This window comes from Eschscholzia californica, unplaced genomic scaffold (genome assembly GCF_041429995.1).
Source record: "Eschscholzia californica isolate CP2 unplaced genomic scaffold, dmEscCali1.0.p SCAF_5, whole genome shotgun sequence".
Lineage (NCBI taxonomy): Eukaryota > Viridiplantae > Streptophyta > Magnoliopsida > Ranunculales > Papaveraceae > Eschscholzia > Eschscholzia californica.
Genome location: NW_028238472.1, coordinates 33,349,693 through 33,400,679, shown reverse-complemented (window position 1 = coordinate 33,400,679; position 50,987 = coordinate 33,349,693). Strand labels below are relative to the sequence as shown.

At 35.8% G+C, this 50,987-nt stretch overlaps 3 protein-coding genes, 1 long non-coding RNA gene and 1 pseudogene across 22 annotated transcripts in view; 2 read left to right on the top strand and 3 right to left on the bottom strand.

The window, feature by feature from the left end:
* The window catches only part of LOC147538717 (uncharacterized), an 11,855-nt gene extending 3,988 nt beyond the window's left edge, over window positions 1-7,867 (bottom strand). Inside the window, exons 1-7 of one of the 5 annotated variants that reach the window (XM_086641008.1) lie at window positions 4,297-5,190; window positions 3,743-4,053; window positions 3,514-3,626; window positions 3,339-3,420; window positions 3,176-3,232; window positions 1,863-1,918; window positions 526-757 (exon numbers count right to left, since the gene is read on the bottom strand). In XM_086641008.1, coding sequence (XP_086497134.1) covers window positions 526-757; window positions 1,863-1,918; window positions 3,176-3,232; window positions 3,339-3,420; window positions 3,514-3,524 — 438 coding nt within the window. In that variant the 5' untranslated portion in view covers window positions 3,525-3,626; window positions 3,743-4,053; window positions 4,297-5,190. Of the gene's footprint in view, window positions 1-525; window positions 758-1,862; window positions 1,919-3,175; window positions 3,233-3,338; window positions 3,421-3,513; window positions 4,054-4,296; window positions 5,191-6,092; window positions 6,884-7,506 lie in introns of those variants that run through there. The other 4 variants (XR_015225359.1, XR_015225360.1, XM_086641006.1 and 1 more) reach the window with 4 other exon arrangements.
* Window positions 7,868-9,555: 1,688 nt separating this feature from the next.
* Window positions 9,556-17,067, bottom strand: LOC147538716 (T-complex protein 1 subunit eta-like; annotated as a pseudogene). The gene is made up of 14 exons (XR_015225497.1): window positions 16,839-17,067; window positions 16,426-16,686; window positions 14,784-14,909; window positions 14,486-14,689; window positions 13,887-14,057; window positions 13,657-13,792; window positions 13,065-13,181; window positions 12,760-12,879; window positions 12,547-12,645; window positions 12,357-12,446; window positions 11,671-11,758; window positions 10,981-11,069; window positions 10,826-10,900; window positions 9,556-9,850 (listed from the first exon to the last, which is right to left on the bottom strand). The product of XR_015225497.1 is annotated as a T-complex protein 1 subunit eta-like (transcript).
* Window positions 17,068-20,450: 3,383 nt separating this feature from the next.
* On the bottom strand, window positions 20,451-23,841 carry LOC147538715 (uncharacterized). Of its 3 annotated transcripts, none has more exons than XR_015225262.1 (8): window positions 23,765-23,841; window positions 23,081-23,194; window positions 22,878-22,983; window positions 22,133-22,321; window positions 21,650-21,788; window positions 21,230-21,558; window positions 20,825-20,905; window positions 20,451-20,734 (listed from the first exon to the last, which is right to left on the bottom strand). XR_015225262.1 is itself a non-coding variant. In XM_086640694.1 (8 exons), exons 1-8 carry the CDS (start codon window positions 23,777-23,779, stop codon window positions 20,661-20,663), a joined length of 1,083 nt encoding a protein of 360 aa, XP_086496820.1. In that variant the 5' UTR covers window positions 23,780-23,841; the 3' UTR covers window positions 20,451-20,660. The 3 variants fall into 3 exon arrangements, 2 of the variants coding, with proteins under 2 accessions (XP_086496820.1, XP_086496821.1); XM_086640694.1 differs by having other exon boundaries at window positions 20,825-20,914; window positions 21,650-21,815; XM_086640695.1 differs by having other exon boundaries at window positions 20,825-20,914.
* Window positions 23,842-36,148: 12,307 nt separating this feature from the next.
* On the top strand, window positions 36,149-37,358 carry LOC147538714 (uncharacterized). Its single transcript, XR_015226067.1, has 3 exons — window positions 36,149-36,248; window positions 36,804-36,992; window positions 37,336-37,358. It is a non-coding gene; the product is annotated as an uncharacterized LOC147538714 (long non-coding RNA).
* An 8,427-nt stretch (window positions 37,359-45,785) lies between these two features.
* Window positions 45,786-50,987, top strand: part of LOC147538713 (uncharacterized) — a 7,770-nt gene continuing 2,568 nt past the window's right edge. For 4 of the 12 annotated variants that reach the window (XM_086640689.1, XM_086640687.1, XM_086640686.1 and 1 more), the window contains exons 1-4: window positions 45,786-45,925; window positions 49,285-49,345; window positions 50,102-50,209; window positions 50,780-50,893. In XM_086640689.1, the coding sequence (XP_086496815.1) occupies window positions 50,195-50,209; window positions 50,780-50,893 (129 nt within the window). In that variant the 5' untranslated portion in view covers window positions 45,786-45,925; window positions 49,285-49,345; window positions 50,102-50,194. Of the gene's footprint in view, window positions 45,926-46,739; window positions 49,346-50,078; window positions 50,210-50,779; window positions 50,894-50,987 lie in introns of those variants that run through there. The other 8 variants (XM_086640690.1, XM_086640681.1, XM_086640688.1 and 5 more) reach the window with 6 other exon arrangements.

Genomic DNA, 50,987 nt, shown 5'->3' with positions numbered 1-50,987 from the left:
ATCTCTCCAAATCCCCATATAATTGCTTTTGCGGTAATATTAATTTCCTTCCGCTTCTTCACTTTCTTTACTACTTGCCACTGGTCCCACGTCTTCAATTTGTTAGTTGACAACTTGATCAATCTCAATTCTTAACAAAGATCTATAGTTAATAAATGCCATTGGATCAAACTCGCCGGGACACATACTTCATTTTTACTTTTGAATGCTCGATATAGGTTTTTCTTCCTCACATTTTGACACAACAGGCAAGGACAACCATACATGTCAAGTGAAATAACCTTCTGCAGACTGAATAATTGCCAAACAAAACGCTTTCACATAAAGCACCATTAACCTAAGTCTTAATGACGGTGTGCCTCTGATAGAACAACTAATAACGGACAAATAATTGATATGGATGGATTCTACCCCCCCCCCCCCCCCCCCCCCCAAACCAGTACTAATGTGAAACAACATAAAGCATGGCTATGATTCTTAACCATAACCAATCAATTTTGGAGCAAGACAGTCAAAAGTACTAACCAGTCGAAGTTGATCTTCGGTGATGTTGGAGTGTAAATTCCCTACATATAACCTTCTAGCTCCTCCCGAGTAGGGTACCACAGCACCACCTGGTCCTACGACAGTAGTAGTTGACTGAACCAGATTCTTTTCAGCCTCTGATGGTTTAACCATAACTGGTTGACCAAGAAGCGGCTGACCAGAAAGAGCAATTGCCATAGGAACAGACATTGCATCATAAAATTCAATATACCTGCACGACAGATAAAAAATTTATGTTACAATGTTGAGAAGCATGTAGCATGCCGAGCAAGGTTGTCAAAGCGTCAATCGTATCGTAAATCGATTTGCAATTTACTAAATCGTATCGTAAATCGTTTTGCAATTTACTAAATCGTATCGTATCTGTGAATCCAAAATCGTATTAATAAGTTGCTGATTTATATTAGTATAATCTAATACAATAATAAATTACTGATTTTACACATATCTAATATGATATCACTAACATGTTAGTATTATACTTATTAGTAAACCATAAAAAATAGTAATCACTATAGAAAGAAAAGGAAAAAAAAGTCTTGGATAGTAAAAATACAAAAATAGCAACTCTAACCCATAATATAACAAAACAGTAAAAGTGACCTACTGTCAAAATATAATATAATAATCAAAAAATAGAAAAGTTAATAAAAAAGAAGATTGAAGAAAAAGAAAGAAAACAAAATCAAAAGTTAAAGAGAAAGAAACTCGGTCTCTAAAGAGAGAGAACTGTATACTCATTTTAGAAAGAGAGAAAGAGAGAGAGAGAGAGAGAGAGAGAGAGAGAGAGAGAGAGAGAGAGAGAGAGAGAGAGAGAGAAACCATGAAAAAGAGTTCAAGAACCAGGAAATCAGTAATCAAAATTAAAGCTCAAGGTGATTAGGGTTTTAGATGAAGGTGAAGCTAAAGTCTTTCTTCTTCTTTTATAACTTCTTTCTCCTGATTTTTCTATTTTATATAAAATCCCCCTTTATTTATTTAATTAGGGCTCTGATCTCTAATCAGAAACTTAAACCCCTTTAGCTTTTGGCCGAGTTTTGGATCGTGGAATTCATTTTGAATCCCACGATTCACGACTCGGTGAACGATTTAATAAGAAAATCGTGTGATTCTCCGTTAGGTACGATTTAGATCGAAACCCTACCGATTCAATTTAACTCGTACGATTTGGATCCCAAATTGTACGATATTAACACCATTGATGCCAAGCCTAATATAGGAGAAAGTCCCTAACTTACAAAAAGTAACTCAAAAAGTCCATAACAACTCCTCCGGCATGAAAATTTAAGAAGTGCGAATCACATAAAGAGACTTACCCAACTCCCTTGGAACGTCTTGAGTTTCGATCCATTATGAGACGGACATCTCGCACCTAATGCAAGTTATAAAGCGTCAATAAAAGTACATGTAAGATGTATGAGCCACTAGCAACTTTGAAAATCATGAACTTATAATACACAGAAAGACTGCTATATGACTGTCTGCCACTGTTGAATGCATTGGTTTACTCATTAAAGATGTAATACCATAAGATCACCCATAGGCTCTATTAGGGACAAGAACCCCAAACCCATAAATACAATATCATAACTATAAACCAAGAAATGAAATTTGAAATTTCGGTTGCGGTGGAAATTTCAGTTGTGATGGAAATATTTCAGTCAGTGGGGAAATTTTACAAATCTATGGAAATGATAAAAATGACATTCAATTGTATATAACAAGATTTTTTAGTCATAATGAAGCATATAAGGGGCAAACATAACGGAGTCTGTTAGTTTGATGGTTTATTTGCAATAAGACAGTTATGCCGGAGGGTATATTGAATAATATGGGGCTGCCTATTTCAATTGGGTGTGTTTAACATTTTGTAAGTCTGTAAAATATTGAGGCCTCTGATGTCGTAGTACATCAAAATTTGTATTTCATCTTCCCAGAAAAAATTTGTAAGAAAGATGTAGGAACTTGCTTTGTTCCCAAAGCAGCAAGATGCTCCGTTTCCAATCCAGCAACTTAATTGTTTGAACTCTTCATCTTTCTCAATCTTTTCTCTTTCTTTGCTAGATTTTTTAAAACGGTATCTTTCTTTACAAGATTACCAAAATGAACACTATTGATTTCAAACAAATCGAGGTAGGATATCATTTCTTGCTTGCCTTAGTGGAGATGAATTTAAAGACAATAACCACACTGTAATAGCAGAAATGAAGTTGAAGGAATCAGTTAGGTGTGCTTCTTTTTTTTAATCTCTTTCTCTCTATCATTATAAAACTCATTCAGATTTGAGAAACCTGAGTCGGTGAGTCCTTTCAGTATTATTCAACAATTTTTACCGCTTTACAATTTTTTTTTTGTCAATTTCAGTTGAGAAATGAAATTTCGGTCAAAATCCTTAAATTTCTGTCGAAATCCTTAAACTCCGGCAGAAATCTGGCAAGAAAATAATGTAACCGCCTTTTTGTGTAGGTTTCTTTGAAAACCCAATTCTGTAAAAGCTGATGAGGCAAAGGCAATACGTCAATTGTGAACATAACATGAGAACAATTTCGACATTCACTCAAGTTAGTAGTTACACAGTTACACCCCATAAGCATGCAGTAGAGAAAACTAAAAGCTCGTAAAAACTAACCTTGCCAGCCTTCGAAAAAAAATCGTATACATCTCTCTCATCTGCCCTTAAGCAAATCTGCCAATAATGTCGGAGATATATAAGCAGCAATTGAACTTCTACAGCATAGATGATAGAAGCGCACAGACTACAGAACATGAATACAAATGAAACATTAGCATACCTGATAAGCAAACACAGTCCTTTGATCACGTTCGGGATCAGCCTCAGGCTCTGCAACTTCTTCTTTTTTATCCCTATAGCGTCTGCAAGCAAGATGAAATACACAATTTCAAGTCGGTCAAAAAAAAAAAATTATAATGTCTAACATGTTAAGGATGCAAGTTCAGTTGATCAACAGCCAACACATATGAAGTTGTGAAATCTAAAACATGAAGTGTGCACAAATTAGAATTGGGGCCAAATCCAAGTATTGCACGAACATATCCACGACATATATTACAGAAGATAACTGCAAGAAACAACCAACAAAAGGAGATGGTAAATAAAATTAGGTTTCAACAACTAAAACAAATTTAATAGAATAGCTAGTGAAGTAGATAGAAAGCAAGTCCTTGATGATGATACATGACATGATGTTTCTTCTCCAAAACTCATAGAAGGTATGCGGTATTTCATAAGGTTGAGTGAATCACCACTTAACATTTCCTTTATTGGCATTCCCATCAATTATGAACCTGATAAAATCTTATACCTCCAGTAAAAGCACAAATATATTAAAACATCAAAGGCCAAAGTATAGGTCTTTGCATATAACAAGTATGGAGCTGTTAACCTGTCGAAATTCTACATCAAACTGCATTAAGACTAAAAGGGCTGTCCTAACCTCTAATCCTATTAGCAGAGAACAACATTAGGGTGATCTTTTCAGGATTCTTCTTTTTTTTTTTTGAAAAATTTGAATTAATATTAAGAGAGAAAAAAGAGAACTACAAGGACCGGACAAAAACTAAAGCAAAACAACTGTCCCAAACATTACATCAAGACATCCTCCCATTTAGAGATGAAATCGAAACAGGATTTATCTCTCGCCCAGGCTAATTGCCTACTCCAATGAAATAGAATGATAAGAACATCCTCAATCTCCAGAATAGAATGAAATCGAAACAGGATTCTTGCACATGCTGCTACCTAAGAAACACAAAAGAACCAGTTCTTCCTATAACTGAACAATTATCAATAATTACAACCAAATCATTTCAACCTTTTCCAGAAAACAAGTTACTATTGGTGCCCTATAACCTTTAAAGACTGTGATCTAAGCTTTGTGTAAATAAGCACTTAAGTTATCCTCCATATGCCTAGACGAGTATTAGCAGATAAGGAACAATCAATCCTACTTATAAGGAGTACAGGCGAAAAAATTTGAAAGCCAAACTACAAAAGGAGCATAAGGCAGGACTAAAACGAGACATAAATATTTCCATTTGTTAAGAAGCTTAATTTAACCTAGAAGATGTAGTATATGCGAAACAAAATGCTTTACTACAAAAGATAACGTTCAAACAACAATACTCTCTTCAAAAGAAATACGATCCCCAGTTTTTAATTCTGAGATCAAGAAGTATGAAAGCAGATGTACAATTTTCAAAGACAATCCTAAGGAAGCATACAAATGGCATTCTTGGGTAAAAGAAAATCAATGAGCAAGGTGCTAACGGGAGAAAGTAGAAGATTTATTCCATTTGTGGGACACAACAGAATCAAGTGATGAATGCCCCATCAAGAGGAATGACTACAAAAAACTGTGGGATATCTGGACGGAAACCTGGACATCGAGTTTGAAAATATTGCATAATCTTTTAACTAGACATGGGACAAGTGGGACAAAGGATTCTTGCTAGATATTCGTTAAGGTACTAAAATATTCGCAAGACCCTCTATAAACCAATCAAAATATATGTCCTACAAAATATTATTGCAGGTCAGGCAGCCAACTGAACACCCACTCCCTCACACGTATTAGAAGATGAAGTGCTTCTGTGAAGCAAAGCAAATTATCCCCAAGCGGCATTCTGCAGAACAAATACAATTAAGCGGTTAAGCCATTGTGTTCTGATGTGGAGGATAACCAAAATCATAACATGACATCACCCTGATTGTCAAAACCTCAGACACATCAACAACGCCGATTCTGTTAAGCATGTCTAGGAAGAACGAACATTTTAAACTCATAACCTGAGTTCTTGCCTGGCTCAGTTGCCAGAATGACCATCTGATGATTGCCCTAGCGTATCTGCGAGTTCCCACAATCTAATGTTCAATATTCAGAAATTCCAGCACTTCTATAATAGTACAACTAAATCGAAATTGAGAATTAGGTGCAGTTCAAATTTCCACTTCAATAAAAACAAAGAAGCCATAATCATGTGAGTTAACAACGTGGTCATTAAGTAGATCCCTCCGGAAAGTATTAAATAGATGTGCCACTCAACCACTCATATGCTCCATTCTGAACCACAGGCATAGTCGATCATTGAAATCAATCAACACTGAACAAAAGAATAAGCTCTTTAAGCTCAGTGTACCAATAGAAATCAAGCACATCTTCCCACAAAATAAAATGCAAACCCAAGTTAGAGTCCCATTGGGCTTCTATCGGTAGTCAGTACCCCCATTACCTAACCAACAACTCCTGTTATACAAATTATGATTCAATTCAAATGACCCATCTGAAATAAAAGTAGTTCAAATTGGGTAGAAACAAACGAGTGAGCATTGCAAGTGGGGTTTTGTCTTGCGCACTGAAGTCATAAAATCCAAGAGTTTCAACCAGCATTAAACCCTAATGCAGAGTATGCAGCCAAGAAAACTAGAAATAGTTCTCTTCCAAGACATGGCTATAATTTTTTAAGATGCCAATTTTAAGCATATCTTGCAGAAATTAAGTAAATATAGAAAGATACATAGAAGTTACCTGCTCTCCCGTTCTTTCTCCCTTAATTCCCTCTCTCTTTCTCTCTCTCTTTCTTTGCTCTTCTCTCTTTCTCTCTCCCATTCAGAATCCCTAACACGGTCACTGTGATGTCTGACAGAGCTGCTCCTGCTACGACGTGATCGATCACGATCTTTATCATCTCTCTCACTTCCTCGTTCACGTTCTCTAACTCGATCAAGATCCTTCTCTCGCTCCTTTTCTCTGTCCTTCCCGTTCCTTTCTCTCTCTCTATCTCTATCCTTGTCTCTGTGTTCTCTGCTGCTTCTGTGCCGGTCTCTCTCGCTCCTATCTTTCTCAGACCTCTCTCCATCTCTCTCTCGGTGATCAGGAGATGCTCGGTGCCGTGAAGAACTCTTCTCTCTACGTCGTCTGTCATGATCACGACTCTCATCTCCAGATTTCGATCGCTTAGACCGTTTATCCAAATCATCTTCGTCATTTTCATCACTCCTGTGCCTAGAACTCTTCCGATCTTTTTCCCCTGATCTATGAACAGAGTCGTCGTCGCCATTTGCTGTACTTTTCTCGGATTTCTCCTTCGGCAATTCAGGATTTTCAACTGTTTTCTCTAAGTATTCATACTCATCGAAATCCATCGGAGAAGAAATCAAAACAGAAATCGAAAGTGTAATCAACAATCCTTTCTTCTTCCCCAGGCGAAAACCTAATACCGGCAAAAAAATTGTACGCTGGAAAACGAAAAACCTCAGTAGACAAGGAATTAGACTGAGAATGGGGGAACTGTTACTCGCAAAATTGTTTAAAAAACCCTAGATATAAATAGGGGTGGGAATCGGGCGGGTTCGGTCGGGCTCGGACAATTGTGTCTCAAACTCGGGCGGATCGGGCTCGAGAGTATCATGTCCGATCGGGCTATCGGGCATTTCGGGCCGGACAAATGTTGACATATTTGTGCCCGCGGCCCGGTTCTACCCGCGAGCCCGCTCGGGCTCTAGCGGGCACGGGCGGACGGGTCGCGGGTTATGTCAAAAAAACTATTAATTAAAAGTGTAAACTCTAAAACCCTAAATCGTCTAATTTCTGAGAAAAACCCTAAATGGTGGGGATCCAACTTTCTCCCCACCATTGATTTCAGAAGGGAGAAAGTTGGATCCCCACCATTTAGGGTTTTTCTCAGAAATTAGAAGATTTAGGGTTTTAGAGTTTACACTTTTAATTAATAGTTTTTTTGACATAACCCGCGACCCGTCCGCCCGTGCCCGCTAGAGCCCGAGCGGGCTCGCGGGTAGAACCGGGCCGCGGGCACAAATATGTCAACATTTGTCCGGCCCGAAATGCCCGATAGCCCGATCGGACATGATACTCTCGAGCCCGATCCGCCCGAGTCCGAGACACAATTGTCCGAGCCCGACCGAACCCGCCCGATTCCCACCCCTAGATATAAATGGGACCGAAATGGATAAGAAAGCAACCTTGGCCATTTCTAATAAAATGGGGCAACTTGTAGAAGTATACCGAGCGAAGGGGCAATTTGCAAAAATATAATTTTGATTTTCACAAAGGTTATTTTTCAAATGGCCCCTAACTTATGAACAGCTTCCAGCATAGCCCCTTATATCAAAAATAATATTCAGATGACCCCTTTTTTGCCACGTCAAAAGACCGTTACTTTATATTTCCGCTCCCTCATTTAATTCTCCGACATAAATAATTTTCTCTCACTCTCTCTCTCTTCTTTAAAAACTCTCTTTCTTCCCTAAAAACTCGCTCTCTTATCATTTGTTTATCTTTCTAAAAACTTTTGTTCTCTAAAATCTTTTTAGAAAGAAAAGGGTGAATATTAACCATTGACGTCCTAAAATTTTGGTTATAATTTGATTGAGAAAACGAGAAGCCAATATCATCAAGATGACCATAGAACAACTTGATTTTCATTGTCATCCATCACCATCTTCTTCATCAACGTCTTCATCATCATCAAATTCATGACCATGGAACAACTTGATTTTCATCGCCTTCATCATCTTCATCATATTGATGGTGTCGGCAATTGACACAACTTAATGTTCCAAAGGAAAAATGGGTTACTGGTAGCTTCCATCTCACCAGTATTTTCACTTTCCTTCAGTCTTAGCAGTGATCAAAATTTTGACTCTCCTCTCTCTGAAAAGATTTTAGAGAGACGAAGTTTTTAGAGAAAAAAATATGTCAGAGAATTAAATGAAAGTTAATTTTGGGAAAGAAAATATAAAGTTAATGGCAAAAAGGGACCCGTCTAGATTTTTGATAAACTAATAGGCTATGCAGGAATTGAGCTAGTCGTAAATTAAGATCTATTTGGGAAATAACCCTTTTTCACAAGGGCACCCACCAGCCCAATGCTAGGTCTGGGAAAAAAAGAATGTCTAACCTGAAATCCGTCACCGACACCCGAGTCTGTTGGAGCCATGAACACCTGAAATTCGAAGGTGAAACCAACTCGACTGACCCAATGAAATAAGAGGCGACAAAAGATTGGTAATGACAAAAAGGCGACCATCTTCTCTTTAACCGTTCTTTAAGCCACTATTTGAAATTACCAAAAAGACAAAACAAACACATAATATTTAAGAAAGTTTTAAAAGGCGCCTCTTCATAGTGTTATTGGCGTCTCCCGTATTTCCTTGAAAAAGAGCATACCCTCTTAGAATAGTCACTCGACATTTTTTTCAAATTAAAATCTACGGATTTGAGTCGATTTGTATACAACCGCCTCAAGTTCACCGACTCAACTCTAGAACATTTGTGTGGAGCCGAATTTTACAACAAATCGCGCCCACCGATTTTTGGGCACCTCATACGCAGTTAGACTAGATTTACCAATTCAAATGAGGTGGGGGCTATGGGTTGATAACACTATTGGGATGCACCTTTAAAATTTCCTAACATTTATGTCCCAGTCCCATTCCTATCTACACCATATTAAATGTTTTCCGTATTTTGTAAAAATATTATTTGGTCCACTCATTTATTTTTTTGTCGTTTTTACGACTTTTCCTTTTTGAAATGTTTTAGGACCCTTTTACTTCTGTTTTTCTCATCAGTTTGCACTTATCTTTTGTTATTTTTTGTTTTTCTCGAGAATGTTTCTTTCATAATAATCTGTTGTTTCTAATGTCATTTCTTGTATTTCTTTGTTGATATTTTTGTTCAGATCGATTTTTTTTTATATACAAACAATGTTTTTCAAATAGTCTATTTTGTTTTGTCAAAACTATTTATTTTCCACTCGTGTGACCAATAATGTTACTTGTTTGTCTACCAAACTAAGACTTGTCTTCTTTCAAAAAAAAAAAAAAAGACTTGTCTTGAGCAAACTATTGATTGCATTGGAACAGATTGTCGTTTGTCTTAAACAAATTGTTGTTTGGTCAACATTTCCATTGTCCCACATAGTAAGAAATTTGACTGGAAGCAAAAGATAATAAGATACACAAACTTGTTGATTAAAGTAAACTTCTTTCATGAATTGAACAACCACATGAACGTAGTAATGCTACACAACAAAGAAAAATCATGACCTAAATTACATAATAAAAAGTACTCTCAACTAAATGACCTCCCTTTCTCTAAAATCTTGACTGCAAGATAGAGAACCACACACCCACTCAACAAAAGTAAAAACTATTTAAGGTTCATCATCATCGCCGCATGCCTCGCCCACGGCCACGGGATGCTCCTCCTCCACGCCCTCGACCCATGGCTCCTGCTGCTGCATCTCCTTGCGCACTCTCCGACTGGGCAAACAAAATCAACATGAAAAACAAGTACAAGACCTTTATGAAGCAAATGTTGTTGTTAGTCCCGGAAGGGAATGATGGCCACTTTATAAGTGTGGGATTTCCCTCTCTTCTTCAGAGGGCTTTTGGGGTGAGATAGGCCCAATCTCACATTGGTTGTGGGGAGGGAATGGTGTAAGTGTGGAAAGCCTCAACTCTTGAACTAGCTTTTGGGTGAGATAGGTCCAAGACCACTTTGGGGCAAGTAAGGCCCGCTATAGGCCACACCCACAAATGGTATCAGAGTCCAGGTTCACCCAAGTCTTTCAAATTCCATCGTGGAGAGAAAGAATTCTTCCACGTCCTATGTGTGAAGGGAAAGATTGTTGGTATTAGTCCTACATTAGCTTTAGGAGGGGGTGGTGATCACTTTCTAAGTGCGACGTAAATCCTCACATATTCTAGCTTGTGGGCTGAGGCCAAGACCACTTTGGGTCAACTAAAGCCTATAGGCCACACACAACATCCAGAACCTAAAAAGCCACAGATGCAGACAGGATAGTTCTTTTTTAGAACAATGCCTCCTTACTGAATAGGAGAGTGACCATGGAAAGTTGAAATGAATTGATTCAAAGATATCAGCACATTTTTGCACGAAAGCTACGTAGTTGGGCTAGCAAATAAGGTAGTGGTAGCCGAAGTCGAGTTTGGGGGGTTATTGGGTGAATTTCACACTACCACCCATTTTTTTCTCTTTCTTTCGTAATTCATTTTTCTCTCTTTGCCTTTGAGTCCTTTGAGTCGCGCGACTCGCTCAACCAGGCCAAACTCCCTTGAGTTGACCGTGTGGCTCGGCCAGGCCCGAGGCCGACAGCTTAGGTCTAAAGTGTAATATCAGAAAATCCAAACTTGAAATTAAGCATGGATCTTCAGTGTTATACTTTAAGTATAAAGATGGATTCATTTTTCAATAACAGATGATAATGAAAGTACCTTCGGGTTTTTAACTGTTTCATCAACACTTAGAACAAGGCAAGCTGCCTCGGTTGCAGCATTTATAGCATTTATCTGCAACCAACAATTTCAAGTCAGAACCAATATAAACTAGAGAAAGACCTTCGATAAAGAAAGATAGAGCAAGATAATACCTTCACAACTGAAGGTTCCCATACAAAGTTAGCATATGAATCTACAATCCCACCAGTGTTTATGTCCACCCCGTAAAGGGCACCCTCATCTGTGATTAAACTCATGCTTTTTAGTAATTGAACCTAATATAACCAACAAGGTTAAGATATTAGCGAGACTACAAAGAGTATGGGAAACGTTTTGTTAGTTGAAATTCATGAATGGTATGTTTGGTAAAGGAAACTTGAATCTTTTTGGAACAAGAATACCTGGGGTTTGGGATTTTCCCTGATCTATTTGGCAACCGCTAAGCATAAATCCCAAGTCTATTTTCCTTCAGTCATTTTGCAACTGACACAAAATACTGAGATTCATTATAGTTTAACTTAACTTCTACAAAAGTTTTATTGATGTTGGTGGCTTAACGGCGGTGTGGTGGTATAAAGATAATAGGTGTAAATTTGTGTAGTAATTTGGTTGGAGTAAACCCAGACACTATTTTATATCATGGATGGTCGGAATCAATATAAAGTATTACGTGCAATTTGTGTTTCCACTGAAAACGTAATCTCTAAGACTTCAATTTGCCAAACAGACCAAGGACACTGAAATCCTAATGAATGACAACAATCCACCTTATCCTAGATTATTTTCCTCCATACAAACAGTGCATAAATATATCACACCTAGGAATCGGAAGTAAAACTAACCGGATGGAAGAGCATGTTTTTGTCTAAGTTTGTTCAATACGTCAGTGGCATCAAACCCAGCATTGTCACAAAGCTGCCTTGGGATGATCTGTTAAGAATGGAACACGATCCATGTAAATGGATAAACAAAAGGATGAGCATCACTGAGACAAATACAAACTCAATAATGAACCTAAATATTTCAGTAGTTCTGGAGAAATATTAGACGCTTTAAAATTCGGAATTAAGCAGTTAAAAACTTAAAATTTTGACCATTTAAGTTTCTGCGGCAGTCACTTGGGATTATTAAATTTCCAAGTAGTTATTTAGTTAACATAATCTATTAAAAGCTAGGCAGTTTGGAGGCAGGATTGGACAAGAGCCGTCAATCCCATACATATGATATATATATATATATGCATATAAAAATATATAACATTCTTTTTGCACATAAACAACAAGCTCGACTGTAATAATTAAACTAAACTCTAACAATTTAAAGTCTCATACACAAGAACTAACTCAGAAAGAGGGGGCAGGGGAAAAACTCGAGCCACCCCTGATCCAATCTACAACTTAAGTGGATCAGACGATCCCGACTACTTGGAAGAGGAAATGAGAACACGTAAAAATAAGAAAGAAAAGATAAATCTTAAAAAAAGTGAAACAAATAAATTAGAAAATGGAAAGAGTATTTATATTCTTACCTCAAGTGCTTTAGCATACGAATTTATAAAAAATTGAGACTTCCCAGCTTTTGTACGTGCATGTTGCCTCAAGGATCGACTTATTTCCATCTACCAGAAGAAACAATTTTTTCACGAAAAGGTAAATAATTAAATAAGAGCCTTTCAGATAGTTAATTATTCAAGTTCCACGTTAGTTGTGATAACTTACATCAATGGCTCCACCACCGGCAACAACAGTTGAGTTCTTTAATGCCCTTCTGACTATCATAATAGCATCGTGCAAACTTCGCTCGGCTTCCTCAATGAACTGAAACAAATGGAAAATAAAAATAAAAGCACACTTCATTTTGTATTCTGAGTGCTAGAACAGAATTAACTACTTTTACTTGTTCTTAGGCAATTTAGTGTTCAATTTAAGAACCTGGTCAGCTCCTCCTCGAAGAACAATAGTTGCTGTTAGACCAGATGGGCATCCACTGAATATATTAAATCGTTCATTTCCAACTTGTCTTTCCTCGAAAATCTCACATGACCCAAGAATCTACACCACACCAAAAATCTCTCACAAGTTAGAAAGAAGAGAAACACAAGTTTAAAAATAAAGTGACAAGCCACAAGAGATTAATTGCTCCTGTTGGCTTATTCAGATACCTGGAACAATATGATCCAACACGCTCTACTTTTGAAACAGAAGAATACTGCTGAACAGAAGAGAGGAAGACAAACCTCATCAATGACGTTGTTGACAGATGTTTGAACTGTTCCCCCTGTCGCTGCAGCAACCCTTTGCAAATCTTCTTCTGTAACACGACCAGCACAAAAAATATCTCGGTCCGCAAAATACTGCACAAAGGACCAAATATGTAGTGGTGTTGAATAAGACCTCTAGTTAGGAAATTAACCAGAAACCAAATAAATAAAATAACACTTCTTGATGTCTATTGAACAAAAAGGAGATCTGGGATCTAGTGCCGGTCGCAATAGTGTGGAACCTTTGGAAGGACCGGAACGATAAAATTTTTAAGGAATCGAATTCGTTTTCCTTGATAGATGTGGAAGATGTGAAGGGAACGATTCACTACTGGATTAGTGGTTCCACTAATTATAAATTTTCTAGTTTTTTGGATGTAGTTAGGAACTGGGAGGCATGGGTTATGTAATTAAAACATAACTCGAGCAACCCTCTTTCTCTCCTCCTTTCCCCTGTATAGTTTCTTTTCGTTCAATTCAATCAAGTTTTCAAAAAAAAAATGTCTATTGAACAAAAAAAGATAAACTATTAAGCAACTCTCAGTCTCAAGAGTTGACAAAAAGTTACCTGTGTTGCAAGGTCACCAATAGCTAATCGTGAAAGGACAATTTTAGCACCACTTTGCACACATTTATCCAACTTATCGTAGATGATATTCCATTCAGCATCAACAATGGACTGATATTGTAGGGGATCTGAAAGTCTGACAACAAAGCAAGAAAAGAAATTCAGCTGCAATGACCAGAAAAACTTCATCCCATTTGCATAGAACAAAACTGAAACAACAGGATTATCACCTAATCTCTGCATTTTCTTTTTTCTGACTTCAGTTCTAGTTCAATGTTCAGCAACAGTATCTTGGGATTCAAAAATTTCTTTGGTTGCTGCTCAAAACCAGCATAGGAAAATGTCTTCTTAAAGGCAACCCCGTTCACAAGAAAAGAATCCCTCATGGTACCCCCTGGAACCTACATACAAGCTCGAACTTTAAGCATTTACGTAATAAAGTAAAGAAAGTAACAGTGCAATCAACTTAGTCCAGTCGGAGACTTGGATTGAGTACATGCACTGTTGAAAAGTTCATTTAGAGTTGCACAGTATTGGTGATAAGATGCACATAACACATGAAACTTCTACATTCCCTTTCACATGGTAAAACACATAAATTTCATCCTCGAAATGCATCAATGTCAAACCATTGATCTAACATCTCTTAAATTGTTGAATGGTAAGGTTAAACTCTTCGTTACCACCATTCACATAGAATCAAATTGTATAAAAGGAATACTGACATCTCTTAAATTTCATCCTCGACATGCATCGATACTTAGGTGAATTAAGCGAGGAGCAAAATAATAGCATAACAGCTCACAATGACCTGATTAGAAACCTCTACCTTCTTTATGCCAATTAAATTAAGTCTATCATCGTTGCCGATTGCTATAACCGCATCTACAACCATAGTTGCAAAAAATTCCTTTTCCCCACCAATTAGCTTTGAGGAAAGTGTTGTAGCAGCACATTTTGCCAATAAATTCTTCTTTTCTTCCAAACTTTTACCTTCTATGCTCACAGCACGTTTTTTGATTTTCTCAATCGCCTGAAAAGAAATTGAAAAATTAAACATTCACGTAACAACTTCTGCGTGGATTACAAAAGAAAAATAAATAAATTGTGTTCATCGAAATACACACCAAAGAGCTTGCAGTTCTATAACTCCTTATGAGATTTCGAGGGTGAACTCCATCTTCAATGAAAGGTTTAGCCTCTTTCAAAAATTCTCCTGCAAGAAGCACCACAGTGGTAGTTCCATCTCCAACCTATAAGATAACAACCATGAATGATTCCCCCAACGAGGGAATATGAGTTCCCAAATATTCTACTTCTAGGAGAAGCATGCATAATAACCAAGACATTGTGAAAGAGACAGAAAGACATTTAACTATATGATAAACCTAAATAATACGAGAGTGTATTCACCACTCAGGAACCAACCCATTATTTTCATAAACAAAAGGGCTAACTGTGCGTCTTCTAAGCATGCAAACAAATCGTGTAATTCACAAGAATTCACTTTGATTTAAGAACTAAAACTCAAACGGGTATACGTGTGTGCAGGACGGAAGTGTGTGCAGGACAGAAGTGTGTGTAGGTAGGCCAAGGGGGGCCACGGCTCCCCTGACCTACCCACCAGTGAAGCAATTTTGGGGGCTGTAGTTATGGGCTGTCACCCTACCCCTCACACATCTAACAAAACCAACACTAAAGTAATTCAATAATACAAATTCAAGCTCACAAATATCCGACACCTAGAATTAAACCCTAAACGTGTAAATTGTCCCTTTTACTTGCTATTTGGTTAGGTTTGTTACTTCACTAGAACTTTAGTTAATCCTAACCTAATCCAAACAAATCTTGACACCTAACACAACGGACAAACAAATCTTGACACCTGACACGACGAACATAAGATGTTAATCGTTGGCGTATATGTTGTTGGAAGCTAAGAAAACTTTTGCAATTAATATTTCATCGTAATTCCTCTTGATTATTTTGAAATTTCCCTACCACCCTCGGGGCTCATGACGAAATTTTATACTGTCCCTTCATTTGTTCTTATTTGGATCGTTAATCATTATAGGAAATTAGGCTGAAGGCCCAATATTTAGTTTTTTTTAACTTAAAAAGAAAAGTTATATTTTGTTTGGTTCAAACCCAATATTTGTATTTTGTTTGGTAAAAAACTTAAAAATTTGTATTTTATTTAGTTAAAAACCCAATATTTTTTGCAACCATTTTGCAAGCAACTGCAATCCTTTTGCAAGCATTTGGAAATTACGGAAATACCTAAGGAACTAAAGACTAGAAAAACTTGAGTGAACTATTTTCAGCCATACAAAAAAGTTATAGGGAGGTTTTAACAAAATTACCCGTTTACAAAAATCTAGGACTTCAATGAAATATTGCGAAATTAAGCTTTCGAGAAAGCACACCACGACGAGTCACGCCAAATGTCAAAATTTGGTTGAGGAAATAGAATTTTGTATTTTTTCTATTTTGGGTAGTATTTTCTATAACTCAGAACTTTTCGACCCCGTCAAGCAAAACTTCTAGTTACTTCCCTATGTGTGCAGTCCAAGTTCATGTTAAACAAAATGAAAGCTTCTACTTGAAAGTGAATATAATAATCATAAGACAGGTGCAGTAATCACAAGAAGAATCAGACAATCTAACTGTTAGTTTTAAGTGAACTGATGAACTTCAAAGACTGGATCCACTCAAATATATTAAAGATACAAATATTAGGGTTTAGATGAATAGGAAAGAGTTGGGTACCTCAGAATCTTGAGATTTGGCAATATCTACAAGGATTTTAGCAGCAGGATGAATGATATCAAGAAGCTTCATAATAGTAGCACCATCATTAGAGATTGTAGTTTTACCCTTATCATCATGTATCAATTTGTCCATTCCTCTTGGACCAAGGGTAGTTCGAACTACATCTGCAACAGCAGTACAAGCACTGATATTGCTTATTAACTGTGCCTTCCCTTGTGATGTATCTGTACCTTCTTTCAATAATATGATCTGGGGTTGCTGTTTTTTATTCAAAATCACAAAGAATCGTTTCAGATTTTTGAAGAATAAGTTAGGGTTTAATCAAACTAAACAATCTTAATACTTGAAAGAATTAACGAGTGACTTTTTCTAGTGAGAGAGAGAGAGAGAGAGAGAGAGAGAAGGATTACCATCATGGACGACATTGATGCGAGCTTGAGAAATCAACTTTTTCAAAAGCAATAAAAGGAAAGAAGGTGAGGGAATATAATTGCAGTGGTTACGGACTGTTTCAGACGTCGAGAGAAATAGGATTTATTTGATTTGAGGGGTTTATATTATGTGTTTGAGAGAGAGAGGAACTGAGAAGGCTCTAGTAGAGAGGCAAGTTCACAAGGTTGAATGGGGGGTTTTTGTTTACAAGTGAGGACTCGAGGACTCGAGGTCATATGTTGTTTGTGCTCTTTCGGATGTGCTCGAGAGACTCAAACTATTTTATTTTAGGCAACTTAATTGAAAAACCTAAGCGAACAACTAGTAGCCCTAATGGTAGTGCATCTACTCCGCAATACGAAGGTTTCCGATCCGATTTGATAGAAGTGTAAATTCGGGATTTATTGAACTTTGGTATAAATAAATTAGTTAGATGTACTTTAAGCCAGTAGTTTAGTTGAACTTTTGATCCGTTTCTGTAAGGGTTTAAATTCGACAGTTATTGTACCTTTGTAATGACTGTCGTAGTCAATATCCAAAAAAAAGTGAAGAACCTAAAAACAATTTTATAAGAGTCTTTATATAACTTTTAAGAGTCTTAGTATCAATTATGTTAGTAAACTAGGCATGGCCCGTGCCTCTGCCACGAGCTATTTCATGTCCTTACCCCAACTTATTTTATTGCTAAATTGCTTCTTAGAGCTCTCATTCAGAGTGAAAGCTCACACTCATAAGTTTTGAATTGTGATTTTTCTAATGGTCTAAAATCAATTCATTGACGAACATTAAATTGTAAAGAGAGTAAAACGAAAAAACTGGTGGGAGGGTGTAATGCCCCAAGTCCAGAGTTCCATGTCGGCCGCAATGAAAACCTAAACTTAAAGCATTTGTCCGCAGAATAGTAAGCATAGTCGATATATTCACAAATAGAGACAAATAACATCAAATATGAAGCTCATAAGAAACAATAAATCATCTAAAAGAAACTTGACTAAGTTCTCAAAACTAAAACGATGTCTCCACATCATCGACACGTGAGTCGAAAGAAATATAAAAGAAATAACTACCTAAGAAAGAAAACTGCTAAGAAAAATCCTCCAAGGGCAAGCTACAACTCAAGCAGGTGGCACTTCCCAATTTCCTTAATCTGAAAAATAATAGGTTGGGTTAGAACCCAATAAGTAGATTTTTCAAATCCCTAAAACCTCAATAGAAAGTCTCAAGATCTATCAATTAAACTAGATTTCTCCATGTATGTAAGTAATGGTGACAAATAGAGGCATAGGCAAGTAACAAATAACAACCAAACACAAGTGTTATGGTACGTTGGCGTCTATCTAGGGAAATCATATCCCACCCGAACCCTCCATAACCCACGTTGCATGAGAGTGGGGTCCACAAAGTTACCCTTGTGTTAGCGTTGACCCAATAAGCTCCATATCTAAGTCATACCTTAGTACGCCTTACCATGCAGACCCGTCGGTTCTCGCACTAAACATTCGGTAGAGAGGGTCGAACCAACCACCAAACTCATCAACTTCCCACCAACTCACCACATCACCACATCACCACACCAGAAACACAAATCAATCATCATATCATACGCAATACTTTCACGCTCAACAATAACATATGCATCATTCAGATGAACCTGAGCTCTATAAGGTTTATGCTGGTAGGGTTTCAAGAGTGATGGATACAGGATGCTTTGTGCAGCTGAGTGACTCCAAAGGTAAAGAAGGTTTAGTTCATGTCTCACATATTGCAACTCGGAGGATTACAAATGCCAAGGACATTGTGAAAAGGGATCAAAATGTGTTTGTCAAGGTGATCTCTGTGTTGGGCCAGAAGATGAGTTTGTCAATGAGGGATGTGGATCAGGACACTGGAAAAGATCTTCTTCCTATAAAGAAGACTTCCGAGGATGAATCTTTTCGAACAAATCCTCAGAGCTCAACTCATGGTTCTACTAGTAGATTGGGACTTTCGGGGATTAGAATTGTGGAAGATGATGAAACGGTTCCTTCACGCCGGTCGTTGAAGCGAATGAGTTCACCAGAAAAATGAGAAGCGAAGCAACTGAGTGCATCAGGAGTTTTAGATGCTAAGGACCTCCCTATGTATGATGAAGATGGGGATGAAATGATTTATCAGGAAGAAGGTGCAGAAGAAAAACTCGAGATTGAGCTCAATGAAGATGAACCTGCATTCTTGCAAGGGCAGACCCGATATTCTATAGATATGTCACCAGTTAAGATATTTAAGAACCCTGAAGGATCTTTAAGTCGGGCAACAACACTTCAATCTGCTCTGATCAAGGAGCGTAGAGAAGTGAGAGAGCAACAGCAGAGAACAATGCTCGATTCGATTCCAAAGGATCTCAATCGTCCTTGGGAGGACCCAATGCCTGAGACTGGTGAGAGGCATCTTGCACAGGAGCTTAGGGGAGTTGGATTATCAGCTTATGATATGCCTGAATGGAAGAAAGATGCTTATGGGAAAGCACTAACTTTTGGGCAAAGGTCAAAACTCTATAAGTATAAGCGATGAAGTTACTAGACTTATTCAATCCAATCAACAAGTATAAACCATCAAAGAAACGTAATTCTAAGTATGACTTATCAAACTCTATAAGTATAAGCGATGAAGTTACTAGACTTATTCGATCAAATCAACTAAACATAGTTAAACAATGATGCACGTTGGTGAGAATCATGACAAGAAAAAGATACAAATATTTACTCATATCCTAAGCTTCATCTTCACTCTAGAAAAGAAAACTTAGCTACTCATGTTTATTGAAGAAATCATAAACATTTACATGAAATAATAATTGAGATTAAAAGAAAAGAAATCACCAAAATGATAGCTTTGTTGTTGGTGATGAGTTGATGGAGGACTTTGATGGTACGATTCTGAATTTTCGATCAAGTCTCTCTAAAAAAGACATAAGGAAATTTAAAGAAAAACCATTATACAATATGCTCTGGTTCTTCCTTCCTCTCTACAACTTTTCCTGATTCCTTCTAAAATATTCTCTCTTTAAGAGTTTTTCAATAATTCAGAAAAGAGAACAAAACAACATCAATCCAAGAGAAGCTCTCTCACAAAGAATCTCTGGACAAATCTTTCTGTAATTTTTATTTCTTCCAATCAAAACTACAACTTCCTCTCTCTCTACAATCACTCTCTGGAAATTCAGAAAAGAAGAAAATGGAAAACATATGAAGAGTACTTTGGTTCTATCTCTCTACTCTGTTTCTCTCTAATATAACAGTAAAAGAAGAAGATAACTCCTCTCTGAATTTTATCTCTCTCTAAAAATTATAGCATTGAAGCACAAAGAGAAAGAACAGAGAGATGATTTCTCTATGAAGTTCTCTGTTAATTAGTTCCTGCCCCTCCAAAGATGAGATACTCAACCTCTCTGTTTTTCCTTCTTTTATAACTAAAGAATAAGAGAGAGGTAAACCAGTATGGAGAGTTTCAAAGAAATCCCTCTGAAAATACAATCTCAGCTTGCCTTCGCTTAAACCTACTTCAAAACAGAGATCTTAAAAAACAGAGATCTTAAAAAACCTACTTCAAAATTTCCACTACTTTCAGTTTTTATCTGCAACTTAAACCTACTTCAAAACAGAGATCTTAAAAAACTTCAGTGAACATATCATCATCACCATTACCATGAAACAGAGAGAGGACTAGCAAAACTGAAGTTGCAGAAAACCACGCAACTAAACTTCTATACTGTTGTTTCTTTTGTTTGCTTCTTTAAGATCTTCGCTTTTGGAATTTGCCTTTCACTGTCTTCTCCCGTTCTCCGCAACGGGTTGAGAGCTCTGCTCGGGGACAACATCAAGAAAGTTTTCCGTACCTGATAGATGAAAGATGAAGCCATTGTTAACGCGGCCATATCGTACGACAAAAAACACAAATTGAAGAACAGAGGAACAATTCAGTTTACCTATATCCTCAAGCGATAGAGAATCCAACATAAAATCTGAAGTGAAAGGGAAATAGGGAGGAGGATAATTGCTCAATGCTTCTGGGACATCTGAAATCAACCATAGTTAGAATTATAAACAAAAGTACCCCTTAATTTTCCAATCAATGCGAATGTATGAAGTATAAGCAGTATATTTTTTTATTCTTAGGTATGCCTTTTTACTGCTAACTTCCTATGGAAACTAGACTTAATAAGAAGAGAGCCCGTTCTAAGGGTTTGCCAATTTGGTTACTGAAGAAATGAGAACATGATCATTGAAAGAAGTAAACATTCTCGTGAAGTCATTAGCTGAAAGAATGTCGAGGATCAAGAAACTAAACTTCAATTGGTGCCAGTTCAAGACACAACGTAAGAGAAATTTACATGGAAAGTTTGATAAATCTGCTGGTAGAACTGGGGTACTGAAATTCAAAGGATTATGGGCAAAATGTTGAAAGGAATCACTACCATTTATGTCCCCATAATCTGATCCCAACTGCAACTCTACGGGATTTGTTACATTGGATGTAAATGCTGTGTCAAATACCGATACACCCATATTCATTTCTGATGTATCTGATCCAGTGATCGGAAGCTGTCCCTTGGGTGCTACTGATGCAGGAGGACCAATAACCATCTCTGACATGAATGGCATGCCACTGCTTGGAGGAATAGTAGGTTCTATGTAAGCTGAAATACTCTCCATTTCCATACTGTGAAGGACACAAAAGAAATTGTAGTTGAGAAATTTCCATTCCCCTAGTGCGAAAAAGGTGAGGGCTTAAGAGATAAGAGCATTTTTACTTGCTCCAAGAATTCATCCTATCTGGATAGAAATTGTCAGGTGTAGGGATTCCATTGACCATATGATAGCTTGAAGTCATGTCATTCATGTAATCAAAATGGCAATTTCTGCTTGGCGGGAATGAAGCCGGCTGCAGTACTGGGAACACCATAGGTAAGTTGTTAACTGCATTGAATAAGAGTGGTACAGCTGATATAGGATAATAAGAACAGAAATAGCTTTACATATATAAAACCTGAACGAAACCAAATGACGAAACAACACCTGGCTTTTGATTATAAAAGAGACAAGAAACTTTGGGTTCAGCATAGCTTCTAAGGGGCATAGCTCTAATTCAATGAAAACTGTAAGCTAAAGAAAAAAAATTGATTTCCAGATATGGAACTTTTTGGAAGAATTGAGGGAATTTGGTCGTATTCTAACTATTGTAGCCTAACAAATAAAAATTTAAAAACAGTAAAACTTTGGAAGAGAGAGATCACCATGCATAGGTTGAATCCCATTCTGCAATGAAGGTAATGGAAAGTTAGGTAGTTCTGGCTCTGGATACATCATGAGTCGGTGTTGACGCTCAAGCAGACTATTGAACAAGAGGATCTGTTTCTTAAGGTTTAGCCTTGCGTAATACGCCCTGAAAAACTCAGCATTATCCTGTTCCATTCCCTTCCACACTTACTCAAACAAAGACAAAAAGAGGATTGTCAGACAACGATATTGACACTTTAAATGTTCTTATAAAGAGTAGAATTGAGCATTATCCTTATCTCTCAATTGGTTAAACTATCAACTATTCGATCGGAATTTCACTGTTACCAATTCCGCAATTTATTAGTCATAAATAGATGAAGACTTCCAATTGTAAGTAATCAACAATGAAATTTCATACGCAAGCTGCAGACTTAGGTTCTTGAATTCATTCGAAGAGCTTCAACAATTACATACATCCAGAGGACCTGAACTGAAGTATACAATTGAATACAGACGGACACACACACTTTCTTTTTTTGGAGAAAGACAAAAATATTGATTGAAGGAAGTTACAAAAAGATATCATACACAAATAAAGACTACGGGTACCTACACAATGGTAAAAATGGCTTACCGATTACGAGTGAAATCTCTAAAAAGAAAAATTTCCAATTTTCGCTCTTTGCCCAAAAATAAACTAGCGAAATAATAAAGGCAACGCAAAGGTGTCATAACTCATCAGAAACAGAGTTCGCATACCTATAAAAGTAATTTCAGGATCTATTTCACTACGATTATATAGTGTCTTTACCGCTTCATCCATGTTCATATATAACTTTAAACAACGTTCTACCAGTGTACGGACCTACAACAACCAAATGAACCGAAACTGGAAGATGAGAACTCGAGAAGGGTCCATTTGAGCTCACATTCCAGAAAAAATTAATAAAAGACTGCCTTACAAGTGTAATATATTTGTCGGAGTCTGCCACGGTTGTGTCGGTTGCAATATTATTGTGTTGCTCACCTTGAGCTGTTTCGGGCATAGTTGATGGTTCTTGTTGAAGCTCTTTTCTCTTTAGATACATGACACAAATGTAAGAAAAATAAAGAAACATTAGGAATAATTACACTATCTCCTAATGATCACAAATTGAAGACTCATTCCAATATAAATTGACTGGGTTTGTGGTCAAATAAACAAGAGAACCAAGACTTCCTTAGACACATTTGCCTAACAATATAACAAGTAAGATAGTTCAGACTTTTTAGTTTAAAAGCTCAGATATATCATATTTAAATCTACTATTCTAATACATAAGCGGTGTGCCTTTTAACTCGTTCTAGATCTCTAACAAATGCTACATTTCCAATATGTTCTAATACATACGTCCTCAAAGTTGAGGAGTTCTATAGCTATTCAATATTTCTAACGCACTCTAATCCATTGGTCCTCGACTTCTGCTAGTTCTCTAGTAAATGAATGTTTCTAGCTTATAGGATATCGACTCATAATAAAATCTATAGAAACGTGAAAACCCTCACCCACTTTTGATGAGAGAGAAAGTAAAAAAAATAGTACATAAAGATTTGAAAGAAAATCATGATTTTTTAGTAGAGAATGATAATGTGCCATAGTTAAGTACCTTTAAGGGTTTCATCTCGATTTAACAATGGTGCACTTATCACTCTCTTTATTTAAATGGCGCACTTATCATCTCTTAGTATACTTCTCCAATGAAATCACCTGTTAAGACAAAAGTGCTGACACTTTTTTGTCAAAGTCTAGTGAAGTCCAAGTAAAATTCAAGTACTAAAATTAGAAAGTTATATTGGGGAAAGAATAGTGAAAGATTCCCTTCCTTATCGCCTTTCCGACACATATATATCAAAAGGAATTAAAAGAGACAGGCAAAAAAAAAAACCCGACATCTAATCGACATTGGCGTTGTCTTTGAAGTAGAAACTAGGAAGAGCTAAATATTAATGAAATCTACATTACACTATTACATACAAAATAGTAAACAATAAAAGTAACATGTCAAGTTGCAAATTTAAAATTAAAATAAATAAAACAACATACACCAATCTCTTTTTTTGGAAATGGACTACAATAGTCATCATTACAAGCTATCCTAAGGGACCTAAAGTCCATTCAAACTAGATCTACTTTATTTATATCCAATTTCATTAAATTGCACTTCGCGAAGATCGAACCTGGGACCTGACTAATAACAACAGTCTTAATCACTAACAAATTTGTAGCTAATTAACCAAACGGATAAGGGAAATAGTTGAGTATTGCATAATTAAATATGCAGATAAACCTAAAGATCACTAATAAGCTTGAGTATAGCATATAAAGTTAGGGACTATGGTTTATAATGCCACACATAAACTAACCCTGAATTTATAAAACAATCAAAAGAAAAAGAATATGTTCTAATTACCTTCATAGAAGACTCTTAAACTCTTTCCAGTCACAACTCAGTGTTAACCATTTCAGAAACCCTAGCTTATTTCAAGAAAACTCATATCAGTATAAAATCAAAATTAAAAAATCTGATACATAATCAAATAGTACAGTAAAACTAACGATAAACTAACTGTAAGAACTTCTCTACTTATCCACTGGAAGAACTTGAACTAGTAGCATTTTAATTCAAGAACTTTCTCTCACTAAAAATCTAATAAACTTTGGGGTGTCAAGAAATTAAAAGTTGAGGATTTGTTTGGGCTGCATTCCGATTCATGAGTTGAAATTCAGAATATTGCGAAAGTGAAGAATGGAGGGTTTTTAGAGAAACAAAAGGAGAAAGAAAAGGAGGAGAAAAAAGAGAGGGTCCTATCGATTTATAAATTCGTTACTATTTCTAACCTAGTTAATTATGAGGATTAAGGACTGACCAAAGGCTGTGTGGGCCAACCTATCCCAAATCCGTTTTTTTTTTGGAGAAATAGACTACCATTTTGGGCAACCAAATTTTGACTATTGGGTTTTCTTGTTGCCCTAGGAAAACATGGGGTTTATATTGATATGGCAGCCTTAGACCATCTCTAGTTCAACAGTCAAAAGAATCTCTATTCATCCCTTGCTCCTAAATTTAATTGTAAGATATTCTGATGGTTGTGATGGTTTATAGTCGTGTTACACGAGTTTCTGTATCGGCCACAACTTTCTAATGGACCAAATATCTCTAGTGTGATGTTTGTCTTCAAATAAGAAACACATTTATCTAAGTTTTGTCAATGATCTGAATCTCTAAAAATGCTAACATGTCCATTAGATCGTGCCGAGTGATGATCTTATAGTTTTTTTTTTGTTATTTTTTTTCAATGTTAAATTTACTGTCTATGCTTGTTTTATTTTTATTTATTTTTGTTGAAGTTTAGATGTTTGTTTTATAAAGGTCAGGGGCGGCCCCGGCCCAAAGCACCCAAAGCGGGTGCTTTGGGCCCCAACATAGATAAGGGCCTCTTCTTTGGGTTTAGTGAGCTGGTTTAATCGAAATATATATTGTTATAACTAAACTAACGACAGGATTGAGTCTATAGCTCAGTGGAAAAGGTCTTGATTTTTATGATGGTCAGAGGTTCGAACCTACCAATGAACAACATTAAAGAATTTTTGCTTATACTTAAAAGGGCCCATATTCCTAACTTAGCTTTAGGCCCCAAAATTGGTTGGGCCGGCCCTCATAAAGGTCTGTAGGCGTGTATCTAATATTTGTCTTTGAAATTCGAAAAAATGACAACTAATTTTCAATTTCCAAATTGGGCTAACCGACCGAACCCACTCATTGGCCCGATTTACCCGACTGTTTTACAGGGGTCGGACGAGTATTGGCGGTCTGAAATTAATATTTTACCTGTTAGGCCTGTCTGAATACCTTGATGACTAGACCTAGTTACCCGTACCCACTTGACCCATCTACTGTTCTACCCGCGGGTAATCTGCCCGTACCATTTCTCAACCCTCGTTGTGAGGGAAGTTTGGTTTATTGGGTTCCCTTTCCCCTTTGTGAAGTTTCCTATTGGAATGGATAGAATTAGCCACCAACAAATAGCTCTGGAGTTAGTTTTTTTTTTGAAATGTTCAGCGCGTCTTGAACTCTCATCCTCTAAAGTAGAAGACTACAACTCTGGAGCTAGTTGCGTTGGACTTTAGGCTTCTGTAAGAGTTTAAATTTGTCAGTTATCGTGTTTATCACATCTTATTGAAATATTTATGTTACTGTAATTATCGTAGTCGATTTTCTAGAAATACTAGAATTGATTTTGTAAATCAAAATTGATACAAGTTAACCGATTTTTTTTGTCTTTAGTAGTGGTATGATAGGATTTAGATGGTTCTGTGAATTAAGATTTGTTGGATCTTTGAACCAAATGATTCGCTTACCCAAAAAAAAAGGGTCTAGTCCAACCCTTCAACCCTAAGTGAAATAAAAAGACACTTTGTAGATTATCTATTATCAGAAAACTTTATAGAGTTTTCACAAAAAATAGAGAAATAAAATTTCTGATTTTAAGATGGCTGCGACTTTGGGGAATAAAGAAAATTCTCCGGGGAATAAAGACTTTTCTTAAAACTAGTCAAATAAGATTGACTTTTTATGTTTCTTTTTATTGCTAAGGGGCTTTCAATTTTAGAAGATGCTATAAAAAAGGCTCCTCCATCTCATCACCTCTCTCTGCCACTTCATCTTCTCGACACCTCATCATCTTCTCCGGCGAAAGTCGCCGGGCGACCAATTTTCCGGCCGGCGACCTTCAAAAACATAAATTTTTTTTATTTTTCTCTCTCCTCTCTCTCTCTCTAAATTTTTTTTTTCTTTTCTCTCTCTCTCTCTCTAGAACAGATCTTGTTAATGCATCAATTAATACCCATTTATCATACTAACCGAAGAAAACTTAGATGTTCGGATTTGTTACTAACCGAAAAAACTTAGATGTTCGGGTTTGTTACTTACTGCTTCTCTAATAGGTTTTGAGACTCGAAAAAGTTGCTTCAAGTCTTCGTGATCAACGCAACACACTATCCTTATCTGCAAACAAACCAAAACCCATAAGATTTCTTCTAAATTCAATCAAACCGATAACAAAATCTATGTAGTTTCTCGAATTACTAACCAAAATGTCTTGTGTTAATGCATCAAGGGACATCCTTTTCGTATCAACCACAGGCGAAAAATAACGTTTCTTTGATGGTATTTTGAGAGGAAGATCAATATGAAGTGATTCCATTTCCATAAAGTTTAAAACAGAAACCCTTTTCCTTGATAATGTCCTTGTACAGTTACCAAATTCTAATCTTCCATGTAGGGCATCCGATGAAGTATTTAAGCTAGAAGCCCTTTTTATAGAATTCATATTCTTCCCCCATGCCATTGTTAAACGAGTAAATAACCCTGAAGTCATGAATGCACACATTGTTCCTTAATTTTAAGATCAAGGATAGAGAAATATGGAAGAATTTCAAAACTAATCACTCAAAACCCTAATCTCAATAGTGGAAATGAAACTTATAAACAGGAAACCCTAAAGAACTTAATCATTCATGAATACAAATCTACCATAAGAATCAAAAACCCACATTTCTAAAACAATGTTCCTTAATTGTAAGATAAAGAAGAATGTTAAATCAAATACCAAACCCTAACAACAAAGTCTTCATTCTTCAATGTTCACTGGTGAAAATAAAAACTCATTTCTAACAACCCTAGATAAGATAAATCCATTATTCTAAAACAAAATAAAAGTTTTTTCTCTCTCTTTCTCTCTAAACTTAGATGAATTTTTTTTTTCGAGTCTCAAAACCTATTAGAGAAACATATCTGTTCTAGAGAGACAGAGAAAAAAAATTTATGTTTGAAGGTCGCCAGCCGGAAAATTGGCCGGCTGGCGACTTTCGCCGGAGAAGATGATGAGGTGTTGAGAAGATGAGGTGGCAGAGAGAACAGATGAGATGGAGGAGAACTTTCAAAAAAATGTATTCTGTATTCCCCATAAAAATTTATTCCCCGGAGAATTTTCAAAAAAAATGTGGATTCCCTCGAGAATTTATTCCCCAGAGAGTTTTCTTTATTCCCCAAAGCCGTGGCCTTTAAGATTTGGGTGATAAAGTAGAAAAGGAAAAAGTATTTCACACCCATTTGAAATCACTAGAATTGAACCAATTTCATACATCAAAATTGGTTCGAAACCACCTTTTTGAGTCAAAGACGAATGAAGGGCGTCGATAAAACTTGACTTGTTGTCATTAGTGATGCGAATTGGGCGAAACCAAGTACAGAACATCGACCATTTAAGGACAGTCAACCAAACCAGACCAGATACAAAACATGAGGCACGAGACGAATATGGGCTAGGGTGTAGTATCCTGAGGCAACCCTACCCAGGAACAGGCGCATACAACTTTACAAGTTTAGTCTGGGCCTCTATATGCCTAGGATCTTATGACTATCCAACAGAAGATAGGAGCGATCATAGATCAGTTGTGGACTATTTAGCTCAATGATGACAAACCAATTAGAGCTTTGGTGGATTAAATTTAGTCTAGTTAGGTTTGGCTAAGTTATAATGTTATATCCCCTCCAACTGATTCAAAATATTAAATTATTCTTAAACTCGTATAATGCTAGCTTATTTCATGTTCTTATATCCAGAAGATACTATTGTTGCAAAAATAAAATAATAGTCAGCTAATTAGTAACAGAGGTAATATCAACAAATGTAAATCATTATCATAAAAAAAACATCTTTCTTAAACTTTTAAACCCTAAAAACATGCAGTCTTAATCTTCTTACCATCTCAAGATTAAGAGCTTGGCTAAATAAATTTACACATGAAAACTGAAATTTCAACCTACTTTTTCACTAATTCAGCATCTACCTTTGTTTTCTATTTATCTTATGATCATAGTATGTTTCAATATGTTCATGAAGAAGAGAAAGGTCAGTAGGACAAGCTAAAAACAATCTAATGCTTCAACAAAATAAAACCCTAGAAAGATTTCAAATCTGACCAAAGATCATAAACAAGTTAAACAAAAAGTGCTTCAAATCTAACTATGTATATCAAAAGAGGAAAAGAAACACTGAGCCATGATGTCCCATGTGAAACTTCCCTTTGTTCCAATCCCTACAAGTTCTTATTTTTTTACCCATTGAAATGGGTGTTTAAAAAGAGAGTTCTAAGAGCAATTATATACATGAAGTCAACAATTACTCTATAACACAAAAGAAGTGTTTAACTTGCATAGAAGATATACAAGAAATCACTTAATGAGAAGGTTTTTTGTTTTAGTTGTCACCACCACCACCACCAGTATTGCCATCACCACCACCAGCATTGCCACCACCAACACCATGGCTGCCCCGACCACCAGTGCTGCCACTACCGGCGCTGGCACCACCAACACTGCCACCGCCAACACCACCATTACCTCCTTGGTATGGAAATGAAAGAGGAGGAAAATCCTCAATATTTCAACTGATAATTCATCTGACTTGATGGTCTGATAAACAAACATCCCAAAAAAAAAAAAAAAAATATAACGCGATGGCATGACAAGCAAAAAAGAAGGTTATAATGAAATTACTGTAGTATGTAAAAGATATAGTATCAACTACCAGAGTTAACGAAATCAAACTCTAGAAACTGAAAATTGGAACAAGTATTTTACCTTTGAAGTTGAGGAGAAGAGGGTCGGTGCAGGGAAGAGCGAGTAGGTGAATCTCCTCGAAACCTCTGTGGCTCATAAACATCTCTTGAATCCACTCCTTCGCCAAGATGTGAAACTTCATTCATCCTTGGGAAATGTCCAGGCCCAACAGACCCAAATTCAAGCAGATCAGAAGGTGAACCAGTACCAACATTGTGATCATCATAGGAATACAACATGACATCAGAAGGAACTCCAGATCCTATTGTGAGGACATTGGAGCTATCCATTGTTAGTTGATTCGTTCCATACAATGTATGGGTAGAACTATTGTGAGCGGGGCTTGAGGAACCAAATGACCCAGCTTGGGCCTGGTATGATTGCACAGATTCATGCGTGTATGAATTCCATGGCTTATCGGATGAATCTGATTTTGAGCTAGGTTTATCCGAGAAGTTGTTGCTGTAGCTTTGACCACCAGGCTGTGGTCTAGGGATGACCTTCCAGTTCCCTTCTTTGTAACCATTGCGGCCACACCAATCATAACCTTGATTCCCTCTACGGTTTCTAGCACCTGAAGATGGACGATCCCGGGACCTCTGAAATATTTAAATTGGTATCAGTCTCTCTCTCTCTCTACAATGAGGCCAGCAACATATATGATCGATAAGTGCATCTATCAATAAATATTTGGCAGGTTAAAGAAACTGTGTTCTACTTTTTCCTAATTTCTGAAAAGTCAATTACCATCTAGAGAAGTCGAATTTTCGTGTTTGCATACGTTAGTATACCAAGATGAGCCCTAAATCTTGAAACTACGAAGTCCCGTCAAAATTTCTACTAATTATATTTAAGTGGAAGGCATAAAGCTTCACTGGCGGATGGGCTGTCCGAATCAGTGAAGATCGTCACTGAACAACCCGAAATTATGTCAGCTGCCATGTACTTGAAAAGTTCTACTGAAAGATATCCAAACAGGAATACTAGCTATATACCTGTTATACATTCTAGCAACTTTGGGTTTTGGTCTAAATCACAAAACCTATTATGTTCTAATAACTGCAACGGGTAGACCCACAACCAGACAGTTCGTTCAGATATACTTCAATTTCTCAGAAAAATGGATTTCGACGTGCATGACATTAACATAAGCCATGCATCACCATTTCCGAAACTGGGGCACATAAAGTACCAAGACTGCTTCGTATCCATCCTAAGATCTAGTTACTAATAGTGACACCAGTAAGGTAAAGGTGTTGTGGTGCTTTCTTCCTAAAGAGCATAACACAGGATTTTTTTTTCATAACGTACATTCTATATCCAGACACAATACGTAAAACAAACCAACTAAGAAATCAAGGAAATGTGGAAACCAGAAAAGAATATCTGAAGTATCAAATTCTAGTGATCTTACAGGACTAGGAAGATAGGTGCCAGTTCCACCACGATGTCTAGGAGCTTCATCGCCATAATGTTGGTACGCAGCAGTAGCCCCACTAATTCCAGGCTGCAGTGGTGGAAGAGGAACCACGGGAGGGGCATAACCCATTAACTGTGTCAATGGATTCACATTTCCTGAAGGAGGTCTACCTGGATCATCCCATGGGAATTGTCCTTGTAAGTACACGGGAGGTACTTCAATAGGTTAAGGATAAGTCAACGGCCGCCCACCATGGTATAATTGTTCTTGACAGTATCTCCCATACTGTAGATTCTGCCAATGGCTGACAAAGTCACTACGGAAGATGTCAGACTTGTACTCGTCTGAAAAATCTAACCAATTAGCAACCAGGATGGCTTGAGAACTACCAAAATTATAAGGTTGATCGAGGATCCCAACTGAATTAAAGTTCTGATCAGACGGTTTCACACTGTTGCTATCTTGCCTCTCCTCCCCATAGAAAGGGCTTCGGAATCCTTCAGAGTTTCCCCACTCAGTTGGTACATTGTGCACTTGAAGCATCGCTGAGAATGGAACAGGAGGCCCACTGGGATAAAGTGCAGAGGATTCAACTCCAGAGTAACCCACCGTTCTTTGTCGTGAGCCACAACCTACATATATAGGATTACTAGATAATATCGAAGTTGAACCACTGATCTGTTCTGTATCATAGCTCGAGACTTTATTAGATGCTGACTGGATGCTTCTTTTATCCGTTTCTAAAGTTGAGACAGTAACCAATTCTTGGCTCTCATCATTTGCCTGGGAAGAACCATGATCAAACAATGAAACCTCATATTGCGACCCAGTCTTGCCTTTCCATTGACAGTAGAGTGGACCAAAGACGGAGATGTTTCATTTCCCTCATTGTTTCCTGATGACTTAGGGATCATAGATGATCCGTCTAATGAACTTTCAGCAAACACTTCGTCTCTTGAAGAAGTCTCATTTTCAGCTTCAATAACTTCGTCTGGGTCTTCCCCCATGCCTCTCAAGCCTGCTTCATCATGCGAACTATTTGAAGCATTATTTGAATTGGTAGCATCTTCAAGGATTTGATGAGACGAAGTGAGTCTCCAAGATAATGGATCTTCAGTTGAAGATCTTGTGCTGTCAGAACCTGCAACCTCAGAGCCTGAAATTTCCTCCCTATTCTCATTACGATCTGTCCTTGAAGCAACAATTTCACTTTTTGCCACTTCTGGCATCTTGTCACGGCTTCCTTGAGACAAAATGACATTAAATGATGTCTTTGAGAGCTCTGGACTAAAACTTGTTCTTGCAAACCGAAACCTTCCCTGACCTTCATTGATCAAATAAGGTCTGGAACTTTGAACCTTCTCAGTAAGTACAGTTTCATTAGAGCAGCTGCTATGCCTTGCTATTTGATCAGAGATCATTGGGCTGACTTGATTTACATAATTCTTCTCAGTTGGAAGTTCAGATATATTTGAATTCCTAGATATACTTTCTGAAGGGTGTATACCATTTCAGAGGAAGTATTAGGATAAGAATGGGTATCCTCAGCTTCAATGTCATACTTTGAAGTGTTCCTGTTCATGATTACTCTATCTACATAGCCGAACATATCCTCAGGGTTCATGTGTAATGGTTGCGGGCGCAAAATATCATAACTTGTGGCATCAGGACTACGGCCACTTTCATGTCTATCCCATGTATTTATAAAGAACTGATTGAATTCATAAATTAAGTCCTTCCTGGGACACTCAAGTAACCTGACCAGCATTTTAGCCCCATAGGCGAAGGCACTTTGTATCCTATAGAAGTTACCTGGAAAATATGAAACAACTTTGTAAAGATCAAGTTATAGAATACCCTAGTAAAAGCAATGGCACGTAAAAAAGCTGAGACCAAAAATTGTGAAATATTATAATTTCACTGTAGCATCACACTTCAGAGGCATGTGAATCAGTTATCTTAACAAGAGAAATAATATTATACTCCCTCCGTCCCATTTTGTTTGACCTTTTGGGAGATCCAACTTATTAAGGATTTTCATTTATTGCTTCTTAACTAAATGTATTTTTCTAAATTACCCATATTTACTTTAGAGTATTACAATGAAAACCACATTGGAAGTAGTGTAGAACCAATAGAAACTTTTTATTAGTATTAAAAGCAAGGGTAGATTGGGAAACATCAGTAAAACTAATAATAAATGAGTCTTAATTATTTAAAGTAAGTGGACAAACATTTTGGTGCTTCCTTAAAAGGAATAACACCCAAACAAAATGGGACGGAGGGAGTATTGAATATTATGCCTGTTTATTACAATGATAAATACTCAATATAAAGCTTTATCAAATTCTAGCTATATTAAGAGATATTCATTTGAAGACCGAATATGAAAAAGCGTTCATAGATGAAAATTATATCACAATTGAGTTTAGACTGTAAAATATTAATTTCAGACCGCCATTACTCGTCCGACCCTTGTAAAATAGTCGGGTAAATCGGGCCAATGAGTGGGTTCGGTCGGTTAGCCCAATTTGGAAATTGAAGATTAGTTGTCATTTTTTCAAATTTCAAAGACAAATATTAGATACACGCCTACATGCCTTTAATCCTTTATAAAACAATCATCTAAACTTCAACAAAAAAAAAAAAAAAAAACAAGCATTGACAGAAAATTGAAAATTGAAAAAAATAACAAAAAAAAACTATAAGTCATCACTCAGCACGATCTCATGGACATGTTAGCATTTTTAGAGATTCAGATAATTGACAAAACTTAGATAAATGTGTTTCTTATTTGAAGACAAACATCACACTAGAGATATTTGGTCCATTAGAAAGCTGTGGTCGATACAGAAACTCATGTAACACGACTATAAACCATCACAACCATCAGCATATCTTACAATTAAATTTAGGAGCAAGGGATGAATAGAGATTCTTTTGAGTGTTGAACTGGAGATGCTCTAAGGCTGCCATATCAATACAAACCCCATGTTTTCCTAGGGCAACAAGAAAACCCAATAGTCAAAACTTGGTTGCCCAATATGGTAGTCTATTTCTAAAAAAAAAAACAGATTTGGGATAGGTTGGCCCACACAGCCTTTGGTCAGTCCTTAATCCTCATAATTAACTAGGTTAGAAATAGTAACGAATTTATAAACCGAAGGGACCCTCTCTTTTTTCTCCTCCTTTTCTTTCTCTAAAAACCCTCCCTTCTTCACTTTCGCAATATTCTGAATTTCAACTCATGAATCGGATTTCAGCCCAAACAAATCCTCAACTTTTAATTTCTTGACACCCCAAAGTTTATTAGATTTTTAGTGAGAGAAAGTTCTTGAATTATAATGCTACCAGTTCAAGTTCTTCCAGTGGATAAGTCGAGAAGTTCTTACAGTTAGTTTATCGTTAGTTTTACTGTATTATTTGATTATGTATTAGATTTTTTAATTTTGATTTTATACTGATTTGAGTTTTCTTGAAATAAGCTAGGGTTTCTGAATTCGTTGATACTGAGTTGTGACTGGAAAGAGTTTAAGAGTCTTCTATGAAGGTAATTAGAACATCTTCTTTTTCTTTTGATTGTTTTATAAATTCAGGGTTAGTTTATGTGTGGCATTATAAACCCTAGTCCCTAACATTATATGCTATACTCAAGCTTATTAGTGATCTTTAGGTTTATCTGCATATTTAATTATGCAATACTCAACTATTTCCCTTATCCGTTTGGTTAATTAGCTACAAATTTGTTAGTGATTAAGACTGTTGTTATTAGTCAACCACCTCATCAGCATCTTGCTATAGTGGTTGGGCACCCACTCCACAACACAGAGGTCCCAGGTTCGATCTTCGCGAAGTGCAATTTAATGAAATTGGATATAAATAGAGTAGATCTAGTTTGAATGGACTTTAGGTCCCTTAGGATAGCTTGTAATGATGACTATTGTAGTCCATTTCCAAAAAAAGAGATTGGTGTATGTTGTTTTATTTATTTTAATTTTAAATTTGCAACTTGACATGTTACTTTTATTGTTTACTATTTTGTATGTAATATTGTAATGTAGATTTCATTAATATTTAGCACTTCCTAGTTTCTACTTCAAAGACAACGCCAATGTCGATTAGATGTCGGGTTCTTTTTTTTGCCTGTCTCTTTTAATTCCTTTTGATGTATATGAGTCGGAAAGGCGATAAGGAAGGGAATCTTTCACTATTCTTTCCCCAATATAACTTTCTAATTTTAGTACTTGAATTTTACTTGGACTTCACTAGACTTTGACAAAAAAGTGTCAGCGCTTTTGTCTTAACAGGTGATTTCATTGGAGAAGAAACATTTATACCAAAAGATGATAAGTGCGCCATTTAAATAAAGAGAGTGATAAGTGCACCATTGTTAAATCGAGATGGAACCCTTAAAGGTACTTAACTATGGCACATTATCATTCTCTACTCAAAAATCATGATTTTCTTTCAAATCTTTATGTACTGTTTTTTTTACTTTCTCTTTCATCAAAAGTGAGTGAGGGTTTTCACGTTTCTATAGATTTTATTATGAGTCGATATCCTATAAGCTAGAAACATTCATTTACTAGAGAACTAGCAGAAGTCGAGGACCAATGGATTAGTGTGCGTTAGAAATATTGAATAGCTAGAGAACTCCTCAACTTTGAGGACGTATGTATTAGAACATATTGGAAATGTAGCATTTGTTATAGATCTAGAACGAGTTGAAAGGCACACCGCTTATGTATTAGAATAGTAGATTTAAATATGATATATCTGAGCTTTCAAACTAAAAAGTCTGAACTATCTTACTTGTTATATTGTTAGGCAAATGTGTCTAAAGAAGTCTTGGTTCTCTTGTTTATTTTTTCTGGAATGTGAGCTCAAATGACCCTTCTCGAGTTCTCATCTTCCAGTTTCGGTTTATTTGGTTGTTGTAGGTCCGTACACTGGTAGAACGTTGTCTAAAGTTATATATGAACATGGATGAAGCGGTAAAGACACTATATAATCGTAGTGAAATAGATCCTGAAATTACTTTTATAGGTATGTGAACTCTGTTTCTGATGAGTTATGACACCTTTGCGTTGCCTTTATTATTTCGCTATTTTATTTTTGGGCAAAGAGCAAAAATTGGAAACTTTTCTTTTTAGAGATTTCACTCGTAATCGGTAAGCTATTTTTACCATTGTGTAGGTACCCGTAGTCTTTATTTGTATATGATATCTTTTTGTAACTTCCTTCAATCAATATTTTTGTCTTTCTCCAAAAAAAGAAAGTGTGTGTGTGTCCGTATGTATTCAGTTGTATACTTCAGTTCAGGTCCTCTGGATGTATGTAATCGTTGAAGCTCTTCGAATAAATTCAAGAACCTAAGTCTGTAGCTTGCGTATGAAGTTTCATTGTTGATTACTTACAATTGGAAGTCTCCATCTATTTATGACTAATAAATTGCAGAATTGGTAACAGTGAAATTCCGATCGAATAGTTGATAGTTTAACCAATTGAGAGATAAAATGCTCAATTCTACTCTTTATAAAGAACATTTAAAGTGCCAATATCGTTGTCTGTCAATCCTCTTTTTGTCTTTGTTTGAGTAAGTGCGGAAGGGAATGGAACAGGATAATGCTGAGTTTTTCAGGGCGTATTACGCAAGGCTAAACCTTAAGAAACAGATCCTCTTGTTCAATAGTCTGCTTGAGCGTCAACACCGACTCATGATGTATCCAGAGCCAGAACTACCTAACTTTCCATTACCTTCATTGCAGAATGGGATTCAACCTATGCATGGTGATCTCTCTCTTCTAAAATTTTACTGTTTTTAAATTTTTATTTGAGAAAAAGCACATAATCGAGCCATTGTTAGGCTACAATAGTTAGGATACGACCAAATTCCCTCAATTCTTCCCAAAAGTTCCATATCTAGGAATCAATTTTTTTTCTTTAGCTTGCAGTTTTCATTGAAATAGAGCTATGCCCCTTAGAAGCTATGTTGAACCCAAAGTTTCTTGTCTCTTTTATAATCAAAAGCCAGGTGTTGTTTCGTCATTAGGTTTAGTTCAGGTTTTATATATGTAAAGCTATTTCTGTTCTTATTATCCTATATCAGCTGTACCACTCTTATTCAATGCAGTTAACAACTTACCTATGGTGTTCTCAGTACTGCAGCCGGCTTTATTCCCGCCTAACAGAAATTGCCATTTTGATTACATGAATGACATGCCTTCAAGCTATCATATGGTCAATGGAATCCCTACACCTGACAATTTCTATCCAGATAGGATGAATTCTTGGAGCAAGTAAGAATGCTTTTATCTCTTAAGCCCTCACCTTTTTCGCACTAGGGGAATGAAAATTTCTCGACTACAATTTCTTATGTGTCCTTCACAGTATGGAAATGGAGAGTATTTCAGCTTACATAGAACCTACTATTCCCCCCAGCAGTGGCATGCCATTCATGTCAGAGATGGTCATAGGTCCTCCTGCATCAGTCGCACCCAACGGACAGCTTCCGATCACTCGATCAGATACATCAGAAATGAATATGGGTGTATTGGTATTTGACACAGCATTTACATGCAATGTAACAAATCCCGTTGAGATGCAGTTTGGATCCGATTATGGACATAAATGGTAGTGATTCCTTTCAACATTTTGCCCATAATCCGTTCAATTTCAGTACCCCAGTTCTACCAGCAGATTTATCAAACTTTCCAGGTAAATTTCTCTTACTATGTGTCTTGAACTGGCACCAATTGAAGTTTAGTTTCTTGATCTTCGGCATACCTAAGAATAAAAAAAATATACTGCTTATACTTCATACATTCGCATTGATTGGAAAATTAAGGGGTACTTTTGTTTATAATTCTAACTATGGCTGATTTCAGATGTCCCGGGAGCATTGGGCAATTATCCTCCTCCCTATTTCCCTTTCACTTCAGGTTTTATGTTGGATTCTTTATCGCTTGAGGATATAGGTAAACTGAATTGTTCCTCTGTTTTTCTCTTTGTTTTTTTTTGTCGTACGATATGGCCGCGTTAACAATGGCTTCATCTTTCATCTATCAGGTACGGAAAACTTTCTTGATGTTGTCCCCGAGCAGAGCTCTCAACCCGTTGCGAAGAACGGGAGAAGACAGTGAAAGGCAAATTTCAAAAGCGAAGATCTTAAAGAAGCAAACAAAAGAAACAACAATATAGAAGTTTAGTTGCCTGGTTTTCTGCAAATTCAGTTTTGCTAGTCCTCTCTCTGTTTCATGGTAATGGTGATGATGATATGTTCACAGAAGTTTTTAAGATCTCTGTTTCGAAGTAAGTTTATGTTGCAGATAAAACTGAAAGTAGTGGAAATTTTGAAGGTGGCATGATTTTTTTTTTTAATTCAAAACCTAAATTTAGTTTTTAAATTGTTTCTACGTAGATTATTGAACATATAATATAGTTGTTTGTTTACTTTTGGGAGCTTGAGAGTTTATATCTCGATGTTAGATAATTATTTCATATCACTGATTCGTCACAATAGATAAACTCTGAGTCTTAAACATGGCAGAAGAAAAATTTATGACTCTCACAAGTCATTTTTTATGCTTTATCATTTATGTGCAGCTTATTTCAATTTTCTATGGATTAATTGGGCACCCCTAAAGTAAATATCAAAAGATCATTTTTTTTTGTTTTAATTTAATATTAGAAGAAGATGATAACCCAATAAGAGAGCCAGCTTGGCCATTAATTTCATTAAAATTATATCATCAAGATCAAATTATCTGTTTTCCCACATTATATATTTGTTAACTCCCACAATATGTGGTAATATATGAAAATGATGCAATCATACTACATGATAAGAGGAAGGGAAAAGATCACAGGATCCCCCCCACTAAGTTGTGCCTTACTCTACCATGCTTGTGTCCTTTATAAGTCTATCAACTTGACCTAATCTTTTTTTTGTTAAACGAGACTTAATTTTCTTTTGATCATATGAGTATGAATTGAATTTTAAAGTAGATATTGTCGAGAACCCTATGCACATGCCCTTACATATGATTATATAAGTGGATATATATACGCATTGGTAAAAAAAAAATCTTAAACTTTGTAAAACAATATGAAAACAAAAAATGTGGTCATGCTTGTTACTTGCAAATGTGACATCGACAATCTCACTCTAAACGCGGATGTATGTTACTCGTCGACCGAGTAAGATCGAATAAATATATTTTTCGTGTTATTTTACTACATCTTTATAACTATTTTCTAATCTCATACCATTGAAATTTTAAACCGAATTACGACTCTATTTCAAACATTATCAAGATAGTAAAACAACATTTGATGATGTTTGTCCTAATCAGAAATGTTGTTGACCCGCTGAATAGTAGTTCAAGACACACTTATAAACTTTTAACTATTTCGGCACACAAACATTTTCTCCTAATGGGAGGTCATGTCAACTACTATTAAGAGGAGATCCATTTATAAATGACAAAAATATATTATGTTTTTTTATATATAATTTTCTTACATATCTGATAACGTTATTTACGCATATAAAGTGTACTAATCTCCCTTCTAAAATAACAATTCTATTTTTCTTAATTTTTTTTTTCTCCAGAAATTTACTATGATCTACCGTAGTCATTACAATGACGTTAATACACTAAAGATGTGATAAACACAATAACTGTCAAATTTAAACTCTTACAAAAACGGGTCTAAGATTCCAATTAGACTGTGGCCTAAAAATAAACTATGTTATTTATATCGTTAACCCAAATTCAATAAACCATGAAATCACTTCTTCTAAAAATCAATTCTGAGACCTCCAGAATTTTGGAATTTATGTCAAAATTATCGATCAAATAGGCCACAATAGTTGACAAAAGGATTTTTGAGTTTAAGGTCCAAAAATAGGGGGGGTAATTAGTCATATATCCACTCCCAAATCAATAAATAAAATAAAACCAAAATAAACCGAAAATGTAAAATAAGTCCAAAAATTCACTATTTGGTGGGCCCCATGCATCAATCCTTTAATTTTCTCTCAATTTTGCCCTTTCATAAATATTTTTAACCATTGGTAAACCAAAGGTTTATAATGGTTGAGTTAATACAATTATTCTTTCTATAAATTTTATGATAGAATATTTATGGTGGATATTTAATGTTAATCTTTATTTCCAAAACTTATATTTTTTCTAAAGTAACCTACCAAATCAATGGATATTTACCTAAAACTAGTTTCTCTCTCCCAAACACGAGTTTCTCTTTCTGTAACTATATGTTCTTTGAATTCAAGAAAATATATTATTTCCAAAACTGATATTTGTCTAAATTAACCTACCAATTCAATGAATATTTACTTAAAACGAGATGCTCTCTCCCAAAAATGATTTTCTCTCTCTGTAACTCTATGTTCTTTGAACTTTAAGAAAGTATGAATTTGTGATTTGTTTTTTATCTCTACCTCGATCCAATTAATCATCTAAAAATTCTTTTGTGAGGTTAAAAAGCAAACTATTTTGCTAGCATCTTACTGATTCTACTAGCATATTTTACATTCTACTAGCATCTGATGAATGAATTGAACAAAGTAGTTTAAAAAGCAAATACTATTTAGCTAGCATCTTATTGATTCTAATAGCAATTTTTTACATTCTATTAGCATCGGTTGAATAAATTTGAATACAGTAGTTTAAAAAGCATGAATATTTTGCTAGCATCTTATGAATTTGTTACAATAGGTTAACAAATACTTTTTAGTAATTTTATGAAAGAATATTTATAGTGGATATTTAATGTTAATCTTTATTTCCAAAACTTATATTTTTCTAAAGTAACCTACCAAATCAATGGATATTTACCTAAAACTAGTTTCTCTCTCCCAAACACGAGTTTCTCTTTCTGTAACTATATGTTCTTTGAATTCAAGAAAATATATTATTTCCAAAACTGATATTTGTCTAAATTAACCTACCAATTCAACCAATATTTACCTAAAACGAGATGCTCTCTCCCAAAAACGATTTTCTCTCTTTGTAACTCTATGTTCTTTGAACTTCAAGAAAGTATGAATTTGTGATTTACTTTTTATCTCTACCTCGATCCAATTAAACATCTACAAATTCTTTTGTGAGGTTAAAAAGCAAACTATTTTGCTAGCATCTTACTGATTCTACTAGCATATTTTACATTCTACTAGCATCTGATGAATGAATTTGATAAAGTAGTTTAAAAAACAAATACTATTTAGCTAGCATCTTATTGATTCTAATAGCAACTTTTACATTCTATTAGCATCGGTTGAATAAATTTGAATACAGTAGTTTAAAAAGCAAGAATATTTTGCTAGCATCTTATGAATTTGTTACAATAGGTTAACAAATACTTTTTAGTAATTAAAATATATTATGTGAAATTGTTTTTGTTACATTTTCAGTATTTTACTAGTATTTTCTTGATTCTGTTACCATCTGATATGAATTTGTTACAATAAGTTGATTCTAATAAAATTTTATGTTGATAGAATCTTATCGAGTCTAACAACATTTTTAACATTTTATTTTAACATTTGTTTTTTCTTACTCTTCACTACTGTAGATGATGAATGAAACCATCAATCGATTATCTCTCTCTCCCACTCGATGCTTTCACCTTTTTCACTCGGTTTAGTTTGGGCGTCGATGATGAATGAAATCAAAACCTAGTTCATATATTAGAAAGTGACGATGCTCTCTCTCTCTCTTCGGTTTGCTTTTGCCCAATTCTAATAGAAATATAAAAGAAAGTATTCTGCTAAACGGTAAAGGCAACTATTTTTCCGGAAGGAAAGTTTGTTTTTGAGGAAATCATTTAATGAATCTCTAAATATTATGGTATATATTATTTTAGGTTATTTCTTAACTTAGGATAGGTTAGGCAGTAAAAGCAAAGTGAGAGGATAGACATGTAATTTACTTTGAGTGGATTTATTTTCTATTTCAGATTATCTTTGGTCTCTAGACTCATTGATCATGCGATTTTGGACTTAAAACACATCCCCGGTTGACAAAATAACATACATTTATACTGAAGTTTTGATACAACAAATTTTAGAGTATTTCAACAAAAAAAACAAATTTCACATATAATATAAGTATAAAATAAATTCCACTACTCATTTTCAAAGCTTTTGGTGGCCAATACGTGGACAACTGTTTTTTTATATGGACAACTATTTCAGGCCCGTTGCGAGTCAATTATGCTTGACTTAGTTGACTTTGATTTAATAAGGGGACAACTCCATAAAGTCTTAAATACTAACAGTTACTAACTTGTGGACCATTAACAAAACAATAGTTCAAAATTGAAACCCTAAGTTGTCTTCTTCTTCATCATCTTCTTCTTCTTCCTTCTTTTTATTCTTGTACTGCTACTAAAAGTAAACTATTGTATCTACCACTTCCTTTTATTTTTTATCAAACCCTTGATGAATAAAGAAGATAAAACTCATCAATCTCCACTTCCCTTATTCTTTAGTAAACTATAGTTTCTATCACTTCTCTTGGTTTTCTAGTGAACTATAGTTACTACTTCCCTTTGTTTTTTTATCAAATCCTAGATGGATTTTAATCAAACCCTACATTGATGAGGTAAAACTCTAACTTTTTTAATTTTATTTTATATTTTCGTTTGGGTAGTTTGAAAGAATACAAAACGATTTCAAGGCAAAAACGCGAAGTGGAGAAGAAATTCCCAGAATTTCGTGGGAAATCTACGAAAATATGCTAGATTTTCGTGGCAAGTTTCCTTCTGTCTTGCCAAATTTTCGTAGGAAATCTACGAATAAATTGGCAAGTCAGATTTTTTTTTTTTTTTTTTTTTACAAAAACTCAGAAATTAAGATCTCTCGTGTTTTGTCGATTTTCCACGAAGCACGAGCAACTCTACTTGTTTGTAAAAAAATCTAGGGTTTTGAAATTTTTGATTTCTAGGTTTTAAAAGTTAAAACGGTTTTTAGGGTTTTTAGATCTGATCTTTCTGGTTAGGAATATCCTTCAACAATTCCCTTCCCTTTGTTTGATGTCATAATCTTCTCCAAAATTCTCTCTCTAGAATTTTGGATTGATGATGAAGATGAAGTAGTAGAAGAAGACCAAACTTACTTAGAGTTTATTAGAAAAGAACTAGGTGTTAAAATAATACATCTAATTCTAAGAGGACTTGAGTGAACATAATAGAGAGTTGTCCCCTTAGAAACTGGTGTCCATATAAAAAGATTAATTATTTTGGTTGTTTACATAAGATAGTTGTCCATATAAGAAAAACGGTTGTCTACGTATTGGCCACCAACCTTTTTCAACAATTAGAGAGAGAGAGAGACTTGTTTTTTTTTTGGGAAATTTGGCCAAAACTCCCTAAAAACTTTGGCCTTTGGTTAAAAAGGATTGGACAATTTTTTATGGGCTTCAGCTCCCTGTGGCATTTTTGTAAATTATCTAATATAGGGAAAAGACAAAACTGACCTTATTGCAAACTAGTTTGCAAACCAGTTTGCAAACGAATTTGCAAAGCAGTGCAAACTAGTTTGCAAGGCAAACCAGATTGCAAACTAGTGCAAACCAGTTTGCAAATCAGTTTGCAAAGCTTTGCAAGGCAAACCAGATTGCAAACCAGTTTGCAAATCAGTTTGCAAAGCTCTGCAAGGCAAACCAGATTGCAAACCAATTTGCAAAGTAGTGCAAACCAGTTTGCAAATCAGTTTGCAAACTAGTTTGCAAAGCTTCGCAAAATCAAACCCTAACAAAATAAGTAACTAAGAAGTAAGATTATATAAAATGTGAGGGTTTTTGGAAAATCTGAGGGTGTTTTTAAAATTTTCCTTTATACAAAGGTCAATTCAGGTATACAAAATTAAGGGATTTTTAGAATTGTCCTTCAAGCCTATTTCCAAACTTTTCATGGTGCCTAGAAGGAAAAAAAGATAATTTGTGTTTTTGACAAAAAAAAACAAAAAATTTGGTCTCCAGCCCAATTTCCTGTTGGGAAATTTGGCCAAAACTCCCTAAAAACTTTGGCCTTTGGTTAAAAAGGATTGGACAATTTTTTATGGGCTTCAGCTCCCTGTGGCATTTTTGTAAATTATCTAATATAGGGAAAAGACAAAACTGACCTTATTGCAAACTAGTTTGCAAACCAGTTTGCAAACGAATTTGCAAAGCAGTGCAAACTAGTTTGCAAGGCAAACCAGATTGCAAACCAGTTTGCAAATCAGTTTGCAAAGCTCTGCAAGGCAAACCAGATTGCAAACCAATTTGCAAAGTAGTGCAAACCAGTTTGCAAATCAGTTTGCAAACTAGTTTGCAAAGCTTCGCAAAATCAAACCCTAACAAAATAAGTAACTAAGAAGTAAGATTATATAAAATGTGAGGGTTTTTGGAAAATCTGAGGGTGTTTTTAAAATTTTCCTTTATACAAAGGTCAATTCAGGTATACAAAATTAAGGGATTTTTAGAATTGTCCTTCAAGCCTATTTCCAAACTTTTCATGGTGCCTAGAAGGAAAAAAAGATAACTTGTCTTTTTGACAAAAAAAAACAAAAAATTGGGTCTCCAGCCCAATTTCCTGTATTTTTTTTTAACTTGGAAATAAGGTAGACTGTTTCAAGTTTGACTCTTTACTCTTCGAGATCTTCATATGCTTATCTCAGGTTAGATCTTACGGCCAAGAATTAAAATTAGTCTTTCACCACGAGAAGGTAAAGTTAGGTTATCAAAATTTGACTTCTGATTTCATGAGATTCTTCTTATGGTGTGTTTGGATGGCGGAATCATGAATCCGTGGATTCATGAGTCCTTGGGATTCATGATTCCACGGATTCATGAATCCAAGTAATATTTTTTGGCTTGTTTGGCAACTAAGAATCCTATGATTTATTATTATTTGAGTATTTTTAAACGCCTTTTGAAAACAATGATTTTTAAAAAAAACAATGATTTTGAAAAAAAATAATGATTTTATAGAAGGAAATATTTTTTTGTTGATTTTAAGTTTGAAATTTAGGTTCATTAATCCAAAATCCTAGCAAATCCTAGGGGGTAGGGTGGGATTTTGGTCCAATACAAATTTTGGAATATGGAATCCTTAGGATTCAAGAGTCCTAGGATTCTTGGTAGCCAAACAGACCAAGGATTCATGATTCCTACCAAATTCCACTTTTGATAGGAATCCTACTTAGAAATCCTGCAACCAAACACACCATTACTTGATTTGCTTTTTTTGTTAGTTGTACTTGAATTTCTTCAGTTATTTCTTGATTTTTAGTTCATTAGAAACACTAACTAGAATATGGTCAGATTTGGGGAAGAAAAGTTTTCAGTTTGGTAATATTAGTTTGTGAGTTTTATGCTTAGTTTGATATTTCTTTTCAGATTTAAGGAAATTTCTTTAACTTAGATCGAAAAAGATTGAAACTTGAGAATTGAATCTCTTTCTGTCTCTAGGATTTGATGATTCTGAAGGGGGGCAATTTTGTTTTTGTTACTTTTATTTTGAGGATGAAGTTTTAACCTAAAATTGTTTTTTTTTTCAGGGCCTCTTAATGTTAAGTAGTTCAAAAGTGTATAATGAAGTGGCATCATCCTACTCATATTTGAGGGTTCCCAAAGGTTCATTCTTGAAATAGTTAGGGTGTTATATCAGAGATAAGCTAATATCATGAATTTCAGAGATGAGAAGTTTGTAAGGTATTTACCTTTAACCTTTATGCTTACTTGTTTAGTCTGTTTCTATTTCGATACTATATATCCTTGAGTTTTTCTTTCGAGCTTATGCCAATGGCTGATTGGAAGCTCAGCTGTTCCAAACATCATATAGAAAACCATATTTGGAACTTGGAAGTGGTAAATATACCTAGGTTTTCTTAAATGGGTTTTGTTTCCATCTCCCTATTTGTAGTGAAGGAAACTGCTAAGAGAGGTGGATTTCCATGTTATACGTGTAAAAAGCATATTTGTCTTATGTTAGTTAAGCATCCCTACTATTCTTGGTGTTTCAACCCGTTAACGGGTGCCTCTGTGAGATTGAAGTAAACATTGATCTTTCATTGCATCCTTTTTCTTTCTTGAATTCATGGTTGAAGTTTCTTTGAACTCCAATAGTTTAGTGTTCAACCCGTCACGCTATTCATGCATGTCTTGATTTGGTCAGGTTTCAGGATTAGAGTTCAGAGACATCTATAAATACCGACAGACGGTTAGGGGAAAGTGATGAACTCTATTCAAGAGATTCTGGGTCAAAAGCTAATTCTGTTTCAGAAAGGATTCGGAAAACCTTTGACCATCATAACAAAAATCAAGACCTTCTCCACTGAGCTATAGACTCAATCTTGTCGTTAGTTTAGTTATAACAATATATATTTAGATTAGACCAGCTCACTAAACCCAAAGAAGAGGCCGTTACCTATGTTGGGGCCCAAAGCAGCCGCTTTGGGTGCTTTAGGCCGGGGCCGCCCCTGACCTTTATAAAACAAACATCTAAACTTCAACAAAAATAAATAAAAATAAAACAAGCATAGACAGAAAATTTAACATTGAAAAAAAATAACAAAAAAACTATAAGATCATCACTCGGCACGATCTCATGGACATGTTAGCACTTTTAGAGATTCAGATCATTGACAAAACTTAGATAAATGTGTTTCTTATTTGAAGACAAACATCACACTAGAGATATTTGGCCCATTAGAAAGCTGTGGTCGATACAGAAACTCATGTAACACGACTATAAACCATCACAACCATCAGAATATCTTACAATTAAATTTAGGAGCAAGGGATGAATAGAGATTCTTTTGAGTGTTGAACTGGAGATGCTCTAAGGCTGCCATATCAATACAAATCCCATGTTTTCCTAGGGCAATAAGAAAACCCAATAGTCAAAACTTGGTTGCCCAATATGGTAGTCTATTTCTCCAAAAAAAAAAAAACGGATTTGGGATAGGTTAGCCCACACAGCCTTTTTTTTTTGAAAGTTAGAATGAATATATTAATGAAAGAAAACTATGTACAAGTAGGTAGGATACTTAGGATAATGTCTCACATCATCCATGTATCCCACTGCATAACAAGATAAGATACATTCTTAAACTTGTCTATTCTCCTAATCCAAGCAAAGATTGTTTCTTTAACATCTTCAATATCAACTGAAGAGTTGAGGTTCTTTTCTTTAAAAATCTTATTGTTCCTATCGTTCCATATGCTCCATATAATTGCTGCAGGAACGAGTTGGCAAACCTCTCTTCTGTCCTTTTCTTTAAAAAGACCGTCCCATTGGGTTACCATATGGTTGATGGAATTGGGTATGCACCATTGGCCTGCCATGGACTTGATGAAGAATCTCCATAAATTAGATGCCACCTTACAATGAAGGAACAGGTGCTCCATCGATTCTTCCTCTTGTTTACAAAGGACGCATCTGCTAGGGATTTGGAAGCCTCTTCTTTTCAGGGCATCCACCGTGGGAACTTTGCGAACCAGAATTGCCCACATAAAGAAACCTACCCTAGGAGGTAGGGTTTTGAGCCAAGCATATTTTGAGGCACATGGCTCAAGCAGTCTCTCATCATTATCCATTCTCTTATAGCAGTTCGAGACTGACAGTGGTTCTTTCTCCTCGACGCGCCATACTCGCGTATCCAGACCTTCCTTCCTGCTTGCATCTTGGAGAACTTGCAGTAGGTGAACATACTGTTGGAGCTCCCAATCGTTCAAGTTCCTTCTGACTGTGATGTCCCAGGCTCTACTACTATTGTTGAAAACATCTGCCACAGTGGCTTTTGGTCTCGTAGCTAACCTATAAATGTCAGGGAAGGTAACTTGCAAAGTTTCTGTCCCCAACCATATATCCGTCCAAAATTGGATCCTAGAACCATCACCCAGGCTCCACTTAGTAAGGCTATGATAATCCTTTAAATTGGCCGTTATGCCTTTCCAAAATCCACACCCAAAAGTTGTTTTTTTGCACTTAATGACCCAATCGTTATAGCTCCTACCGTACTTGCTGAGAATAATCTTTTGCCAAAGTTGGTCATTCTCATGGTCCATCCTCCACATCCACTTGGTAAGAAGAGCTTGATTCATGTGTGCCAAGTTTTTAACCCCCATGCCTCCCTTACTTCTACTCGTGATAACCTGCTTCCACTTCATCCAATGTAAACTTTTCTGGTTCATAGTGTTATTCCATAAGAAAGAACACATCTTATTCTCAATTAGCTTGAGTACCCCTTTTGGAATTGAAAAAAGTGAAAGGTAATAGGTGGGGAGAGCCTGAAGTACTGACTTCAGTAGGGTGATTTTGCCACCTTTGGACAGAATTGACCTTTCCATGCAGCTAACCTCTTGTTGGCCTTCTCAAGAACAGGATCCCATAGCTTCTTTGATTTGTATCTTTCTCCCAGAGGTAGTCCAAGATATGAGGTGGGTAGACAGCCTACCTGGCATCCAAATTCCTTTATCATCTCATGATTCATATTCTTGTCACCTATCTTGGTAGCACTGTAGATATATGACTTCATCATGTTCACCTTGAGTCCTGAGGATATCTCATACCATATAAGGATATCTCTCAATGTCCTTAGTTGATTGCCATCCTCCTCTATAAAGAATAATGTATCATCCGCGAATTGGAGGTGGTTAATCCTTTCTCCTCCAACAGCAGCGCTGGTCAGTCCTTAATCCTCATAATTAACTAGGTTAGAAATAGTAACGAATTTATAAACCGAAGGGACCCTCTCTTTTTTATCCTCTTTTTCTTTCTCTAAAAACCCTCCCTTCTTCACATTCGCAATATTCTGAATTTCAACTCATGAATCGGAATTCAGCCCAAACAAATCCTCAACTTTTAATTTCTTGACACCCCAAAGTTTATTAGATTTTTAGTGAGAGAAAGTTCTTGAATTATAATGCTACTAGTTCAAGTTCTTCCAGTGGATAAGTAGAGAAGTTCTTACAGTTAGTTTATCGTTAGTTTTACTGTACTATTTGAATATGTATTAGATTTTTTAATTTTGATTTTATACTGATTGAGTTTTCTTGAAATAAGCTAGGGCTTCTGAATTCGTTGACACTGAGTTGTGACTGGAAAGAGTTTAAGAGTCTTCTATGAAGGTAATTAGAACATCTTATTTTTCTTTTGATTGTTTTATAAATTCAGGGTTAGTTTATGTGTGGCATTATAAACCCTAGTCCCGAACTTTATATGCTATACTCAAGCTTATTAGTGATCTTTAGGTTTATCTGCATATTTAATTATGCAATACTCAACTATTTCTCTTGTCCATTTGGTTAATTAACTACAAACTTGTTAGTGATTAAGACTGTTGTTATTAGTCAACCACCTCATCAGCCTCTTGCTGTAGTGGTTGGGCACCCACTCCACAACACGGAGGTCCCAGGTTCGATCCCCTCGAAGTGCAATTTATTGAAATTGGATATAAATAAAGTAGATCTAGTTTGAATGGACTTTAGGCCCCTTAGGATAGCTTGTAATGATGACTCTTGTAGTCCATTACAAAAAAAAGAGATTGGTGTATGTTGTTTTATTTATTTTAATTTTATATTTGCAACTTGACATGTTACTTTTATTGTTTACTATTTTGTATGTAATAGTGTAATGTAGATTTCGTTAATATTTAGCACTTCCTAGTTTCTACTTCAAAGACAACGCCAATGTCGATTAGATGTCGGGTTCTTTTTTTTTTCCTGTCTCTTTTAATTCCTTTTGATATATATGAGTCGGAAAGGCGATAAGGAAGGGAATCTTTCACTATTCTTTCCCCAATATAACTTTCTAATTTATACTTGAATTTTACTTGGACTTCACTAGACTGTGACAAAAAAGTGTCAGCGCTTTTGTCTTAACAGATGATTTCATTGGAGAAGAAACATTTATACTAAGAGATGATAAGTGCGCCATTTAAATAAAGAGAGTGATAAGTGCACCATTGTTAAATCGAGATGAAACCCTTAAAGGTACTTAACTATGACACATTATCGTTCTCTACTCAAAAATCATGATTTTCTTTCAAATCTTTATGTATTGATTTTTTTACTTTCTCTCTCATCAAAAGTGGGTGAGGGTTTTCACGTTTCTATAGATTTTATTATGAGTCGATATCCTATAAGCTAGAAACATTCATTTACTAGAGAGCTAGCAGAAGTCGAGGACCAATGGATTAGAGTGCGTTAGAAATATTGAATAGCTAGAGAACTCCTCAACTTTGAGGACGTATGTATTAGAACATATTGGAAATGTAGCATTTGTTAGAGATCTAGAACGAGTTAAAAGGCACACCGCTTATGTATTAGAATAGTAGATTTAAATATGATATATCTGAGCTTTTAAACTAAAAAGTCTGAACTATCTTACTTGTTATATTGTTAGGCAAATGTGTCTAAGGAAGTCTTGGTTCTCTTGTTTATTTGACCACAAACCCAGTCAATTTATATTGCAATGAGTCTTCAATTTGTGATCATTAGGAGATAGTGTAATTATTCCTAATGTTTCCTTATTTTTCTTACATTTGTGTCATGTATCTAAAGAGAAAAGAGCTTCAACAAGAACCATCAACTATGCCCGAAACAGCTCAAGGTGAGGAACACAATAATATTGCAACCGACACACCCGTGGCAGACTCCGACAAACATATTACACTTGTAAGGCAGTCTTTTATTAATTTTTTCTGGAATGTGAGCTCAAATGGGCCCTTCTCGAGTTCTCATCTCCTAGTTTCGGTTCATTTGGTTGTTG

Excerpts from the sequence above, each read along its gene's own strand:
- LOC147538715 (XM_086640694.1), bottom strand. Across the intron at positions 22,984-23,080 it reads CCGACAAATATATTACACTT|GTCCGTACACTGGTAGAACG; the intron begins GTAAGGCAGTCT and ends TGGTTGTTGTAG. Across the intron at positions 22,322-22,877 it reads TCCTGAAATTACTTTTATAG|TGTGGAAGGGAATGGAACAG; the intron begins GTATGCGAACTC and ends TGTTTGAGTAAG.